The 72,089-nt window shown below is 44.1% G+C and overlaps 2 protein-coding genes across 2 annotated transcripts; both read left to right on the forward strand.

Moving 5' to 3' along the window:
• The first annotated feature begins 504 nt into the window (after window positions 1–504).
• LOC106574409 (FERM and PDZ domain-containing protein 4) lies at window positions 505–39,031 on the forward strand. The gene is made up of 16 exons (XM_014150279.2): window positions 505–1,155; window positions 21,556–21,673; window positions 23,958–24,121; window positions 25,754–25,856; window positions 26,779–26,824; window positions 26,941–27,045; window positions 29,317–29,424; window positions 29,667–29,798; window positions 31,328–31,447; window positions 31,827–31,963; window positions 32,131–32,257; window positions 32,507–32,596; window positions 32,893–33,075; window positions 33,546–33,681; window positions 33,912–34,934; window positions 35,198–39,031. Exons 2-16 carry the CDS (start codon window positions 21,636–21,638, stop codon window positions 38,659–38,661), a joined length of 5,976 nt encoding a protein of 1,991 aa, XP_014005754.2. The 5' UTR covers window positions 505–1,155; window positions 21,556–21,635; the 3' UTR covers window positions 38,662–39,031.
• Window positions 39,032–40,724: 1,693 nt separating this feature from the next.
• LOC106574406 (ribose-phosphate pyrophosphokinase 2) lies at window positions 40,725–58,503 on the forward strand. The gene is made up of 9 exons (XM_014150277.2): window positions 40,725–41,050; window positions 46,589–46,772; window positions 51,211–51,309; window positions 51,563–51,687; window positions 51,963–52,136; window positions 52,764–52,923; window positions 53,188–56,152; window positions 57,113–57,223; window positions 57,607–58,503. Exons 1-7 carry the CDS (start codon window positions 40,929–40,931, stop codon window positions 53,278–53,280), a joined length of 957 nt encoding a protein of 318 aa, XP_014005752.1. The 5' UTR covers window positions 40,725–40,928; the 3' UTR covers window positions 53,281–56,152; window positions 57,113–57,223; window positions 57,607–58,503.
• The last annotated feature ends 13,586 nt before the right edge of the window (window positions 58,504–72,089 follow it).

Genomic DNA, 72,089 nt, shown 5'->3' on the forward strand with positions numbered 1-72,089 from the left:
TCTGCAGGACCACCGTCACAGCTTCAGGGTGAATGAGGATGGGTCCTAATGGACTGTTTTGATGGTGTGTGTGTGAGAGAGAGAGCTAGTGAGAGAGAGAGAGAGAGAAAGAGAGAGCGGTGTGCAATCGACGTACATAAAATGCATACAAAGCATGTCAAGGAGTAATTACACAAAACGCAAATAGTCCTAACAGCTGTATCTCAGCTCATATGTAACTACATATATTTCTGAGACTCATCAGAGTCGTCAGGCATAGCTCTGTTTCAGGTTTGTAATTATATGAAAGTTAGCAGCGTGCTGGTGTTCTTTCGATATGGCATTGTGGTATAGTGTGGTTGCTGTGGCTCACTTAGCAGCACAGATATAACCAGAGACAGGGTCCTGCTCCCGCCAGCCTCCCTCCCTCTCTCGTTCTGCAGAGTCAGCGCTCCTCTCCTCGCACCAACGCTCGTCACGTCTCTCTCTCTCTCTCTTTCCATTCCTCTGCTGCACTCCCTCCTCCCCAGGCAATTCTGAGCATCCCTCCCTATCTCTCCCCACCCCTCTCACTTTTGTAAAGGGGTGAAGACCAGGGGGACGGATGGCTCCTCTCTTCTCCCCGGAGGACGTGTGAGTGCTGGGATTTGTGATTTGAGTCCCTCCTCCTTTCCTTCCCCTCCCTCCCTCCCTCTCTCATTCCTCCATTCCCCCCTCCTTCTCTTCATCACCTCCCTCTCCTTCTTCGCTTTTATTCTCAATATAGCTCTGGACCGGCACAATCTTCCAGCTCAGCTGAGATGGAGACCACCCAGAGAGGGCTCAGCGTTGCCCACCACGGCCAGGAGGAGAGTGGGGTAGAGCGGACTGGCTAGTCAGAGGGGGGTCCTTCACTGGCCCACCCTATACCCTCTCAAGGGCTTTACTCTGGATAGGCAGGACAGGTCTTAAGGCTTAGCGCTTTCAGCAAGGAATGACACTTCTGCTTGTTGGACTTCTCCAATGTTTTAGCAATGTTACTTACTGAATCCTGATTATGGAGATTGTGAAAATGTGGTTTTCCCTACTCTGGATTTGAATCTGGATCTAATCGCCATCTGGAGTGCCTGAGTTTTTACAGCCGTAACTCAAACGCATGGACGTCTTTGGTTTCGCGAAGATGGCAAAGCTGTCAGGGTGAGTGTGTGTACTGTACCGGGACAACGGAAACTAAGCGGCCACGCGGGGAGGGGTTGAGGGTGGCGGAGGTTGTCTCTGCATAGGAACAAGGAGTGGGTGACCAATGAGCGAGCAGTCTGTTGTGCCTGGGAGCCGAGTGTGGATTGCAACACGAGCAGTGAGTCAGGACTCAGGCCATGGCTTTGTGGCTGATCCAAAAAGTTCTGAGAGAGAGAGCTGAGCGACTGTGTTTGGCCGGATAGTTAGATAAGTTGCAAGAGAGAGTTTGACATAGAGAGTGGGAGAGAGTAAGATAAAGACTAAGGGGAAGGGAAGGTGTGTGAACTAGAGAAGAGTCATAATTTATGTGAGTGAGAAAGGACAGAAAGCAGACATGGAGATGATGTACCAGAGAGCTACAGAGGGAGGAGGGAAGGAAGAACAGAGTAACAACAAGATAAAGCAAGGTAAGTAAAGTGACCAGAAGTAGAAAGAGGAGAAGGCCCAACAGGGAATGTGAAAATGATAGCGAGAGAGAGGGGGAGGGGTGGTGAGAGACGGAGGAGGGAGGGAGAGAGCGAGAGAGAGAGAAGAAACTTGAATTGGAGCAGAGGAGGTTCCATAAGTAGAATGTTGTAATGATGAATAGCTCAGAACACAATTCTTCCTGATCTCTGTGACTTTACACTCCAGTCACCCTGCTTCTAGTCCACACACACACACACTCACACAGTGCCTGTAGCACAATCACACACGCACACACATGCAAACAGAGCCTGTAGCACACACAAACGCTGTAACACAATCACACACACAGATGTTGGGATGATCCCTCACTTGAGTGGGGTCGCAACACTAAACCCACTAAACATGGCTCAAAACAAATCTTTTAAACCTCAGCATACAGAGAGAGGTCTACAGCTGGAATGAATCATTCTCTCACTTGTGAAGTAGTGGGAGTGTGCGGCGTAGCTCGGCACCTCAGGTTTGTAGAGGCCCGGGATCTTCTGGGTTCCTTCGAGGGATTACTTTAAGAGAGATTAGGCAGCTCGTTGGAACTGGTTGGGGCTGTTATTGGCTGGAAAAGTTTCAAACGGGGGTCATCGATGCTTATTAATGTCTCTGTATTGTTTCCAGGGACGCAACTTTCACTAGGGATTGGGGGCACATTCTAAAATTGCATTTTTGTTCCCCCCCAGTTTTATAATTGGAATGTGATTTAAAAAAAAGCGATGCTTGAGGATGGCTCTGAGCGGTCGGGTAGACTGTTTGGAGTGTTTATCCAACTGGGGAAAATATATATATATATATTCAAGGGTTTTTCTTTATTTGTACTATTTTCTACATTGTAGAATAATAGTGAAGACATCAAAACTATGAAATAACACATGGAATCATGTAATAACCCAAAAAGTGTTAAACAAATCAAAATATATTTTATATTTGAGATTCTTCAATGTAGCCACCCTTTGCCTTGATGACAGCTTTGCACACTCTTGGCATTCTCTCAACCAGCTTCAACTGGAATGCTTTTCCAACAGTCTTGAAGGAGTTCCCACAAATGCTGAGCACTTGTTGGCTGCTTTTCCTTCACTCTGTGGTCCAACTCATCCCAATACATATCAATTGGGTTGAGGTCGGGTGATTGTGGAGGCCAGGTAATCTGATGCAGCACTCCATCACTCTCCTTCTTGGTCAAATATCCCTTACACAGCCTGGAGGTGTGTTGGGTCATTGTCCTGTTGAAAAACAAATGATAGTCCCACTAAGCGCAAACCAGATGGGATGGCGTATCGCTGCAGAATGCTGTGGTAGCCATGCTGGTTAAGTGTACCTTGAATTCTAAGGTCAGGTTTGGCTGGTTTCATCGATAAAATATCACAACGATAATGTCTAGTTTTACCGCCACAGTCGACCGTTGAATTATTCGATGAATCTGCTGTTTCTCAGAGCAAGGTGCAAGCAGCGTCACACATATGTTTGAATATAGAAATCAGAGAGGCAGCCAGCCGGGAGAAACCAATCGGTCAGCACAGGCAGACCAGCCTGAACGGGCTCTCCATGCAACCCTTAAAGTTGCACGTTTTTCTTGATTTGAGTCGCACTAATCCTCTCAAGGGATTTTCATGGGTGATCACCACGGCACACATGACCCCCGCTTCATTCAACTGGATGAAATCACTGCAGCATGTCTCCCTCTTTCCGTGTGTCTTTCATTCAGTCAGCCAGAGGAAAGCGAGAGAGAGAGAAAGGAAGGACAAACAAGAATAGAGGAACAAATAAATACACAACAGGGATCCACAATGCAGCCTTGTATTATGAAAGAAAAGATTGAGGGATATTAAGAGGAGGTTGTTGCTCGTGAAGCTCTGAGTAGGGACACTGTAAAGACACCCACATGTTGTGTGGGTAGTTAGTGTTGATTATGTAGAGTCTACGTAAGGGATAATCAACGAGGGGCTATGTGTTCTATGGAAAATAATGAACGACGTCAAAGATTTTTTGTAACTAAACCAAGATAGACCACAGCTTGTCGTTTCCAATGTGAACAAATTAACCATAGTGGGCAGAGCCTAGCACGCGCTAGCGATATGCTAATGACACGTTCTAGTATACATCTGCATATTTCCGTTAGGGAACGCCTACTCTGTGAAGTGTGTGCAATAACTCAATTTGCCTTTGCACTCCTTCTAAACAGTGCTATTTTTTTTTCACTTTTGCAAAGGGTAAAGTCCTCTCTGTTCATAACAAATTCTAGTTTTGGGAACAGAAAAATGTACTTAGATCAAATGTTTAATCGATGAGAACATTTACAGAATGCCGGCCAATATCCATCTCATTCCATCTTCTCCCACTGCCCACCAGTGGGCTTCCTCTCACTACCATACTTGGTAGTGGGTGGAAACGCCAACCGGATGCTTCCCATTTATACATCCATGGAAATATCTGTCTCATTGTTCTATCTGTGACAACATGCAAGGTGTGTCCTTCCATGGAGTTGCATTATTCTATTATTCTTCCAGAGAACACAGAGCTCTGAGTTGATTATACCTTTTATACCATTGCTATAATTGAACACAATTGTCACTAGAAACGTGTTCATTTTTAGGTAGAAATGTGTTCAACATCCACTGAAGTAGCTAGCAAGTTAACTTGATAGCTATAGTTGTTGCCGTGGTTTAGCTAACCAAACCATCAGTTCTAGCTTGCTATTATAACAGTACCAATAAAGTTTTGAATTCGACTTTTGCTTTAAAAAGCAGCTCAAACCCAATATGTGAGAAAAGCCACTGAATTCTACCTTGTGTTACAGGTAATTATAAAATGTTTGGGTCTAAATCTGAATGATGATTGGTTAAAACCGCATTCAAGCCGGCGTCTATTCTACAAGTTACCACTGGCTAAATCTATGACATTAAAATGCCTATTTACTCTGTTCCCTCTGACTGCGCAATCCACTGTTTCATCAGCCCAGCCAAGCAATTTATATACTTAATTTCCACTATAAAAAGCATCTACACATTATCTCACATTTCTTTTAGACTAATATTTACTTTTAAACAGCGGAGATTTGTATAAACCTTGCTGTCTTTCTCTCCGACATTTGCAACATTGTTTCAATATTCAAATTTGATCTCCAGCTGTCCCATAGTAATGAACGTGTTGGGAGTCAGGACAAGACAGACAGGCATGCAACGTTTCTCAGCCAGTCGACATCATGAATCAGCTGGCATCGTTTTTATAGATATATACAAAGAAATGTTAATTGAAAAAAGGTCAAACGAAACAAAGTGCAGCTAGTTTGCAGTCTTTCCAGTGTCAGTTTGAAGTGATTGTGTTAGCTGCTGGGGGGGGCGAGTTGGGAAACCCTGGTGTAAGTTATATGTTTGTAAGAAGATACTTGCAATAGAAAATGGCTACTGGGCTTTTGGGGGTTTTCGCAATTTGTTGAAATTAAGGTATTGTAATTATCTGTTCAATTGTTGTTGTTTTTTCCTTTGTCAAGCAACAAGAAGGAAACTCATGTTTGAATCTCCCACCCACCTTCCGGTGATGTAGAGCAACAAATAGTTAGCAGCCTTCTCTGACAAATCATGATCTCGTGGAGTTGGAGATCCAAAGCACTGATTGAAGCTAGAAAGTCATCTTCAGCCAAGGAAATTAAGTCCACTGTATGGAACCAATCAGTTTGCTTGTTTTGTTTTTAACGGAAGCAACATTAGTCACGGCAGAAGCCACCAAGTCTTAAACCTTTTGTCAGATGTGGTGTCGAAGAGACAAATATGGCAGAGAAAGAGACTACTTTTTGAAAATAATAGCCTGTATAGACAGAGGATTAATCATACAGTAGCATTTCTAACTTCTGGTTACACTGAAGAGACCAAGCACATCCTTTCCTCTCATCTCCCCTCCTCTCCTCCATTTATCACAAGCGTCCCCCAGATCAATTATGGAAATAAAGCAAGCAAACAACCTTTTTTTGCTTTCAATTTCATTTCTAGCTTACGCTCCTCTGGCAGGAAAATAAATTAGCTTTCAGGGAGAGTGCGCTGGCTAACCACTTACATGGTGATTTGCACCAAGCGAATGAACGGAACGAAACTGAACTTTGGGTCCCAAGTCCTCTGGTTAGTTTTAGATGTTTGGCCATTTTGGATTTTTTTAGGCTTGTTTTGACAGCAGTTTGTGTCAAAGTAATTGTCCGATTTCTGGCTAATCCTAACATGCTGTTCGGTAGTGCCTTTTAGCAGATGTTATTTCCAGCTGCTCTCTGTTTTACTTTCCATGCATTTGTGCAGTGGAGAGTGGAGGGGAGAGTGCAGTGTTTATGCTCCTGAGCACTGATCAACTTAGAGTTATCCTGTTTGGAAAATGTAGAGTGTTTTTAATGTTGACCTTCACATTTCAATTGGGTGTTTTCCAGTTAAGTGGGTGCTATCATTTTCTATGTTAGATTACAACCACAGCCTTCAGTTCTGAGGATATTCAGGTAGTGGTTTTAAAAATATATAACTTCTTGTTTTAGAGTACATAGAAAGTGCCTCTCTGAGTGGTGGGCTAAAGTAGGATTTATAAATAAGCCTCTATGTTTGAAGAGAGACCGAATCCTCTTTAAGGGATATATTGGCACTCTGTGCTCAACCAACCTGGCCTCAGGGCAATTTGTAAGGTTTAGTACATACATTGCTTTCCATCCATTTAGAATGATATATTACATTAAGTTACACTACGAATGAAATAGTGGTCGTACAATATGATACGAATTAGAGGAATTAGTATCATACGTCTTACCCGGTCGTATAATATCATAGGAATTGGATGATGTAACGTATTATACATTTAGGGACATATGGTATTATACCTCTTTCTCTGAGACCAGGCTGCTTGTTGTGCTGTAACTACAAAGGAAAATTCAGAGGAGAATTTACATTGCTGGTAAGGAGAACTAACAACAAAAGTTAGGAGAATGTACGTAGCAGGTTAGGTGAATTAGGTTAAGGTTAGGGGAAGGGTTAGCGAAAAATGTACAGTTCCCCTCGAACAAGCAACCTTTGGTTTGCTAGACGGTCCCTGTAATCCTCCCCAACCCATGGCCGGCATTATGGGTGGGCCTTAGAGGACTGGCCCGAACTGCCGTATCTCCTTGCCCGTCCAAATAAAATAGTGATATATTGATCATTTATTTGACCGAGACGGGCGACGACAGAAAGACTCATCAATCTCAGTTAAAGCATCCGAGCGAGTGAAACAGCGCCGCTCTGTCTCAGTATGTGTAGACATGAATCCGATGCTGTCTGGACCAAAAGAGTATGACATGTCATACTATTTCTGTCCAGACAGCATCAGATACATGGGCTACATATATAGAGGTGCTGTTTCGCTTGCTCGGATACTTTCTCTGGTGATATAGTTTCAGCAGAGAGGAAGAAGCGAAGCGAGAGGGTTCACTCACAATCAGGCCAGTGTAAGCCCAATGCGTTTCTATGGGAATAATATGCAGATCTAACCTTGTCGCCTGCCTTGCCGCCTTTGGGACAAAGACTCCCATTGTTAGGGCGGAGACATGAGCATCTCATCATTATATACAGATCTCTGGTTTCAGCCTCCTGCGAATTGGAAAGGAAAGTTGGCGCTTGCTCAGTGCACTGTTAGGATGCTGGATTGCCCAAAAGTAAATTGATGTTTTGCCAAAATTATATTTATTTATTTTATTTAACTAGGCAAGTCAGTTAAGAACATATTCATATTTACAATGACGGCCTACCCCGGCCAAACCCTAACCCGGACGACGCTGAGCCAATTGTGCGCCGCCCTATGGGACTCCCAATCACGGCCGGTTGTGATACAGCCTGGAATCGAACCAGGGTCTGTAGTGACGCCTCTAGCACTGAGATGCAGTGCCTTAGACTCGGGAGCCCCATATTGTGACGACCCTCCACTCTGTCTGCCGAATTATCTCTTTGCTCTTGTTTTCCTTAGGATGTCGGTGGTCGTCAGCAAAATGGGACACACCAGGGTGCCGGTGTGTCCCGGGATAAATAGACATTTTCCCCATTCATTGAGGAGGCTCTCCATGCAGACACACTGTTTGTTTGTTTTGGCATCTTTCAACACTCCTCATTATCACATCTATACACGCAACCACTCACTTACACTACTGATTACACACACACCATTGTTTATTGTATATAAGTTACTTCGGTTAATAAATCTATTTTTGTTATTCCTTATCTCCACGTTGTCTCCTTTTTTTGTCACGGGCTTTGAGCCGGTTCGTGACAATATATAATTCCGCCTGTCTAAATAAAATCATTCAAAATACTTCACCAGGGAGCATTAGCAACAGAGGATCAATTAGCTTCTTCTTCTTTTTAAAAAAAATAGCTGTTGATTGTTTCAAGTCACAAGTGTTTGGGAAGCCCGTAATTTGGGTAGTGCTTGTGACAATAGGTCTAGCTGATGGAGTCGCGGCTGTCAGTGAAAAGCGTCTAAAATATGTGTGAAGATCATTTAAAATGTTTATATGAAAATGTTGCATCAAGAAGAAGTGTGGGGGTGGCAAAGATGTTGTGCGTCTCTCTCCAGAACGCATGCATATTTGAGTGCCCATTTGGCAATGTCTTATTTCTGATTGTCTTAACTCACCACATACGCCACACATTTTTTCTTCGCCTCACACAAGTCAGTGACGTTTCTGTCCCGAGGTCACTGGCCCAGGAAACTGAGGGGCCGGAGTAGTCTATTTGATTCAATATTGCAAATTCGCCCAGTGACAGCTTCACAGAGTCATGTGCTCTCATTTCTTTAGCCGCCAATTGACCACAGTGTATCAATGTGTCCGTATGGCAGACGCTAGTGTTCTCATAGTTTAATTTTAACTTTTAGATTTGTATCATTTTACTTCAGATTTTTATGATTTTATGCGATTCATTCAAATTGGTCATTTGCATCTCATTCAAATTGGTAATTTGCATCTCATTATCTTAGAGTTATTGTCTCATGCTCTAGTCTAGTGTGTCTGGGACTGGTTAGGTTTAGGACTGTCCAGTCTAGCTTTTATCAGCTAATGTTGTTAACTCACTCAGCGATTTGTTCTGCTCTAGATAGTATCACCCACTCACCACATGGATTCACAGTCAACGACAAGCTGAGCGAAAGAGACCAAGACATTAGTGGATGACAACATGCAGGCAGGCACAAGCAAACACAGACAGACACACACACACACACACACACACACACACATATATCCCCTGTCTCTTTGCTGAATAACAGTAGTGGAAAAAGTACTCAATTGTCATACTTAATAGGAAATGACTCAAGTAAAAGTGAAAGTCACGCAGTAAAAAACTACTTTAGTCAAGTCTAAAAGTGTCTGGTTTTAAATGTGCTTAAGTACAGTGACGGGAAAACTCACTTGTCATGTTTATAAACTCAGCAAAAAAAGAAACGGCCCAATATCAGGACCCTGTCTTTCAAAGATAATTCGTAAAAATCCCAAAACTTCACAGATCTTCATTGTAAAGGGTTTAAACACTGTTTCCCATACTTTTTTCAATGAACCATTAACAAATAGTGAACATGCACCTGTGGAACGGTCGTTAAGACACTAACAGCTTACAGACGGTAGGCAATTAAGGTCACAGTTATGAAAACTTGGGACACTAAAGAGGCCTTTCTACTGACTCTGAAAAACACAGAAAGAAAGATGCCCAGGGTCCCTGCTCATCTGCGTGAACGTGCCTTAGGCATGCTGCAAGGAGGGATGAGGACTGCAGATGTGGCCAGGGCAATAAATTGCAATGTCCATACTGTGAGACGCCTAAGACAGCGCTACGGGGAGACAGGACGGACAGCTGATTGTCCTCGCAGTGGCAGACCACGTGTAACAACACCTGCACAGGGTCGGTACATCCGAACATCACACCTGCGGGACAGGTACAGGATGGCAACAACAACTGCCCGAGTTACACCAGGAACGCACAATCCCTCCATCAGTGCTCAGACTGTCTGCAATAGGCTGAGAGAGGCTGGACTGAGGGCTTGTAGGCCTGTTGTAAGGCAGGTCCTCACCAGACATCACCAGCAACAACGTTGCCTATGGGCACAAACCCACCGTCGCTAGAGCAGACAGGACTGGCAAAAAGTGCTCTTCACTGACGAGTCTTGGTTTTGTCTCACCAGGGGTGATGGTAGGATTCGCATTTATCGTCGAAGGAATGAGCGTTACACCAAGGCCTGTACTCTGGAGCGGGATCGGTTTGGAGGTGGAGGGTCCGTCATGATCTGGGGTGGTGAGCCACAGCATCATCGGACTGAGCTTGTTGTCATTGCAGACAATCTCAATGCTGTGCGTTTCAGGGAAGACATCCTCCTCCCTCATGTGGTACCCTTCCTGCTGGCTCATCCTGACATGACCCTCCAGCATGACAATGCCACCAGCTATCCTGCTCGTTCTGTGCGTGATTTTCTGCAAGACAGGAATGTCAGTGTTCTGCCATGGCCAGCGAAGAGCCTGGATCTCAATCCCATTGAGCACGTCTGGGACCTGTTGGATCGGAGGGTGAGGGCTCTGGCCATTCCCCCCAGAAATGTCCGGGAACTTACAGGTGCCTTGGTGGAAGAGTGGGGTAACATCTCACAGCAAGAACTGTCAAATCTGGTGCAGTCCATGAGGAGGAGATGCACTGCAGTACTTAATGCAGCTGGTGGCAACACCAGATACTGACTGTTACTTTTGATTTTGACCCCCCTTTGTTCATTCCATTTCTGTTAGTCACGTCTATGGAACTTATTCAGTTTATGTCTCAGTTGTTGAGTCTTATTTTCATACAAATATTTGCACATGTTAAGTTTGCTGAAAATAAATGCAGTTGACAGTGAGAGGACGTTTCTTTTTTTGTTGAGTTTATGAAGCAAACCAGAAGGCACAATTTTCTTGTTGTTTTAAATTACCGACAGCAAGGGGCACACAAACACAGTATTTGTGCTTAGTGAGTACGCAAGTTCAGATGCAGTAGGTAAGATAATGTGTTAAATTGATAGGTATTTGAATTCAAATAAAAAAAATTGTCAAATGCGCAAATACAACAGGTTAGACCTTACCGTGAAATGCTTACTTACAAGCCCTTAACTAACAATGCAGTTCAAGAAATAGAGTTAAGAAAATATTTACTCAATAAACTAAAGTGAAAAAAATATAATAATCAAAAAGTAACACAAGAAAATTACATAACAATAACGAGGCTATACACAGGGGGTACCGGTACCAAGTCAATGTGCAGGGGTACAGGTTAGTCGAGGTAATTTGTAAAGTGATTATGCATAGAATTTGATCATATTGCTGTCCTGTCTGAGCATTCGAAATGTAACAGTACATTTGGTTGTCAGGGAAAATGTAAAGGAGTACAAACTACAGATTTTCTGTACGAATGTAGTAGAGTAAAAGTAAAAGTTGTTAAAAATATAAATACAGATACAAAAGTACATTGAGTATTTTTACTTAATTACTTTACACCACTTAAATGCAATAAATTACATTACTACAGCACTGAAACAGCCACTGAAACTCTTCAGTACTAATGATAATGTTTTGAGGTCTTGTTTGGGAAATACAGTTGAAGTCTGAAGTTTACATACACCTTAGCCAAATACATTTAAACTCAGTTTTTCACAATTCCTGACATTTAATCCTAGTAAAAAGTCCCTGTCTTAGGTCAGTTAGGATCACCACTTTATTTTAAGAATGTGAAATGTCAGAATAATAGTAGAGAATGATTTATTTCAGCTTTTGTTTCTTTCATCACCATTCCCATTAGGCCAGAAGTTTACATGCACTCAATTAGTATTTGGTAGCATTGCCTTTAAATTATTTAACTTGGGTCAAACATTTCAGGTAGCCTTCCACAAGCTTCACACAATAAGTTGGGTGAATTTCGGCCCTTCCTCCTGACAGAGCTGGTGTAACTGAGTCTGGTTTGTAGGCCTCCTTGCTCGCACACGCTTTTTCAGTTCTGCCCACAACTTTTCTATACGATTGAGGTCAGGGCTTTGTGATGGCCACTCCAATACCTTGACTTTGTTGTCCTTAAGCCATTTTGTCATAACTTTGGAAGTATGCTTGGGGTCATTGTCCATTTGGAAGACCCATTTGCGACCAAGCTTTAACTTCCTGACTGATGTCTTGAGATGTTGCTTCAATATATCCACATAATTTTCCTGCACCATGATGCCATCTATTTTGTAAAGTGCTCCAGTCCCTCCTGCATCAAAGCACCCCCACAACATGATGCTGCCACCCCCCGTGCTTCACGGTTGGGATGGTGTTCTTCAGATTGCAAGCCTCCCCCTTTCTCCTCCAAACATAATGATGGCCATTATGGTCAAACAGTTCTATTTTTGTTTCATCAGACCAGAGGACATTTCTCCAAAAAGTACGATCTTTGTCCGCATGTGCAGTTGCAAACCGTAGTCTGGCTTTTTTATGGCGGTTTTGGAGCAGTGGCTTCTTCCTTGCTGAGCGGCCTTTCAGGTTATGTCGATATAGGACTCGTTTTACTGTGGATATAGATGCTTTTGTACCTGTTTCCTCCAGCATCTTCACAGGGTCCTTTGCTGTTGTTCTGGTATTGATTTGCACTTTTCATACCAAAGTACGTTCATCTCTAGGAGACAGAACGCGTCTCATTCCTGAGCGGTATGGCGACTGCGTGGTCCCATGGTGTTTATACTTGCGTACTATTGTTTGTACAGATGAATGTGGTACCTTCAGGCATTTGGAAATTGCTCCCAAGGATTAACCAGACTTGTGGAGGTCTACAATTTCTTTTTCTGAGGTATTGGCTGATTTCTTTTGATTTTCCCATTATGTCAAGCAAAGAGGCACTGAGTTTGAAGGTAGGCCTTGAAATATATCCACAGGTACACCTCCAATTGACTCAAATGATGTCAATTAGCCTATCAGAAGCTTCTAAAACCATTACCTAATTTTCTGGTATTTTCCAAGCTGTTTGAAGGCACAGTCAACTTCTGACCCACTGGAATTGAGATACAGTGAATTATAAGTGAAATAATCTGTCTGTAAACAATTGTTGGAAAGATGTCCTAACCAACTTGCCAAAACTATAGTTTGTTAACAAGACATTTGTGGAGTGGTTGAAAAACAAGTTTTTTAATGACTCCAACCTAAGTGTATGTAAACTTCCGACTTCAACTGTATTTGTCATGTATTTAGTGATGCTTGTTCTGTGGGGTTTGTGCTCCAGTGTTTTGCTAATGCAGGTGTTGCATTCATCTGTGTTTAACACTGGCGAACGTGATGCACCCCAACCCCACCACAAAATCTGTATGTATGTTCTCAAGCTGCTACCATCAGCTGGGGCTTTGTCAACCAGAATCTTCACAGATCTCTTAATGATCGCTTAATGAGACTTGTGCTTCCTAATTGTTTAAGAAAGTCTAAGAACTCAATCTGGCTTCCCGGAGAATTTATAAAAATGACTGAACCCAATCTGGCAACCCGGTGCATTTATTAAAATGGGTAAATCTCAAAACAAGCTTTTATGAGCCATTTAGCAGATCTAGGTCTACAGCATATGACTACAATATAAGCGCTCCTATTTCCGTATGTGTGTGATATGTTTAGTCAGTTTTCATACTGAAATGAATCATAATATCCTAAGTAACAGCCTGGCTATCACGCCCAACTCCCTGTCACTCATTGGCATGCCAAACATGTTTGCACAAACAGGTCTGGGACCAAGGCTAGGCTAGAATCATACTGTCTGGAATGTGTTCTATTTAATCCCAACATCAGTTTGGGCAGAAAAGAGAACATTTACAAATACATCTTGTTCTGCAACTTATAATATATCAATAAAGTAAACAATGTAATCTATACAGATCATGTCCACATTGTACTACTAACATTGTACAACACTTCCTTCGGCTGCATTTCCTTCCAATTCTCTGCTGCCAATGACTTGAACGAATTGCAAAAATCACTGAAGCTGGAGTCTTATATCTCCCTCTCTAACTTTAAGCATCAGCAGTCAGAGTAGCTTACCGATCACTGTACCTGTACACAGCCCAGGGGCGGAAATCACGGAGGGGACGGGGGGGACACGACCCCCCCATCCTGGGAAAAATATGATTTGTCCCCCCCAATATATCACTGAAACATAACTATGTAATTTAAATAATATTAATAATACGCAATGAAAGCAATTGTGCTGATTATAGACACTTAATAGCGCGTTTTAAGTTTCAAAAGATTGCGACCCCCCCACCCTTTGCCTCACAATGGTTTGATCCACTGCCAGTTCCGTAGCTTACTAGGGAACGTAGAGGTCGTATCTACTGTCTGAAAGGCACTCAATGCACGTAACTGACGTGAGGTTAATCCAGTCAATCGCGCACACACACTAGCTGAATATGCAGAGCTAGCGCGCAAATATTAACTATTAAGCTAGCTAGTACCTATTCCATTTATGTGGCGTCGTCAAAGATGGAATCTTTGCTATCGTCAATTTATTCCAAGATCAGCATGCATGTAAGTTAGTGCTTCAAAGTCCCTGTGATAAGGTTAGTGATAAACTGAACAGAACTACACTCTCTTCTACCATTGTTTTAAATATATTTAATGGTCTCGTTGCAAAAGCTAAATTGTCGCAAGGGAACTTTTATTTATATATTTTATTTCACCTTTATTTAACCCGGGTAGCAAAGATTATAGCAAACACCACTGAATTGGTGCTTGCTAGCTTTGCAAATTCAGCTATTGTTAGAAGCCAGCCAATATGAAACAAACGATTAAAATTACAAAAGGTTGCAGCATATGTTGTGTAAATGGTGAACTCATACAGCTGTCAACTCTTGTCACTGCAATCCGTTTCACATTTGCTAGCTACCTTTTAGATCGAAGCCCATATAGAATGATAGAAGATAAGATGATAGAAGCCCATCTCCTACTGTAAATAACCTACATACTGTGTGTGTGTAGCCAACCAGGTAGAAAAATGGCAGAAAAAAGACGGACATCAGAGTATTTTTCAGTACACCAAAACGCAAAGTAAGAACCCTAGTAGCCTAATATCTCAAAGACTAGTTGATAAAATGATCATAAGAAAGAAATGAAATTCTAATGGAAATGTTTCACAATGATGTCATTAGGCAGAGCAGGCAACAGATGGCACACAGACAGCAGAGTTGGGGACAGATATGCAGGGACAGACTGGCAGAGACAGGGAGTCTCAGGTAAGTTTGTTGAGTCTTTGTTTGGCAACATTATGAAAGGTTCTCAATGTTTTTTACTTGTAAAATATGAACATAATTGGAAAATGCCACTCTCAACTTAAACTGGTGACTGAACTAAGATTTGTTAAAGGCAATGGTATTGCTGTTGTGATTAGTTGTGTAGTTTTGGGTACCGGTAGTTAGGAGTACGGCAAACACCTTATTTCTTTGGTTCCTCAATATACATTTACCATATTAAACGTAGGCTATGTGTTACAGCACTACTTTTGGTGTCCCCCTCAGGAATTGCTCTTGAGAAAATGTAATGTAATTGTCCCCTCCAAAGTTGATATCAGATTTTCGCCCCTGACACAGCCCATCTGTAAATAGCACACCCAGCTACCTCATCCCAATATTGTTATTTATCTTCTTGCTCTTTTGCACCCCAGTATCTCTACGTGCACATCATCATCTGCATATCTATCACTCCAGTGTTAATGCTAAATTGTAATTATTTCACCTCCATGGCCTATTTATTACCTCCCTACTCTTCTGCATTTGCACACACTGTACATAGATTTTTCTATTGTGTTATTGACTGTACGTTTGTTTATGTGTAACTCTGTGTTGTTGTTTTTGTCGCACTGCTTGGCTTTATCTTGGTCAGGTCGCAGTTGTAAATGAGAACTTCTTCTCAACTGGCCTACCTGGTTAAATAAAGGTGAAATAAATCAAATTAAAATAAAATCATAGAAATTATCAGGTTATCTCAGGGTTACCAGTACATTGAAGTGGGAGGGTAACATGAATGTGAGAAATAGCTGGATTAAATTATTTTCCAACAACAACAAAAATGACAGCGATTATCTCTAATCTGTGGATTTGAAATATCCCTCTTGAATGACCTTTGTGTTGTTCAGAATTGGCATGGCCATTGCAAACTATCACAGATGCATGTGACCTCACTCTTTGAATCACTTTGTTAATGAGTGAGGTGTGTGTCAGCCGGCCAAATAAGGGGCCAAGTAATGGGCTATAATTCAATGTCATAACTTTATGTTAATGCATTCTTTAAATGAAGGACGATACAGGTTGAAATATTCAATGGACAGGTGCCTCTAGATTATAGGAAGTCAAGCCAAATATATTGAGTGCCCTAGTAGAATATTTCCTTTCCACATCATTCAGTACTCAAGGACACCCCTTGAAGAGGGCATTTGGCCCATTTGATCATTGTTTGAAGGACTAGGACAAACAATATAGAGAGAGCACTACTAAACACACACACTTGCCATAAGACTAAGGGCAAAGGATCAGCTCCCCAGGGAACCACACTTCAGGACAGAATCTCAAAGGGTTCAGAGCCAGCCTTTGAGTCTTGAACTGAATACTGATAGACTCCCTCCCTCTGTGTGTGAGTGAGTCTTACTGGCTGGCTGGTGGAGCCAACTGAGGATGTGCTGTTCTTACTGTTCTACTGCAGAGGGTCATGCCGTGCTGTGCTGTGCTGTGGGCTGCCTGCCAGACCATGTGCCAGAGTTAAAACATCAACCCCCACTACTACCACCATTACCACCAGCAGCCTCTATGGCAGCCTCCTACCGCGTGCACACCCCCAGGACTCTCTCTCTCTCTCTTTGTGTTTCCTGCTACTGTCACTCGGGGACAGGAAGGAGGGGCATGGCTTTGTTTTGTTCTGCCTTTCATGTTCTTCTCATTCTGATCTGTGCTCCCTTGAAGCACAGTGTGATAGGTGTGGGGATGTCAAAGCAGGTTATGTCATTTATTGTAAGATCAGAGCAATCAGCAGCAATGGAGGTGTGTGTGCGTGCACGTGTGCGGTATACACACACTTGACTTGATGTGACTGTAAACGACACGGAAACGAAGGAGTATCGTGGCGTCACCCAGAGAATGTAGCTGATAGCTGTAACTGTATTATCGCCTTCGTTACTGAGTATCAAGACTGTTCATTTACCCAATTAACGTACATCATTATATATAGCAGAGCCATGAATGAATAGCAATCAGATTAAGAGCATGGGGAAGCCTGTGGGAACCGTAGCCTAACATGGTCTGTGTGTGCCGGCAAGGAGGCCAAAAGGCTCAGGGGTTATGTGTGTGTGTGTGTGTGAGTGAGAGAGAGAGAGAGAGAGAGAGAGAGTCACTAAGTGACAGTGAAGAAAGAGATTTTGCAGGCTTTGTCATTCCAGCAACGTGTTTCTTGACCTTCCATTTGAGTAAATTGCTGCATCAAGGCGATTGCATTGAGTGCGGTTTCAGTATGGTGGATGGGTTGAGCGCTAGTGCTGTCCATGGTGCTGAACAATTCAGGGCTACTGGTGGTGCTGAATGGAAACCTAAACCCTTTGTTTTACATAGTGGAACATCATGCTTTTCCCATACTCTAAAGCAATGAACTATAAATGAATACCAATTAACTCTGAGGAACAAAATCCCAATAAAACTGCAAGGTTATCCACTTAAAATGTACATTTTTGACAACTCAAAAGCTTCCATACATTGCATTTTAACGACAGCTGCCTCTGCGAAACGCATGCAGTTTTTATGTGGTCCTCACAACCCTCGTCTAGGTCTATAGTGTATCCTCCCTGGACAAAATGTTCAGAGCAGAGCACTGGGTTGTGCTATGGCCAGGTTACATGAAAAGTCGCTGTGAGAGCTGAAGCATGTTGTCTTCTTCAGAAAGCCATGCTGTATTAATAGGGAGCACTTTGAGGGCATCCTTTAAAGACATGGAGGGATGTTTCATTTATGACACTCTGAAGGACCACAGACCGACATGGGAGGGGAGAGGAATCTCTAGTCGGCTGCTGGTGGTGGAAAAAAAGTGAATGGTATGCCTTGAGTCACAGCACTTGGATGGAGATGAAGTCAAGATCATAGATTTACAATGTGTAGAATTTGCATTATACGTGGCCGCCGGCGTCCATATTGGTGGGGCTATTTGTATCTCTAGCCTGACTGATTTTATACCACATTCTCACCACATGACCTGTGAAGATGTATGCCGTCTAGGTAGGTCTAGGTAGAATTTAAAACCCTCTCCATTCTGCCATGTCTATTTATATGGTTTGGTGCAGAGTGCAGAAGTGATAAAATGGCTCCTGGCAGAGTGTTTTAGTCATCCACAGGGAACATTGTAGAACCACATAGGGACACACTGATGCTCTCTAGCCACTGCCTTTGTGTCTGTTTCTATAATTCATGGCAGGGAACCAGACCTCTACACACTTTAGATGGAAGATCCCCAGATGGAGGGAGAGTAACTTGGGTTGATGGGGGAAAATAGCCTTCAATACACTCAGGATCACTTTAGCCTTTGCTCTCTGCAACTGTAGAACTCCCACCGAACAAGGGAGGCCTTTTAGCCAATAAATAATGAAAAACAGCTATATTGTGAAAATATGCTGTAAAGAAATGAAAAAATGGAGGCAGATTTCTCTCAAATGTTAATGTTTCCTGTCCCCAAACGTGCTCATTTTGGTTCCTGAAGAGACCGAGGTCGAGACTCATCTCGATTGTATGACTGAAGTGCTCTCTTGTCGTTGAATATTTCTATGCCCTCCATCCAGTCCTGGGGCGAAGGGGGTATTAGCCTAGTTATTCCTTAGAGAGTTAAAAGAGAGGCAGGGCCCGGGGAGGGAGATTGAAGCATCTCTTTTTGGCATTGTGCTAATGGAGACTAACGCATCATGGAAAAGCTATTAACTTGTATGTGGCTGGCTGAATGTCTGGGTAGAGGTCTAGGTGGTTGGGGGAGAAAGAGAAAGGGGTTTTAGCCAGGGCTCCCTCCCTCCTTTCTCTCTCTCTCTCTCTCTCTCTCTCTCTCTCTCTCTCTCTCTCTCTCTCTCTCTCTCTCTCTCTGTCTAGCCTCTTTACCCCTGCTTGCTGGAGCATGGTGAGTGAGTAGCCGTCCAAGCTGAACATACTGCTGTGTGGATTGTGACGAAAGCCCGCTAGCACTAACGGCACGAGGTCTCCTCAGCCATCAGAGCTTGACAAGAATGCGATTCTCTGAACCAAGCGTTAATTGTTCTGACGATCATAGCTGGCGGTGGTGCCACAGAATAGTCCACAACTAGATGGGTATTTGAGGATGGGAGCACTCAGGAAAAGGAAAATGGCTTTTTGACACACTTCTTGCTTGAAGAATAGGACAATGCTAGACTCCATCCTCGCGAAAACCTTTCTGCTCCAACATTGATGGTTTTAGAAATGTTTTTGGGAAAGCTGGAGAGTGTGCGTGACACATATGATCTGAAAGATCCTTTTCAAAGCATGTAGGTTAGACATAGCGAAGATATTTCGCTGAGCAATGCTTGCACAATGAGTAAACTGTCCAGAGACCAGAATACTTGTTACCTCCCAGTGCTCACACACGCAAACACACACACCCACGCACGCACACACATGCACACACACACAAACACACACACACACACACACACACACACACACACACACACACACACACACACACACACACACACACACACACACACACACACACACACACACACACACACACACACACACACACACACACACATCCAGTGCAGGGAGATTGCTGATTGTGTAATTTGCCACTGTAGGCCATTGTTTGTTTCAAGCGTTTTACGGACCTGATCAAAAGAAGGGACAATCAATGGATGTAAGGAGTAACCAAGCAATACGATGTAAGACTTCATTCAGGAGGCTATGGCCAACAGACTGTGTGTCATCATGAGACTGGCTGTCATTCACAGCTAGGCATTAGGCTATAAGCCCAGATCTTAAAACAACTTCAGGAAATGACTCGATTCATTCTGTTCAGAATGGCCAAGAGATAATCGTTCTGTTTTTGAATTTGTTGCTCAGTTTTAGTTCTTTGGGACCTTTTGCAGTTGAATCCAAATGATTGATTCTAGGCCTTGAGTGGTTCTGCTACCTTTGGGGGTTTTTTTGCAGCAAAAGCTTTTCAGAAAAGACCAATTCTTCTGCTGAAAGGGAAAGTGCTTTTCGATTTCCTTGAAAAGTGTTGCTACATGCCCACGTTTTTATATTGATTACAGGCTTCATGGTTGAATGGTTGCTTTATTTATTCATGCAAAGTAGAGCCGCTCTGTTTTATGATGATGATGATGTTGATGATGATGGTGATGATCATTGAACTGACCATTTGAATCTTTTATTATCATAGTCTTCTCCTCTTTTTAAATCCCTCCCACAACTTTTCCTTCCTGCAAAAACAATGAGCATATTTGCACTGAGACAACAGGGTTCCCACATCAATACCCGAATCCCTTTCCCTTCCATACATGACCTGTTTTTGAGGAACAGTCTCCCCCCTTCTGCTCCCTGCTAGTCTGTGACATCAGATCTCTAGTGGAGGGGCATTTTTCATACACTGCCTCTCCTCCTCCTCTTCCTTTAAATCCTCTTACTACACACACACACACACACACACACACACACACACACACACACACACACACACACACACACACACACACACACACACACACACACACACATATATATATACACACACACATATACACACACATATACACACACACACACAGACAGTGGTGGATTTGTTTTGGCTCTGATGAGTAGGATTAGGAGATGAAGGCCTCAGCTCTGAATCCGCCACAGCAGTTTGATTTAGAGTTTAGACCAAAAGCCTCTTCAACACAATGAGACACACGCTGAGACACAAGCATGCCGACCGACTGCATGGCTGGCTCTCTGAAACCCACCCCCATGATGGGATAATGGGGGTGATATTGTCCAACTGATGGCTTAAAGATGATATTTTTGAGGGATATTTAAGTATCTGCTGATTAAAATCCATGCTAAATTGTTTTCACTGGGGTTTTGTGTCCGTAAAGAAAGGCTACTGACAAAAACATGTTTTCTGATCTTGTCTTTATTGTTATGTGGCCTTACCACGTTGTACCGCAGACGACAATGCAGCGTAGCGTGCCGGTGCGAGGCTGGAGGCTAAAGTGTTCGTCACATACTGTGCGTTTCTGACACGATGTCCTCCATGTTCCATTGTGCCCTGGCTTGGTGTGGTCATTGCACTGTCACAACAATGTTATTTCTACCTCAAGGTTTCAAAGTCAACTGGAGAGTGTTAGTCTCGAGGCCAATCTTTTGTATGTGAAACAAAATCAACCGATGGTGTCTATTGTGTGTTCTGTATGATTTGGCCCTGTGAAGGGTTGAGAGTGGCAAGGATACATTTTGACTCTAGGCACAGTCTATGCAAAGCTTGTCCAAGCGAGGACGCCAATTTTAGTGCCGCTGATACAAAACCAATTTCACGGATCTCTAGCATTAGTTTGAAGCCTGTTGTGCTTTGACGTCTCGATTGCGTCATTAATTTCATTTACTGAGCCGTCCGACAGGTCGTCTCGGGGTTCTCTGACTGTCTCATGCCTTCACGCTCTTAACGCAATTTCATGGCAGGACTTGGCTACAGCGGCTATGTAATGACCGTAGTAGCCAATTATGTTAAGCTATGTAGATATCCAACTCGAAGGACCATGAAAAAAAGAATGTCCCATAGTCCGGTAGTGGGTAGGCTCTGAGAAAGGTGCTGCTCATAGCAACATCACAAATGAATAAGACGTCCATACGATCATCCTTATACCTCATTTTGCTCTGCTTCAGCCACAAGACCAAATCATCGGGCTGGCCTCCCCCCCTCTGGATCCTGGGGCACCCTGCCGGGAACCCCCTATGGCTGGGACATGGGCTCTTCCAGGGACGGCCGAGACTACTTCAGCAAGTAAGTACCATCCTTCCCCAGGGGGGTGTACAACAACAGTATCTAGGCCAAAACCACACCCCCCCCCCCCCCCAACAGTTACAAATCATTCTGCTTCTAGGCCTAATTCAAGTCCACCTCACTCAGCTATTAACATTCTCATCACTTGTTTTAGCATTATAACACGTGACACACTGTTGCTCAGTGAGTGCGCCTTACAATATAATTAGTGAGTGTGATCACATACATTGTTTGATTAATAGCCCTGACATAAACTTGAAATGATCCTCTGATCAAATTTCCCCCACATGCTTCATAGGGCGTGACAAAGTGTGATTACTCAAAACGTCAGTTATGACAGGTGCTAGTGAACGCGTGCGCTGTAATGGAGATTCCTAAGGATTATGAGGACTAGTGTTGTGTTTTTAAAGGTCAGTCGTTCCAATTTTGTCTGGAAATTTCAGACACGTCAAGTTCTCCCATGTCCTGTATCAACAGCATGCCAATGGAATACTGATTTCCCCACCTCCATCCCTTTATCCCTGTCTGACGTAGACTGCCTCAGTGTCTTGAATTCGTTCGGAATACTGATTTCCTTTACTACTTCTGTGGATGCATACAACACACCTTTTCTCCCCTGAGTGACGCAGGAGTTCTGAACAAGGAAAGGGTGCTGTCTCCTATCTCTAGATGTGTCACTAGCACGGAGGCTTCTTTGATCCCAGTGAGAATGGGGTGACGTTTCCAGAGATGACACCGTAGTGCAGATAAGGGAGCGTGACAATTGGATTTCTAGGCGTGAGAAATAAATGGATGAGGACAGGTAAACAGAAGAGATTGTTCTCCTAACCTAACCTAACCTAACGTACTGTTACAGGTTTAGTGAATGCTGCTGTTCTCCTTCATGGCAAAGGGGAATGTACGTGCTTGCCTGCCTACGTGTATGCGCGAGCCGCACCATCTGAGGTGTGAGACAGGTATTAGGAGGATAATATATGGCTGGTCTCAGAGCAATATATCTGGCTTTGTGGCGATATATTTCTCTGATTGGCCTGAGTATAATAGATGGGTCTCCCTATTGGGCGTAAAGGACTGAGTGGATTTCAAATACATCACCCTCTCTGTGCACTTGGGATAATGATAATACACTGAACCCTCTGAATCCTGAATCCCAGACAGTCCACACTATTGATATTATCCTTCGATATCCAGCGAGTATTAGACATTCCGGTGTTTACTGTGCCCTTGGTATACCCATGTATGGATTACCTGGTCCCGGTCTGTGTGGATCCGCTGCAACATCACGGGACTGAACACGATTCATCAGAATACAGATTTAGGAGAGGGAGAGCTACAGTAAAGTAGTGAAGCTGTATTGAAACTAGTCCTGAGAAAATGGACCTGAACAGAGAGAGAATGGAGACGCCGAAAGAGTGAATGGATTATATAAACCAGAGATACTTCATATTATCACAGAACCAATAGACATTAGTTGAGAAGGGGAATGGACAGAACCAATCGGAATAGGTAAAGAGAGGGCAAAAAACTATGAACATGGAGGATGTAGACTGTGGATGTGGTGCAGTGGGTACCTCAGAAGCACAAATGTAGGATGCCACACCCAAACACATCACTAATGCCAGACAGTGAACTTTAACCTTTGACCCATTGGAGATAATGATGGTCGTGTGTGTGTGTGTGTGTGTGTGTGTGTGTGTGTGTGTGTGTGTGTGTGTGTGTGTGTGTGTGTGTGTGTGTGTGTGTGTGTGTGTGTGTGTGTGTGTGTGTGTGTGTGTGTGTGTGTGTGTGTGTGTGTGTGTGTGTCAGATGGTTTAGGAGTGTTATTTAGCACAGTGTAAATTAGATGTGCGAGTTATCTAAGTGGGAAGTGTCTATTTGTAGAATGTTGACCCCACCCAGATACAGGGTGCCAGACTGCTGATTGTTTTTATGAATCAGGTCCTAATTGTAAATAAGAATGTGTTCTTAATTGACTTACCTGTGTAAATAAAGGTCAAACAAAAAAGAATAATTACTGGAGATAATAACAGAATCATTCTGGGGCCCAATTCCAAATTGATCCCACTGCTCTCTTGCCGGTTTCTGTCAATTGTGGGACTGAAGCCAATTGTTTTAGGCAGGGAATAAAAGACTTTGGCGTGAGGCCTACCCAATAGTAGGGAAAACACTGTTCTAGTCAAGAGAGTCCTATGTCCTTAGTCTCCTGTTGGATCAGTTTGGACTGAGAGGCTGCTCTACTGAGTCTGTCTCTGATGATGCGTTGCCTGTTCCTGTTTCCTCTCAGCCACGTGTCCCAGAGCAGCTCCCTGGAGGAGGTGCACCGTCTGGATGGGGTGCAGCAGGTACCCCCTGCCCCCCGGCTGGTGGAGATGAGACGGGACCCCGTCCTGGGGTTCGGCTTCGTGGCCGGGAGCGAGAAACCGGTGGTGGTCCGCTCCGTCACGCCTGGTATGCATCAATGTCCCACCAACTGCCTACGTCTCCCATGACCCCTCCTGGTATATCCCTCCGCCTACATCTCCCATGATAATCACTGACCGAACTCGCCTGAAGATCACTAATTTAAAGCCATATCAATATACATGACACTCTCATGTCAGAACAGGGCCGTAGCTGTTTCATGGGATCATGTCCAGATATGTTCCTACATGAAGTTTAGAAATCTACTGAACATGATATTGGTGCAAAGTGTTCAAAGACATTTTAGTCAAGGCAAATAACATTGTGGTGTATGTGTCATGGACACCTTTACATCCTTGGGTTAATTCTGGCTTTCCCGTCGACCTTTCAAGTGTCATTAACACTTTGTTGTCTGTATTTTGGTTAATAAGAGCAGTTCATTCGTTGTCACACGTTTGTGGTATGACATCGATGCCATGGGGCTTTTCACGCTCAGCACTTTGTTAGCAGTGGTCCTCGGCACCAAGCACGTCACATCTCTATCAGCCTAGGGGGTATATCAATAATCACTGTTTGATCAACAATACAATTCAATAACCACTAGTGTCATGATTGAGTATTATTAAGGAATATGGTTTGTGTTCATTTTAATGAGACTTTCGGCCCTGGTGTGATTTCGCCTATCTGCCTGACGAAATAAATGCATGAGGCAGCCACTGCCATGGATTGTATCTTGCCTATAGCAGCCTCTAAGCAATTATGAATTCTTGACATAACAATTACCTCTTGAACTGAATCTCCACTCTGCTGAATATGAGCTCACTGATACACAGTGCTGTAGTTGTGGCTTTTCACTGCTAATTAGTGTGATAATTACTATGGCACAATGCAATTGGACATGCAGTGACAGCAATCAAATAATTGTTTTGTTCTCATATGACAATTTTAGTGAAATATAGTGATTATTAGTCGGTGAGTAACACCAATCACTGATGGGTTACATGAAGGACGTTGGACAATCGATCATTTAGGGATTCCATGCTTTCAGTTTATCCCAATAATCTACTGAAAGAATATGACACATTAAACATTATCAGTCGACGTTATGTGTTGCTCTCTCTCTCAGCTTCTCTCTATTCTATTCAGATGTTTGGAGAGTTTCTGAAGCCCCCTACGCTCTCTCTCCCCACGTCTCCTCTCCTCAGCCAGTGTCATCTGTCAATCCGTTTATTCAGAGCTCCACTATCAGGGGAAACAGGCTTTCCTGTTGGGAAATAATTAACGCTTTCAGAATCGGTGCAGGCAATCGGGAACAAAGGCCCCATCTTCATCTGTCTTGTGCCTCTACAACACAAGGAGAGAGATTGAATTGCCAGCGCCGGCTGAGAAGCTCATAATCTCCACAGGAGAGATTGGGACGCAGAAGAGTGTGTGTCACACCTGGGAATTGATGGAACGGGAGCTTTTGAGAAAAATGTCACGAGTTTTCTTTGGTGTTAGCGGGCAGTGTTGATGTTTGAAACCAGATTTGAACCCGAGATAACGTGAACATGGAGCCCAAACGTCTCAGCGCGTCGGCATTGTTTACGGCAAATGTATGTACAAATCCCTGACAATCTGTGTGTGATTGTGTGCCTGTGCATTCATGTGCGTTTTGTGCGCGCGTGTGCATGTTTGCAGGAGGTCCATCGGAGGGAAAGCTGATCCCAGGAGATGAGATCATTATGATCAACGACGAGGCAGTCAGCTCAGCGCCCAGGGAACGAGTCATCGACCTCGTCAGGTAGCCCTGTCTGACTGACTGTCTGTCTGTCTGACTTATTGTCTCTGTTTATCTAGGGTATTCAGCATGGGTAACTATGTCCAGTTGTGCCAACAGCTGTTATCTCCTATGGCCCTTCAGGCGCCAGACTTTTCAGGCACTTTTTGCTTTGAGAAAAGAATTTCATGAGCAATTATTTCTGTCACCTTAACAAAGTCAAGACGTTACAAAATATTTGGTGAGTTGATGGCTGTAATTTCCACGACACATCCAGACCATGCCCTTAGGGGGAACATCTTGTGTCCTGTCCAGTTTTATTTTGTGATTATGCTCTCAGAAATGTGTCTTGTTTAGAGCGTAAACACGGATGACAGTTGTTGTATTACTGAGGGATGACCAGACTTTCTCAAAGGGACAGAATGTTGTAGAGCTAGCGTCTGCCTTCGGTTGTTTATGTATTCAACTTTGAAAAGTGAACATTGCATTTTAGTGACTGCATCTCTCACATATTCCTATCCAATTATTACTGAACAAAACTGCCAAAAGCTTGGGTAATTATATTTACATTATATAATTATATTTACAATTATGTAGCAGACATATGACATTTCTTATGAAATGGATAAATGTCAGAGTCTGAAGTGAGGCTGTGTTCTTGCCTGTTTGTTTGTGGAGACGTGAATATTTTTTATAATATCTCACCCCCCCAGATACCAGAATGTGTGTGTGTGTGTGTGTGTGTGTGTGTGTGCGTGTGTGTGTGTGTGTGTGTGTGTGTGTGTGTGTGTCAGCTCGTGTGCGTATGTCCATGCTTGTGTGCGCCCGTGTGTCCCTTAGTTCATTACATTGGATTGGAAATCATTGATTTCCTGTTTACTTTGCCATTAAATTGAAGTCATTCACTGTCGCTATCAGTCAATTAAATGTGCTTTTCTCCCTCCAGAAACTGTAAGGAGTCCATTATGTTGACTGTTGTCCAGCCATACCCTGTGAGTATCTTTATTTTTAGAACTGTTGGTTATAATAACAGGTTGTAACATTGCTGCACACCCGACACAGGGATTGGTTTCATCCTGACCTCCATGCTAAATCTCTCTGTTCTCAGTCGCCCAAATCTGCGTTCATCAGTGCAGCCAAAAAAGCCAAGCTCAAGTCCAATCCGGTCAAAGTGCGCTTCGCAGAAGAGGTCATCATTAACGGTCAGGTTCCGGTAAGTTCTCCTCCTGTCACATGGTTGACCGTTGAATTTATCCATTTGACCTTTGACCACCAATTGAACTGTCAAAAGTGATTTGTGTAAATTTGGTTCACATTAATTATATCTACTTTGGGTTTTTTGTATAAGTAATACTCTGTTCTAATATCCACACCAGCATATCACTTCAAATGAAACAATGTATTGGGGATGCATTCCAAATGGTGTGCTAGTATGGATATTGGTATTCAGACCTCTTGACTTTTTCCACATTTTGTTACGTTACAGCCTAATTGTAAAATGGAAAGAAAACATTTTCCTCATCAATCTAAACCCAATACTCCATAGAAAGTGAAAGTATGTTTTTAGAATTTTTTGCACATTTATTAAACATAAAAAACAGAAATACCTTATTTACATAAGTATTCAGACCCTTTGCTATGAGACTCGAAATTGAGCCCAGGTGCATCCTGTTTCCATTGATCATCCTTGAGATGGTTCTGCAACTTGATTGAAGTCCACCTGTGGTAAATTCAATTGACTGGACATGATTTGGAAAGGCACACACCTATATAAGGTCTCATAGTTGACAGTGCATGTCTGAGCAAAACCCAAGCCATGAGGTCGAAGGAATTGTCCGTAGAGCCCCGAGACAGGATTGTGTCGAGGCACAGACCTGGGGGAGGGTACCAAAACATTTCTGCAGCATTGAAGGTCCCCAAGAACACAGTGGCCTCCATCATTCATAAATGGAAGAAGTTTGGAACTACCAGCGCTCTTCCTAGAGCTAGCTGCCCGGCCAAACTGAGTAATCGGGGGAGAAGGCCCTTGGTCAGGAAGGTGACCAAAAACCCGATGGTCACACTGACAGAGCTGCAGATTTCCTCTGTGGAGATGGGTGAACCTTCCAGAAGGACAACTATGTCTGCAGCACTCCACCAATCAGGCCTTTATGGTAAAGTGGCCAGACGGAAGCCACTCCTCAGTAAAAGGCACATGACAGCCTAGTTGGAGTTTGCCAAAAGGCACCTAAAGAGTCTCAGACCATGAGAAACAAGATTCTCTGGTCTGATGAAACCAAGATTGAATTATTTGGCCTGAATGCCAAGCGTCACGTCTAGAGGAAACCTGGCACCATCCCTGCAGTGAAGTATTGTAACGAGTGCGCTGAGAGTCGGGATGCAAGTTCAGGGAGTGAGTGTTTTAATAAATAAAAGAATAAATGAACACGAAACGCAAACAACGCACCAACATGAAAACAGAGTCAATAACACCTGAGGAAAGAACCAAGGGGAGTGACAGATATAGGGAAGATAATCAAGGAGGGGATGGAGTCCAGGTGAGTGTCATGAGGCGCAGGTGCACGAGACGATGGTGACAGGTGTGCGGGATAATCAGCAGCCTGATGACCTAGAGGCCGGAGAGGGAGTATACGTGACAAGTATGCTGGTGTTAGCATCATGCTGTGGGGATTTATTTCAGCTGCAGGGACTAGTAGACTAGTCAGGATCAAGGGAAAGATGAACGGAGCAAAGTACAGAGAGATCCTTGATGAAAACAAGCTCCAGAGCGCTCAGGACCTCAGACTGGGGCGAAGGTTCACCTTCCAACAGAACAACAACTCTAAGCACACAGCCAAGACAACGCAGGAGTGACTTCGGGACAAGTCTCTGAATGTCCTTGTGTGGCCCGGCAGAGCCCGGACTTGAACCCGATCTAACTTCTCTGGAGAGACCTGAAAATAGCTGTCCAGCGACGCTCCCCATCCAACCTGACAGAGCTTGAGAGGATCTGCAGAGAAGAATGGGAGAAACTCCCTAAATACAGGTGTGCCAAGATTGTAGCATCATACCCAAGAAGACTTGAGGCTGTAATCGCTGCCAAAGGTGCTTCAACAAAGTAAAGGGTCTGAATACTTATGTAAATGTGATATTTCCGTTTTAAATTTTAATACATATGCTAACATTTTAAAAAGAAAACAGTTTTTGCTTTGTAATTATGGGGTATTGTGTGTAGCTGGATGAGGGCGAAAAAACTATTTAATCAATTTTAGAATAAGTCTGTAACAAAATGTGGATGAAGTCAAGGGGTCTGAATACTTTCTGTGTTGGTGAGTACATCCAGACAGGTCAACAATGCTAGCAAGAAATATAAGGTAATTCCTTTGTACTGGAGGTCTTTTATGTCCTGCTTCCACCTAGAACACAGTGAAGGACAACTCTGTCCTCTTCATGTAGGCTACTTTATGCCTTGTGTGTCATTCTTCTGTGTCTCCTTTCCACCCAGAACACAGTCAAGGACAACTCTCTCCTCTTCATGCAGAACGTTCTGAAGGTGTACCTGGAGAACGGGCAGACCAAGTCGTTTCGGTTCGACTGCAGCACATCCATCAAGGTGTGCGTGACACTTTTGGGGGGGGGTTAGAGTGCCTCTGTTTCCATAATTACTGTGGCGAAATGGGAGGAAATTAATGGAATATGGCGTGGGGACTCAACCTTGACTTGAAATGCAAATTGCATTCTATCCATCATAGCTACACGGGGGCAGAAAACGAGAATACAAATAAAAGATAGTCTTGTTTTTTTTATCATTTGCTATTAAGACATTGAAATTGACCTTTGGTTATGGTGTGATAGGATGTTATCATGACCCTACAAGAGAAGCTGTCCATCAAGTGCATTGAGCACTTCTCCCTGATGTTGGAGCAGCGGACGGAGGGATCGGGCAGCAAGCTGCTACTCTTGCATGAGCAGGAGATGCTAACTCAGGTAGGAATTACTGTAGGCATGCTAACGCGAAGTCATTGGTTTGACCTTTACTGATCCAGAAAGTCCCATTGAGGTCAAGCGACCTCTTTATGTAAGGTATACCTGGCCCAGAGGGCAATTCATGACAGAGATCAATCAAGGAATCAATCAATTTATAAAGTCCTTTAATAATTTGAAAAAGAGTGGAAGAAAGAGAATCATAAATGTAACTGAACTAGACACCCATAGCCCATATCAGTAGGATAGGTCTCAGTATGGAGCTCTCTAGCTACAGGTCCAGGTTATCAATATCCCAGAGAGAATGAAAGTCATCCATATGTTGCTAGCCCAGAGTCACCCTTGTGATCCCATTCTGCTTCCTAAAAGCACTCCCACCTTGGCCTCTTCACTTAGTATCCTATAGATAAGAGGCAATTCTATTCCACTACACCACAATCACACTCCAAGCTTCTAGCTGAAACAGACAAAGTACACATCCCAAATGGCACCCTATTCCCTTTATAGATCACTACTTTTGACCAGGGCCCATAGAGCATCCCATAGAGCGCTGGTCAAAAGTAGTGACCTAGGGAATTAGGGTGCCATTTGGGACGTACACAAACACTTCCTGCTCAGTATTCATAGAGCGACTCAAGAACACAGCATGATTTATCAAGTCCGGCACAGCAGGGCGCTTCTGCTTTCAATGTTTTAATGAAAGTGTACTGCGATCATAGTGAGGATATTATAATATGCATCACCCTCATCCTGCAAAGACAGCCCTGTGATGATAATCAATAATGGAAATAACCGATGAATAATAAATTATTATAATTTCAAGGATGAAAAGAGTTATGTAATAGGTTTTGTCATGATTTTTGTAAGGGTCTGAAATCTGTAAACTCAATGCTCAAGACGGTACACTCTTAGGAAAAAAAGGTGCTATCTAGAACCTAAAAGGGTCCTTCAGCTGTCCCCATAGGAGAACCCTTTGAAGAACCCTTTTTGGTTTCAGGTAGAACCCTTTTGGGTTCCATGTAGTACCCTTTGGCTCCTACATGGACCCCAAAAAGGTTCTACCTGGAACCAAAAAGGGTTTTCCTATGGGGCCAGACGAAGCACCCTTTTGGAACCCATTTTTCTGAGAGTGTACCTGTGAAGGAAATAGGGAACGAGGGCAAACTACTGACCAGTGTAGCACTTACAGTATATCTCCCTCTGCGTGTCTTAATGAATTCCTGTCCCTTGACAGAGGCCAAGAACCTGTCCAATGGATGTAAATTTGCCTGACTTGTATTTGCAACAATGACTCACCCTGTCCTTAGCACAGACCTTACCATCCCATTATGTCCTTAGGAATGAAGTTACCTGACCATTTTATGAAGTTTGACATCATACCTAGCACCGTGAGGGACCTTGCATTTGATGTTTTCCGTTTTGATGTGTCACATCAGTATACATTTACAGCGTAGTTAAACATTTAAATATTTTCTCTTTCACACTTTCCCCCCTCCTTTTCTCACATTCTCTCGTCCTCTTTTTCGTTTCAGGTGACACAGAGGCCGGGGTCTGATAAGATGAAATGTTTCTTCAGAATCAGCTTCGTCCCCAAGGACCCGGTGGATCTGCTCAGACGGGATGCTGTGGCGTTTGAATACCTCTACGTTCAGGTGAGAGCACCACAGGAGACCTGGCCCAATCATAGTGGAGCATAACACAAGACCGCATTCCTGTATTCTCAGGTGAACTTGTCTAACAAGCATTGAGACCAAAGCATGTCAATAATTGCCTTTTGATCAATGCATATCAAGTTCAAGTTTCCCATCCAAAATTGGTTGGTGGTCCAAGGTTTTAGGCTCATTCAGAACTTCATAATATTTGCTGTCCTCTTGGGATTTACTATTCAAAGCAATATTGATTCTATGTTAATGGCAACAATGTCGATTTCTAGCTTGGCCTTCCTCTACTTGTAAAGAGAACAAAATGTATCTATTTTGAATGGCTTTGAGTCGTCCACTGGTTCTAACTGTCCCTCCTGGTGTTCCGTAGAGCTGTAACGATGTGGTTCTGGAGCGCTTTGGCTCAGAGATGAAGTACGACGCCGCGCTACGATTGGCCGCTCTGCAGATGTACGTCCTCACTATGACGTCCAGGCAGATGCAGAAGGTCTCGCTCAAATACATCCAGTAAGTCCAGCTCCTTACTGTTGTAGTTGTTTTACACTGACACATGGTCGACGGAGATGCTCAAAAGGAGTCTTTGTACAGGTGCATAATAAGCATTGATAAAAAGGTGAACACTAATTTGCATTATTTCCACGCCCTTGAATATCAAATGCCTTCTTAATTTCCAGAAAGGAGTGGGGTCTGGCCCTTTTCATCCCACCAGCAGTGATGACCAGCATGAAGGAGAAGAACATCAAGAAAGCACTGACGCACATCCTCAAAACCAATCAGAACCTAGTGCCTCCAGGAAAAAAGGTACAGTACGGATTCCATCGTCGCAGCTCGCTCTCTCTCTCTCTCTCTCTCTCTCTCTCTCTCTCTCTTGTGCTTAGCAGAGCTGCCCTCTAGAGGAGTGTAGCTGTCTCTGTTTGCTGTCTTTGTTTTGCTTCATCATCAATTATGATGTCATTTGTGTATTTGAGACTGAGATACAGTCAAAGCCATAAACCGTTAGTATATTTTTGTTAACCTCGAGATGTTTTCCTCTGTCTTTTTTTCCTGCAGTTGACTGCATTGCAGGCTAAAGTGCACTACTTGAAGTATCTCAGTGAGCTGAGGTTGTATGGAGGGAGAGTGTTCAAATCCATACTTTTGGTAAGGCCAATAGCTGTAGCTTTCCCTATTTCAGCCATTGGTCAAATAGAAAACCAATCTGTATCCATATAGATATTGTTCCAAATCCATATCCTGCCTTCTCTCTTTTATACACTCTCTCTCTCACACACACACACACACACACACACACACACACACACACACACACACACACACACACACACACACACACACACACACACACACACACACACACACACACACACACACACACACACACACACACACCCCTCTTCAACCTCAACACACACACACACACCCACACACCCTCACAGCAAGGGGAGAAGCAGACAGAGGTGACCTTGCTAGTGGGGCCCAGGTACGGCATCAGTCACGTGATCAACGCCAAGACCAACCTGATGGCCCTGCTGGCAGACTTCAGCCACGTGAACCGCATCGAGATCCTCACAGAGGATGATATCAACGTCCGCGTGGAGTTACACGTCATGGATGTCAGGGTAAGGAGTGGGGCCTGAGGTGTCGAGTTGGCACTGTTAAGTGAGTGGCTTGAGGCTTGGGCGGCAGGTAGACTAGCACTTAATAGCATTGGACCAGTAACTGAAAGGTCGCTCGTTCGAATCCTGAGCCGGCAAGGTGGAAAAATCTGCCATTCTGCCCTTGAGCAAGGCAGTTAACCCCCAACAACAACTGGGCGCCGATGACGTCGATTAAGGCAGCCCCCGAACCTCTCTGATTCAGAGGAGTTGGTTTAAATGCGGAAGAAACATTTCGGTTGAATACATTCAGTTGCACAACTGACTAGGTATCCCCTTTCCCTAAAAATCTACAGATACCCATAAGGCATCATGCCCTGGTCAATATTAGCAGGCTAATAAGTAGAAAAACCAGTTTGTACATAAATACTATTCTTGCAAGAACACATCCTTGTGTTCTGTAATGTTTTTATTTCTTTATGTTTGATCTGAAGCCCATCACGTTGATAATGGAGTCTAGTGATGCCATGAACCTGGCGTGTCTGACAGCAGGGTACTATCGACTCCTAGTGGACTCTAGGAGATCTATCTTCAACATGGCCCACTGCAACAGCATCGCTGAAGAAATGGGTTGGTCAACCTAGTACTATGCGGTGTGTGTGTGTGTGTGTGTGTGTGTGTGTGTGTGTGTGTGTGTGTGTGTGTGTGTGTGTGTGTGTGTGTGTGTGTGTGTGTGTGTGTGTGTGTGTGTGTGTGTGTGTGTGTGTGTGTGTGTGTGTGTGTGCATGCTTCTGTATACATGTCTATTATATCCAGTATTTTGTCAAATTGTTGAAGTGAGTTCTTCTACTAAACAACAGATCAGGACAATCTTCTGGAGTGGCCGTACAGCACTTCGTTAGGCAACTGTGCTGCCAGCCAGGACGAGCGTTACAGCAGTGACATGGACTTCTCTAACAATGGAGGGAGAGAGAACAACATCTCTCCCTACATCCCCGAGCCCCAACACCATACCCTAACCCTGCAGCAGAACGAGAGGCCGTCGGAGGGGCGGAGGAGTCCCCAGGCCCCACCTCTCCCCCCCGCCAGAAACAAACCCCAAAACTCCCCCCGGAGCGCCAAGGTCTCCTTCATCTTCGGAGACCCCCCTTTGAACACTGTGAATCCCCAGAACTTTGGCTACGAGCGCCTGATGGATGAGAGTCCCGAGGTGCCTGAGCACAGGCCCATAGCCTACTTGCACAACAATGTCAACAACACGGGGGACTTTAGGACCCAGGTGCCCGTACCCTTCCAATTCGCCGACGGCAGGCCGCATGTGGTCTACAGCAACATCGGCGAGGAGCTGGTGGAGGAACCGCTGCTAAGGGACCTTTGCTATGCAGACACCACGGACGACGCCGAGGATGAGGACGATGCCAGCTGTGAGGAAGACTCTACCGGGACGGGGGGGGGGGAGGGTGGAGGGGGCGGCACGACGGCGGCGAGCAAAGCCACGATCCTCACCCTCTCGGGCTCCAGCGATGACATCATCGACCTGACCTCACTTCCTCCCCCCGAGGGGGGCGATGATGACGATGATGATACTGACGGTGTCCTCCATTCGCTAAATCTCGCCATTGCCGCCCCACCCCCGGGGTTCAGAGACAGTTCTGATGAGGAGAGTCCCGAGGGTCGCCCTTTGGCCACTGCCGACAACAATGACATGCCTGTGTCGCTGATCGACGCTGTCCCCACGGGGTCGCATGGCGAGGGGAGTGGCAGGGAAAGGAGTCTGGAGGATGCCATGGTAACAACCCTGCAGGCACTGGAAGCCCTGACCGTGTCCGAGGAGAGGCCACACCCACCACGCCCACAGCGACCACAGCCCAACAGTAACCCAGGTCTTTACTACAACCATCATTATGCCAACATCACTTAGGCCTATAGTTTACAGCTGTTGTGCACACAGTGTAAAGGCCTCGCTCTAGTTTTGGTTTTTCAGTGTTCACTGTTGTGCTTTGTGATCAGACCTGGCCCAAATTAGAATTTCTTCAAACTGTATGTTGAACTTTGTTAAAAGTGATATAATAGAATTGTATTACTTTTATGTAGACAAGGTTGAAAGAAGCTCAAATTATATATTTTTTCTCCCTGGCTCACATAGGTGTGAAAATGTCTCGAGCTTTCAGTCCTGAGTCTTCCTCTGACTCAGGCAATGAGACCAACTCCTCAGAGATGACCGAGGCCACGGAGCAGGCCGCCGCCCACAAACTCATCCACGAGAACCACAGGCGCCTCCTTATCGCCACCTCCGAGGGCTACCAGCCTTTGACGGAGGAAAAGACAGACTTCCCCGTCTCGCCCAGAGTGGCCACCCAAAAGAAAGCCCACAGCCCCTCCCACCATCGAGACGGCGGGCCTCCGTCGTCCACCATGCTCCTTAAACAGACCCTCCATCCAGATGGCATAGAGCTGGATCCAGAAACCACTGATTTTCTGACTAACCTTTCCTCCGGCTTCAGCAAGCGACCCAACTCCGTGGTTGTTGGAGGGAAACGGCTAAAAAAGTTGGCCGACACCAATGGGAAGTTCAACACGTTCAGTACCAGAGACGGCCACAGGGGAAGCCAGCTGGATGTGGAGCGTACCTCGTTCTGCGAGAGGCTGCAGAGAAGGCCGCCTCTTCCTCTACCAGAGAATTCCATCTCCATCATGGCGGAGAACCTGGCGGTGAACAGCCTGCCAAGGAGTCACCGCAGGCTGCCGCGCCCCCCTCCCCCACACCCTGAACGGACAGAGCCTGAGGAGGAACCGGGGGAGGCTGCAGTGGGGGACACTGGGGCGATGGGCGGCCAGGAGGAAGAGTACCTGGGGGGAGCGGCAGGTCCCTTCCCCTCCTCCCCTACCAAGAAGCCCCGGGACTCCCCCGGTGGACAGGGAGATGCCCCAGGGGAGCAGCTGCAGCAAGTGAGGCAAGGGGTTGCCCGGCTTTGTGAGTACCACCTAGCCAAACGGATCTCGTCCCTCCAGAGCGAGGCTCACAACTCCCTGCAGGGCTCCCAGTGCTCATCGCTGGACGCGGGCTGCAGCACAGGGAGCAGCGCCTGTGGCACCCCAACGGATTCGCCCCTCTGTGCCCCCGACGGCAACCACCACCCGCTCTGCGAATCTTCCACGTCCCTCAGGGTTTTCACCTACGAGGACAAGGCTCCCCATGGCACCCCGGGCCAGATCCCTGGGGGCAGGGACCTCCACCCCCAAGCAGACCCCACACTCCTGCGGAAGATGCTGCCCAACATACACCCTCCTGGGTCAGACACCAGCAGAGAAGGTTCCCTCCGGTCGGCCAAGATGAAAGAAACCACAGGTAGTACAGCTAGAAGGAGTAACCTTCAAAATGATCTGCATGCCAAGACAGCCTGTGTAAGGGGTGCTAACCCCAAGGAGGGGAACGAGTCCTATAGGCAGCTCATTAACTACCTGACAGTGAGCCAGATGCACCAGGGAGGCAGGTTGCACAGTGCAGGCCTGGGAGGGGGAGTCAGAAAGGACACTAGGAGATATATTACCAGTAATCCCCAACTGATAGAGATGGTTAGGAGTAAAGGGAACACCATTCACCGCTATCCCTGCATGCCCCCCTTGTCCTCCTCACCCTTCCTCAGCCCGAGTCTTGTGAACCCCAATGCAGCCACCTCACGGGGTGACAAAGGCCCCCGGCCGTATCACTCCGCCACCCTGCCCGCTAAGTTGAAGAGCAATCCTGACTTGCATGCTCAGAGACCCGCTGACAGTCTTGAAGTAAGGCCCAGTGGCACAGAGAGGAGGAGCTCCTTTTCGGGCCTCGAGAGTGAGTTAGAGAGGGGCGCCATCGACCTTGAGGTCGAGCGGTTCCTGTCCCTGAGGGACAGCATCCATGGAGGGAGCGGGGGTGGGGGCATGGTCCACAGGCCCCCCTCCAGGGCGCGGAGTGTGATGTTCCACAGCGGTGCCAGCATCTGTGGCCCAGAGGACTGGCTCAGATCTGACTGCAGGACAAAGCATGCCATCCGACAGGCTCCTAACGATTATCTCTGTTTTTCTACTGCCCCTAGTGTAGCTCGCACAGAGCAGCTGGGGACGTCACTGGGAGCGGAAGCAGGAGATCACCCATCAGCTTTCACTAAGCAGGCCAGAGCCTGTGCCACGGCTCCACCCCCTCCTCCTCCGCCACCTCCTCCACCTCCCCTACCAGCCAACATGAGCACCCACAACTCCACTGTGCCAAAGCAGGAGTCCACCATCACATACAGACAAAACCACATCCAGTCAGTCACAGCCAGCCTCCACCACCAGTGCGAGCCCAATATGAACAGCCTCCAGAGGGGCAGGGACTCCAGTATGAACAGCCTCCACTTGGGCAGGGAACCCAGTACCAACAGCTTGCAGCGGGACAGGGAGCCCAGCATCAACAGCCTCCACCTGGGCAGGGAGCCCAGCATAAACAGCCTCCACCTGGGCAGGGAGCTCAGCACCAACAGCCTGCAGCGGGACAGGGAGCACAGCACCAACAGCCTCCACCTGGGCAAGGATCCCAGCATCAACAGCCTGCAGCGGGGCAGGGAGCTCAGACGGAGCACCAGTAATGTAACTGTGGGCTCCGGGAGTGTGGAGGTGCTCTTCGACAAAGGCAGAACCAAGTGCCAGCAAGGACCAGTTGACCCCAAACTACAGAGGAGACCCACGAGGAAGAGGCTGTCGAAGAGCTACTCGCAGGGCTCGGTAGCGTCCACGTGCTGGTCGGCTGGGGGTAGAGACAGCCGGAGGGCCTCAGTGATGTTCCCCCTGCAGAAGGACACCAAGCACATGAAGGGCTCGCAGAAGCTGGACTCGGGCAGCCCCTGGAGGTGCCACGGTCCCTTCAGCTACTGCTTCTTCAAGAGGAAGAGCCAGGCAGAGGAGGATGAGGTAGAGGGGGGTGAGATGGGCGAGAGGTCCAGGCGCTGCCGTGGCAGGGAAATGGAGGAAGCAGCGTCTATCTACAGCCCGGCCACGGACGCAGCAGGCGACCAGCTCTACAGCGAGGTCCTGACCAACATGAGCTTCAGCGACCGGCTGTCGCGCATTAACACGCTCAAAGACCGCATGTACGTCTTCCCCGTTGGCTTCTCGGACGTACGCCGCGACGCCAGCGAGCTCATTGCCCTAGTGCGCTCAAGCGTAGGCAGGGGGGACCGCAGCGGCCAGGTGCCACAGATCACAGCCGACCTGTCCCAATACAAGCAGCTGCTGTCAATCGAGTCTAAAGAGCTGGGGCGGGCATGTCGCAGGATGGCCCAGGCCCACGGCAGCCCAGAGGAGATGCTGCTAGCCATCACCTGCAGTTTCCAGGTGCTGTGCTGCCTGTCTGAGGCCTGCATGTGCCTGGTGAGGGGCCTGAGGGCATCAGCCGCCCAACAGCAGAGGGAAGTGGTGGCCAAGGTGGACGAGCTGGTCATGAACTACATCTGCCTGCTGCGTGCAGCTGAGGCGGCGTCCATCGGAGCGCCCAGCGACCACAGCGTCAATGCCCTGGTCCGCCACTCCAGCACCATGTCAGCCATCGCCAACGCACTCACCCGCTCCCTCAAAACGCTGCTTAGCAAGTAGTAGGACGTCCAGCTGACGGCAACGTCTTTTAGTGTTATGTACATTATACAAAGCCATACAAGACCAGGCCTTTGTAATAAGAACTGATGTTATTATAGACACCCTTCTTCTTGTGTACAATTTATTGTCTATGTATATAATGTACATACAGTACATATGATACACTATATGAATATATAAATTGCTATAGACATTTGAAAGGTCATTGGGAAGACATGTACTCTTTAATGTGATATTGATGATGCAGTTCTATGTTGCAGTGTGGAGAGGATTGACGTACCGGAGCACTGCATTTAACACTCCTTATTTCTAAATTATGTTGACATGTTTTAAAAAAAAAATAACAAATACAGAGGGCATAAAACAATAATGAAAAGACATAAACTATGTAGGCAAGTATCTTATTAAAGAGCTTTTAAGTCGATCAGGCAGTGTGTAATGTTTCATCATTTTTTATATTCTTTCATTGTGTTTTAATATGATCCTCTCTGGACTCAATGGTGTCCTTCAACATCTATGTATCAGATTGCATTTATATTCTCCGACCATAAACATAAAAATCCACTCAATATTTTTTTCAGCTTCTCTGACCCATTAAAATATTTTACATATCTGAGTGTCATGGTGTGTCTTCACTTGCTATCTAATTTGCTCCACTAACATCTTGTAGAAGAACTCCTTTCAGTAAAAAAAAAAGATGAACTTGTGCACTGCCTCATTTTTCTACACCATAGGCCTAGTAGCTTTCTCTATCTACAAAAAAAATGCTAATGCCATTTTGAACATGAAAATGTTTAATTCCAAATTACGTCTTATTCATTTGGACTTTAAACAATCTATTAATTTCAAGTGAACAGGAGGCCCTTCTTTCCTAGCGTGATGCTTCTCATGTGAGCATAGTAAGAGGGAGTGTATCCTCAAGGCGTTGACAAAGGTTTCTGTGTGTGGATAAAAGAGGCACTTGAGGTATCATCTGACTACAATCTCAGAGTTAAATCAAGTTAAAACACACAGATCCAAAGGCCTTAAAGGGTAAAGGGGGAGACTGTGAGGACATTTTGAAAGACCACAATCTGTAAGGGACCATTCCTTTCCGACTCTCTGGCCAATGTGCTTTTCAAACCAACAGTACGTGTAACTACTATGCCTTGATCACACCAATAGTGTCATTGCTCAAAATAGTACGCAGTATCATCGGGATATGTGTGCAACAAAAGTTCAACTCTCACCTTCTGCCACCATTTCTGTCAAGCCGTCTACGCATACAGTTTGACGCACACGTTTGATAAATCCAACATATGCTCCACACAGAACGCACTGCAAATGCCTCTGCAACGCAAAGCTGCGAGGCAAACGCAGCGTTACTTGGAATTGAATGTACTTCTGGTGTACCAAAATGCAATGACGCTGTCGGTGTGATTGAGGTGTTAGTCAGTCATAGTAGGCCTGATGTATGTGAGGCAGGACAAGCAAATACATTATCTTTTTTTTAAGGCCCAGTGCAGACAAAACACTTTTTTTCCGGTTTTATATATATTTCCACAGTATGAGGTTGGAATAATACTGTGAAATTGTGAAAATTATGATAATGTCATTTTAGTGTAAAAGCTGTTTGAAAAGACTGCCTGAAATGTCAGCCTGTTTTGGTGGGTTGGAGTTTTGGTCTTCCAAATAGCATGGACCATAATGTTGGATGCCAACCGCAGAAAAAACCCACCTAAGATGAAAGGTATCGATTTTGTCCAATGAGGAAGAGGATGGCAGCCACAGAGAAATACTTGGGTTTGCAAGGTTGCAGGGGGTGTTGAGTAAGAGTTGATAGGGTAAATAGTGGAATAGGGTGGTGTTTTTTTAATCATTTTATTGAGGGCTAATGGTTGGTAGGATAAATTTTCCTTTTCCCCAACAGTATAATAGTGTATCACAAATAATTTGATGTCGGTACGCCGTGAATAGCCTCATACTCCAGTACCGTAGGTGGCAGTGCATGCACCTGAAATCGGATGCGAGCCGCCAAAACAATCCCAAATAAGAAGAAGAAGAAGAAGAAAAAGAAGAAGAAGAATTAGGAAGCGGCATTTCCGCTCTACCATGCAAACACGATTCTCGTATCCTTTTCAGTTTTAGGTCTCCTCTCGTGCTGATCTGCTATGCGTGGGCTACAGCGATAATAAGTTAACTTGTTAGCTAACTTGCCCCTTGAGGGATAATTGTTGCATCAAAAATCTCCTACTCGCATAACCAAATTGCACAGAAATATTTAGGACATGCCGAACATCGTGCTTTTCAGCGGGAGCTCCCACCAAGACCTATCACAAAAAGTGGCTGATCGCCTCGGACTGGAATTGGGGAAAGTGATAACGAAGAAATTCTCCAACCAAGAAACATGGTAGGTTTATTTTTTACGCATTTCTCGTCTGTCTTTAGATACGTGCATGATTAGCTAACTTGCCAACTGCGTTAGCTGAGCTAGCCTAGCAAGCTCGCTGGTGCTGTATGTTAACTTACTGCAGCCTGGGTCATGCATGCACATGTGCGCAGGAGTAGTAAGTTTGCCAGCTATGCGAACGTCACTGAATAACGCTAGTTTGCTGACGTTATTACATCAACCCCTAAATTGGCTAGTTAGTTATATCTAGTTATGTAATCCCATGGTCGCGCATGCTGGTGTTCATTGTTCAGTCGTAACTTTGAAAGATACAACATGCTAACTAGTTTGCGAAAAGACTCACGTGACTTGATAATAGTCAACAGTTCGTGTAAACAGAACCAACGGAGAACAAGGCCACGTTCAGTATGCAAACGTTGTAGCTACAAAATGTAATGAAAAAAACTGAGTGATAACTGTGCAGGTAGCCTAGTGGGTAAGAGTGTTGGGCCAGCAACCAAAAAGCCGGCTGTTTGAATCCCCTAACCGACTAAGTGAAAAATGGGTCGATGTGCCCTAATTGTACTTTTAGTCGCTCTGGATAAGAGCCTCTGCTAAAACACATACGTTTTTTATCCGAATTGTTGCTATAATTGTTTGCCCTGCTGCCACCCCTGGTTCCATCTCCGCCGACATTATGTCATGCACTTAACCCTAATACAGAGCAATTTACAGGTGCAATATGAGCCTCTGCTAAAATGACTCAAATATAAAATGTTTTTCATTTATACATTTTCCTTATCTGAATTATTGCTATAATTGTTTGCCCTGCTGCCACCCTCAGTTCCATTTTAGCCTAAATGATGTCATGCACTTAATCTAGGTTCATTTCCAGCGAGTAAGCAAACTGACCTAATTGTTCAGTAGACATGGTAACTACATAAACCTGCGCTGGTGCATGTTGACGTTACATTACTTGCAATATGATGCAATGGGTGTGAGTTCACTGCACTGCCCCATGAACCAAGGTGAGCTAAGGTCTCCTATTGATTTAGCCTAGCTACATTACTTGTCCCCTATGTGCAATAATGGTTTTGTCAGCTATATTAATACAATAATCGGCATTAGAATTTGTGGATACTTTTGGAGAAAGATTGACCTGATAGTGGGACACTGATAAATATGATCTTATTGTGGGATGTCCTCCTTGCAAGGACAAAAAGTGGGAGCAAGGACATAGTATTAATAAGTGTTAAGATCATTGCAGAGCATAGATAGTCTTATACTCAGCTGGCCCCTCCCTGGATTTTGTGTTAAATACTCTACGCCAAAGCTTTCTCTGCCTCTAACCTCGTTCTGAACACCTCCAAAACAAAGGATTTGTGGTTTGGTAAGAAGAATGCCCCTCTCCACACCGGTGTGATTACTACCTCTGAGGGTTTAGAGCTTGAGGTAGTCACCTCATACAAGTACTTGGGAGTAAGTCTAGACGGTACACTGTCCTTCACTCAGCACATAGCAAAGCTAAGGTTAAATCTAGACATGGTTTCCTTTATCGTAAACGCCCCTCTTTCCCCCAGCTGCCAAACTAACCCTGATTCAGATGACCATCCTACCCATGCTAGATTACGGAGATGTGATTTTATAGATTGGCAGGTAAGGGTGCTCTCGTGCTGCTAGATGTTCTTTACCATTCAGCCATCAGATTTGCCACCAATGCTCCTTATAGGACACATCGCTGCACTCTATACTCTTCTGTAAACTGGTCATCACTGTATACTCGTCGCAAGACCCTCTGGTTGATGCTTATTTATAAAACCCTCTTAGGCCTCACTCCCCCCTATCTGAGATATCTACTGCAACCCTCATCCTCCACATTCAACACCCGTTCTGCAAGTCATATTCTGTTAAAGGTCCCCAAAGCGTACACATCCCTGGGTCGCTCGTCTTTTCAGTTCGCTGCAGCTATCGACTGGAACGAGCTGCAACAAACACTGAAACTGGACAGTTCTATCTCCATCTCTTCATTCAAAGACTCAATCATGGACACTCTTACTGACATTTGTGACTGCTTCGTGTGATGTATTGTCATCTCTACCTTCTTGCCCTTGGTGCTGTTGTCTGTGCCCAATGTTTGTACCATGTTTTGTGTTGCTACCATGTTGTGTTGCTGTTGTGTTGCTACCATGCTGTGGTGTTGTCTTAGGTCTCTCTTTATGTTGTGGTGTCACTTGTCGTGATATGTGTTGTCATATATATATATATATATATTTATTTATTTATTTATTCATCCCAACCCCAGTCCCCGCAGGATGCTGTCATTGTAAATAAGAATTTGTTCTTGACGGACTTGCCTAGTTAAATGAATAAAAATGATGAAACGCACCAAGAATCTCACTGCCGATAGGTATTTATCACAGTGGGAGGCCGTTCCTTCTCTTGCAAGAACAGAACCTGTAACGACGAACCTACTGATTCTACTTCTAGAATCGCAATGCTTGTCAGTGGCCCTCAATTTGACTTTGAGCCAATCAGAGAGCACAAACCCCTGCGTGGGGGAGCTAACAAAAAAGGGGAAAAAATGAGGGCATTTTCTCCGTACATCCATGGATGAGCCAGTCACACTTCATATTAGAGGTCGACCGATTATTGGAGGACCAAAAAAGCCGATACCGATTTTTAATCAACCAATTTTTATATACATATTTATTTATTTGTAATAATGACAATTACAACAACACTGAATGAACACTTTTATTTTAACTTAATATAATACATAAATAAAAATCAATTTAGTCTCAAATAAATAATGAAACATGTTCAATTTGGTTTAAATAAAGCAAAAACACAGTGATGGAGAAGAAAGTAAAAAAAAAAGCTAAAGTTTAAGTTCCTTGCTCAGAACATATGAAAGCTGGTGGTTCCTCTTAACATGACTTTTCAATAGTCCCAGTTAATAAGTTTTAGGTTGTAGTTATTATAGGACTATTTCTCTCTAAACCGTTTGTATTTGATATACCTTTGACTATTGGATGTTCTTATAGGCACTATACTATTGCCGGGCTAATCTCGGGAGTTGATAGGCATGAAGTCATAAACAGCGCTGTGCTTCAAGCATTGCGAAGAGCTGCTGGCAAATGCAGGAAAGTGCTGTTTGAATGTATGCTTACGAGCCTGCTGCTGCCTACCACTGCTCAGTCAGACTACTCTATCAAATCATAGACTTAATTATGATATAATAAACACACAGAAATGCGAGCCTTAGGTCATTAATATGGTCGAATCCGGAAACTATCATTTAGAAAACCAAACGTTTATTCTTTCAGTGAATTACGGAACCGTTCCATATTTTATTGAATGGGTGGCCACCCTAAGTCTAAATATTGCTGTTACATTGCACAACCTTCAATGTTATGTCATAATTATGTACAATTCTGGCAAATTAATTACGGTTTTTGTTAGGAAGAAATGGGTCTTCACACAGTTCGCAACGAGCCAGGCGGCCCAAACGGCTGCATATACCCTGACTCTGCTTACACTGAACGCAAGAGAAGTGACACAATTTCCCTAGTTAATATTGCCTGCTAACATTAATTTATTTTAACTAAATATGCAGGTTTAAAAAAAATATACTTGTATATTGATTTTAAGAAAGGCATTGATGTTTATGGTTAGGTACATTGGTACATTAACAGTGCTTTTTTCGTGAATGTGCTTGTTAAATCATCACCCGTTTGGCGAAGTAGGTTGTGATTCGATGATAAATTAACAGGCACCCCATTGATTATTTGCAACGCAGGACAAGCTAGTTAAACTAGTAATATGATCAACCATGTGTAGTTAACTAGTGATTATAAGAATTGTTTTTTCTAAGATAAGTTTAATGCTAGCTAGCACCTTACCTTGGCTCCTTGCTGCACTTGCGTAACAGGTGGTCAGCCTGCGACGCAGTCTACTCGTGGAGGTCAATGTAATCGGCGTCCAAAAATGCCAATTACCGATTGTTATGAAAACTTGAAAATGGCCCTAATTAATCGGCCATGCCGATTAATCGGTCGATCTCTACTTCATATGCAATGTAGGCTATGGGATGGTAGCTACCTAAGTGCACAGACGGAATGCACACAACAGTAAATACTTCTCTAAGCTAGCTAACCACTGTAGCTAATAACGTTAGACAATAGATTAGCTAGTTTCCATGAAACAGCTGCCTGTGTTAGCTGCTGAGTTAGTGCAGTGTCCCACAGCTAGATAACTATGTAGCAAGATGACAAATAAACAATTGAATGCACTCTCCATAATACTGCCAGTGCCAGCCTATTGCCAAATGTTTTGCTAGCTCGCTAACGTTACCATATTGTGCTAGCTAGCGACTAGGCCGCGGGGATGGCACATTCAGACTGTACAAGCAAAGGAGCGTAATTGTAGCTTAAGACTTATCTACCGGTACACACGGTAAATACTTGATACTCTTCTTAGGCCTACTTAAGACAAAATGTTGCAGGTTTAACAACATGATTCTTAATTTTTACTTCTCAAATATAGTTACAACCAGGCCTATTGTGTAGCCTATTACCAGCAACATAATCTGCGAAGGACAGCAGCGGGAGGAGGGGGGTCAGGAACAGTTTTTTTTTTTCCCAACTGGTTATCTTGTGTCTTAATTATTTCATCAAACAGTGCGCTTAAAGCATCAGACAAGTTCAGTGCATACTGATTTTATTAACTTGGGGTGTGCCTATATATGGAAAAATACATGTTTAAAACCAATTGATTGGTCGAAAGAACACTTTCACTTTTTTTTATACTCTGCGACAGTCCTAGTCTGTACAGTAGCGGTTGGTCTCGTGTCTCCTCACGTCTTGCTTACGCTCTCCCCTTAGAACACAGATTCCCTCGTGCCTCCTCTTCTGGGTGGTTCAGATAGGTAGACCGGCTGTTGCGTTAATTGCCTCTCTTGGTCAGATGTGAGCACATGACTCCAGCGGAGGCAGGGAAAGGGGGTTGTCCTGTCTGGAATGTTTGACGTTTCTTTTTTTTACTTGTTTTGATGCCTGCAACTTGTGGAGAGATGGTGTGTGTGTACACTGATTCCCGGAAGTCTGCTTTTCCACACACACTTTCAAATGAGTTCTCATGTGAGGCTAGTTAGTCAACGTTAAGCTCGCTCTGATCACTCCAATTTACTGCACCAGACCTCCATCAGTCCTCTGCTTTTGGCGTGCAGTTATGATACTGTGTTGTTGGAAAGTGATTCTTGGTGCAGTATCTTTCATGAGTGAGTAGCAGTTGCCCTTTTTTCTTCGCATACCTTGTAGGGGGAGGGGAGATGGCCTAGTTGATAAAGGTCCTTGGTGAGAAGATTATGATCAGCCTTCTCCGTCAGGGTATAGGAGCTATAGGTGTAGAGCGATAAGAGCAGGGTGATGAGGAGGAAGGGATGATCTTCTCTACCTCAGTGTGGAGGTGAGTGAGAGGTTCCATGGTGGTGGTAAGAATTATGATCCTCATACTTTCCTTAAGATGACACTAAATAATAATGCCGCTTCTCTTGGTCAGCGTGGAGATCGGGGAGAGCGTGCGCGGCGAGGACGTCTACATTGTGCAGAGCGGCTGCGGGGAGATCAACGACAACCTGATGGAGCTGCTGATCATGATCAACGCGTGCAAGATCGCCTCGTCGTCCCGCGTCACCGCCGTCATCCCCTGCTTCCCCTACGCCCGACAGGATAAAAAAGATAAGGTAAGCCTACCTGCCGGGCTGCTCCCAGGCACAAATAAGTCACTACTATGATTCACTGTGGTGTTCCGTATGTAGTGCGAAACGTAGCATATTTACAGTAGCATATTTACAGTACCAGTCAAAAGTTTGGACACACCTACTCGTTCAAGGGTTTTTCTTTATTTGTACTATTTTCTATATTGTAGAGTAATAGTGAAGACATCAAACTATGAAATAACATATGGAATCATGTAGTTACCAAAAAAGTGTTAAACAAATCAAAATATATTTGAGATTCTTCAAAGTAGCCACCCTTTGCCTTGATGACAGGTTTGCACACTCTTGGCATTCTCTTAACCAGCTTCATGAGGTAGTCACCTGGAATTAATTTCAATTAACCGGTGTGCCTTGATAAAAGTTAAATGGTGGAATTGATTTCCTTCATCCGTTGTTGTGACAAGGTAGGGGTGGTATACAGGCGATAGCCCTATTTGGTAAAAGACCAAGTCCATATTATGGCAAGAACAGCTCATAAGAAAAGAGAAACGACAGTCCAGCACTTTAACCTCTTACATCTAGACGTTCCGCTAGCGGAACACCTGCTCCAATATCCAATGATAGGCGTGGTGCGAATTACAAATTCCTCAAAAATACAAAAACTTCAATTTTTCAAACATATGACTATTTCACAGCATTTTAAAGACAAGACTCTCCTTTATCTAACCACACTGTCCGATTTCAAAAAGGCTTTACAGCGAAAGCAAAACATTAGATTATGTCAGCAGAGTACCAAGCCAGAAATAATCAGACACCCATTTTTCAAGCTAGCATATAATGTCACAAAAACCCAGAAGACAGCTAAATGCAGCACTAACCTTTGATGATCTTCATCAGATGACACACCTAGGACATTATGTTATACAATACATGTTTTGTTCAATCAAGTTCATATTTATATCAAAAAACAGCTTTTTACATTAGCATGTGACGTTCAGAACTAGCATACCCCCCGCAAACTTCCGGAGGAATTTGCTAATAATTTACTAAATTACTCACGATAAATGTTCACAAAAAGCATAACAATTATTTTACGAATTATAGATACAGAACTCCTCTATGCACTCGATATGTCTGATTTTAAAATAGCTTTTTGGTGAAAGCACATTTTGCAATATTGTAAGTACATAGCCCAGGCATCACGGGCTAGCTATTTAGACACCCGGCAGGTTTAGCCTTCACCAAAATCAGATTTACTATTATAAAAGTTTGATTACCTTTTGTTGTCTTCGTCAGAATGCACTCCCAGGACTGCTACTTCAATAACAAATGTTGGTTTGGTCCAAAATAATCCATCGTTATATCCAAATTGCGGCGTTTTGTTCGTGCGTTCCAGACACTATCTGAAAGGGTAAATAAGGGTCGCGCGCATGGCGCAATTCGTGACAAAAAAATCTAAATATTCCATTACCGTACTTCGAAGCATGTCAACCGCTGTTTAAAATCAATTTTTATGCCATTTTTCTCGTAAAAAAAGCGATAATATTCCGACCAGGAATGTCCATTTAGCTAAACAGAGGAAAGTAAACAAAGCTTTCGGTCGACGCGGGCACGAGCCTGAGTCTCACAGTACTGTAACCAGCCACTACCCAAACGCGCTACTTTTTTTTCAGCCAGAGCCTGCAAAGCCACGATTCAGCTTTTTACCGCCTTCTGAGACCCTATGGCAGCCGTAGGAAGTGTCACGGGACAGCTAAGATCCTCACTCTTCAATAAACATAGACAAGAAGAACGACACCTTGTCAGACAGGCCACTTCCTGCATGAAACCTTCTCAGTTTTTTGCCTGCCAAATGAGTTCTGTTATACTCACAGACACCATTCAAACAGTTTTAGAAACTTTAGGGTGTTTTCTATCCATATGTAATAAGTATATGCATATTCTAGTTACTGGGTAGGAGTGGTAACCAGATTAAATCGGGTACGTTTTTTATCCACCCGTGAAAATACTGCCCCCTAGCCATAACAGGTTAAGACATGAAGGTCAGTCAATCCGGAAAATGTCGAACTTCGAAAGTTTCTTCAAGTGCAGTTGCAAAAACCATCAAGCACTATGATGAAACTGGGTCTCATGAGGACTGAATAAATCTTCAGAGTTCAAGTAACGGACACATCTCAAAATCAACTGTTCAGAGGAGACTGCGTGAATCAGGCCTTCATGGTCGAATTGCTGCAAAGAAACCACTACTAAGAAGAGACTTGCTTGGGCCAAGAAACACAAGCAATGGACATTCGACCAGTGGAAATCTGCCCTAAATTTAGATTTTTGGTTCCAACCACTGTGTTTTTGTGAGACTCAGAGTAGGTGAACGGATGATCTCTGCATGTATTGTTCCCACCGTGAAGCATGGAGGTGGTGTGGGGGTGCTTTGCTGGTGACACTGATTTATTTAGAATTCAATGCACACTTAACCAGCATGGCTACCACAGCATTCTGCAGCAATATGCCATCCCATCTTGTTTACGCTTAGTGGGACAATAATTTGTTTTTTAACAGGACAGTGACCCACCACACCTCCAGGCTGTGTAAGGGATATTTGACCAAGGAGAGTAATGGAGTGCTGCATCAATGTCCTGGCCTCCACAATCACCCGACCTCAACCCAGTTGAGGTGGTTTAGGATGAGTTGGACCGCAGAGTGAAGGAAAAGCAGCCAACAAGTGCTCAGCATATGTGGGAACTCCAAGACTGTTGGAAAAGCATTCCAGGTGAAGCTGGTTGAGAGAATGCCAAGAGTGTACAAAGCTGTCATCAAGGCAAAGGGTAGCTACATTGAGATTCTTCAAATGTGAATGTCATCCAATAACTAATGTGTTACTACACAAAAACCATACGAAAAATACAGCGGCTCCCAAATATATAGCTGTAGGTTTGAATCGGAGCATGGTTCATCACCTGACAACAATTAGGCCCAATTCTCATTAACAGTTTGTGCTAATGTTACTTAACTGAAAGGTGACGGCAGGCATTCCAAGAGGGGAGAAAAGGTTCAGACTACTGCTTATCTGGTAAATGATTGTCACACCCTGTTTCAGTTAATAAAGTAACAACAGTTTCCTCATGTAGCAAGCCACACTTGTTCTGAGGCCTATCCTATATTCCACCGTTTCTCCCTCTTTCTCCCCAAAGACAGTGTATCAAGCACCAGTTACTATCATGAGACCCTAAGCACGAGATCTCTAACGTTTTGGTGCATATTTAACCTTTATTTAACTAGGCAAGTCAGTCGAACAAATTCTTATTTACAATGACGGCCTACTCCGGGCGACGCTGGGCCAATTGTGCGCCGCCCTATGGGACTCCCAATCACGGGCCGGATGTGATACAGCCTGGTTTTGAACCAGGCTGTGCCACTCGGGAGCCCTATGTTTTCTAACATGAAGGTGTAACATGCCAGAACTCAAAGGCCCCTCTAATGTAGTGGCATACTGTAGCCCTGCTCCAGTCCTCCCGTGTACCCCCAACAGCACACATTTTTGTTGTAGCCCCGGGCTGACTTAACTGGTTCAAGGTCATGTCTAGCAGGGATCCTGCTAATGTCAGTGACGTCATAACTTGTATATTTGAGGTCACGTTATCGAATTTTTGCAATTTAGCTAACCCTTTTCCTAACCTTCAGTGTTCCTAACCTGTTTTGAAAAGTCGCTTCTGACATTAGGGGCATCCCATCTAGTCGAAACCCTGATTCAACTCATTGAGGGCTTGATTAGTTGCATCAGGTGTGCTCGTCTGGGCCTACAACAAAAATGTGTGCCGTAGGGGTTACTGGAGGATGAGTTGCGAAATACATCTGTAGCCTATACAAACACTCGGAACTACAAGTTCTAGAACAGGACATAACAGATTTCAGAGGGTTTACTTATGTTTGTAAATCAAAGTTCAATACAAGAAGGATTTAGACGGGGTATGTTTGCTTCTACCAAATGATCGATGTTCAATTCCACATGTAGGCCTATCGCTGTTGTCTTTTCCCTGAGGCATGTTAAATCAATTCATGGCACTGTGGAATGTGACCTAGAACAAAATAGATGTTGAAACAAGCGTCTTGCCAGAGTTGAACTTGTGTGTTTGTAGATAAAGTAACCTGTGAGTTGTGATTTGTCCCCTGAAACCAGAGTCTCTACAGTCACCTTGTGCTGCCATTTGGCTACAGAGGGCTGTGTGTGCATTAACCGCAGAAGACCAAGGTGTCTGTGTTGAACACGCCACAACCTGTAGCCAACCATCGCCTGTTGTCCGTCACCTGGCCTGGATTGTGTTCCTTGTGGAGGAGCAGAGGATTTAGACTTGGACTAGTTATTTAAATCCAGGGCATTTTACTGTAGTACTACAATTGTTGCCACGCCGAATAATAACATTGTGTGCTTCATTTGAAAGAGCCTGTAACTCCCTCTGTGTCCCAGAGTCGTGCTCCTATCTCAGCCAAGCTGGTGGCCAACATGCTGTCTGTAGCCGGCGCCGACCACATCATCACAATGGACCTCCACGCCTCGCAGATCCAGGTAGGCAGCGTCTAACACATCACCGTCACAGCAGTGCAGTCGCAGGGTGCAGTTTCCCCTGTCGATTTTAAATGAAGTTATATTGAATTGAAACGACTAGTAGTAGTCGTTAGTTTCATTCCAAGTTATTGCAGTGAAGTCTGGGGTTGTCGCTATGTTTTTTTTTCTCAATATTAGGCTAATCGGAGAGGCTGTATATTATCATGTTAAAGGGGAAATGTTTTAAACTTTTTTTTCCCTGATCTCTCTGTAGGGATTCTTTGACATCGCCGTGGACAACCTGTATGCAGAGCCCGCGGTCCTCCAATGGATCCGGGAGAACATTCCAGAGTGGAAGAACAGCTGCATTGTGTCCCCTGACGCTGGAGGAGCCAAACGGTAATAAACAATTCAATGTGGCAGGGTCACATGAACCAGATACGGCTGGTCCTGAGGACTTCAATGTGGAAAAGCTATGGGGAAAGTCAAATGTTTGGACCTGTTCATCTCTCCCTTGTGTTTAACCTTTTCATTGGTGTTTCTTTGTACTGGTCCATCTTGGAGATGAGTTACACTAGACTTTCTGGAGGTCATGTGAATGAGATGCTATTTCAGCTGAGTGCTGACATGCACATCTCATTTCTCATCTCTTTGTTTTAAATTCCTGTGTCCAGAGTGACCTCCATCGCTGACCGTCTGAATGTGGAGTTTGCCCTCATCCACAAGGAGAGGAAGAAGGCCAACGAGGTGGACCGCATGGTCCTGGTCGGAGACGTGAAGGACCGCGTGGCCATCTTGGTCGACGACATGGCCGACACATGCGGTACCATCTGCAAAGCTGCTGAGAAGTGAGCAACCACACGTGTATATACACTCACACAGCTCCTAATATCCCCAAAGTTACTCTACCATGGCCTTGATCTAGTTTATTTGTGTTTGGCTTGTGGTGTCAATACAGGTCAGTATTTATAGATGGTTGCTGTGTAGGCTCATCTGTTGAGCATCCGTTGATCTCAAATCACCGTATTGGTTATTGACCTGAATGAACCATTGTATCAAACCTAATGAGAGATTGTGTAGAGGGTGAGAAGTGATATGGAGACTCAAAATCCACTCAGGGTTTTTTCTGCATCAAAATGGGGGGCTTGGCCAAATGTAGAAGCCCTCCTGTTTGCTGCAGTTACAAAACGTAGCTGTTTTTAAAGCAAGTTTTCTGCTATTTTTATTTTACTGTTTGGACATAGAGAAAAGGGGGAAAAAACCTGGAAGTCATTATCGTTTGTTCCGGTTTCAACCATGGCTCCCGTTTCACTGTCTCTCTGAAACGCTTCAACATTTCACTCTTCTATTTGATGCTTGTGCATATTTAATTTTTCTACTTTGCTCATATGCATTATTTTATGACTTTCAAACGCAGTTTCCATATTACCGTCACATTTTTTTTATTTTATATTACACCACTCATATCTCTCTAGATTGATTGATGCCGGTGCGATCAAGGTCTATGCTATCCTCACGCACGGCATATTTTCCGGTCCGGCCATCGCGCGTATCAACGATGCTCCCTTCGAGGCCGTGGTGGTCACCAACACCATCCCCCAGGAGGAGAAGATGAAGTCGTGCCCAAAGATCCAGGTACCCACTGTCCAAATGGGCACTTCCTGTTTACTTACACGTCCTGGTACCTTTTAGCCAATGAGGTTTGAGGAATCCCTTTGTTGATACATGCAGCATTTTGCCTCTCCCATGTCTCGAAACTGTAGCTAGCTGCTGTTAGAGCTAACCATTCCAACCAGGATTGATTGGCTGCCCTATAGGTTACCTGACCTGAGGCACTGGTTGATGGCGGTCTGCCATAGAGATGTATATATTATGTTGTATTTCAATGGTCTCCACCAGATCATAGATATAGCCATGATCCTGGCCGAGGCGATCAGGAGAACCCACAACGGCGAGTCGGTGTCCTACCTCTTCAGCCACGTGCCCTTGTAAAGGATGGCTACGAGCAGAGGGCACAGCGGCCGTTTCTCTCCTCATGCTCCAATCAGCTCGCACCTTCAATGACCACACCCTCCCGGAAGTCCTTAAACTCTGACGGTTTGGGCCAATTACACGTGACCGATTCCTAAAGGCCACGCCCACTTTCCCAGCTCCGTTGTTCCGTGTGGAGACCCAAGAAAGAGTATCACCTCCTCTTTGAGACCAGCAAGTTTCTATTTATGCGTATTACCATGTTAAGATTTCCTTACTGTGTTTGTTTCAATATCATGCTTTGCCAGCCATGCCACCCAAGGGATCTGGCTGTCATTTTAACCAAAGGTCCATTGCCTAACGATGTTCCTGTTTGTTGTACCTCCATTTTTCTTACATTTCACTATAAATGAAAGCATTCCATTGTCATGTCACTTGAGAATCTGCAATACTGTTGGTTTTAGATGCACCTTTGTTTCATCAATACACGCCGATTACGAAATACCAGGGTCCTATTCACTCGACTCAAAACGATAGCAAACAGGGAGGGACTATCTGTACAATAAATGCCTGTCTTCATTTTCTGTTGTGAAATGTTTTGCTGCAGTGTGTGCTAATCAATGCCACCCAGGGTTGTTTAGTCATCAACAGCTGATTTATTTCCTTTTTTTTTCTTTTACATTTCTTTAAACAGCAACATTTGGTTAGTGTGGAACTTTAAGTGAAGTTTTTTTTTTTTATCAAAAAGATCCAGAGTAGAGGCTGTATTTGTTCAGCCAGCAGATACCTACATAATGTTTAAGCATCTAGCATTGTCTCAAAGTCCCAATATTGTATCATAGAATTCAATTTGAGATATGAGGGAGACAGTTGTAAGCATTTCCACATTTTCTGGCATTCTAGTTAAAACATTATTTCGTTAGTGCCACGTAACAAGGCCAAATCTGATTTGCCATTTTAGTTTCCTTCATTTAGTATGCACCTGATGGCGCACTCCCTCTTGTGACGGACTGGTGTCATTGCAGGGCCTCATGCTCACCTTCGTATTTCTGATTTTATTACAATCTTGAAATTGCTCATTTACTAAAACTCCCAACACCACTACTAATCTCCTGCTGCCCAGTTTTTCAAAAGTTATTTTCAGATTTCGGTAATCGGATAGGATTAAATGAATAGAACGGGTATCCACATTCAAGTCAATGATACACCCGCTCCATTTATATGCATTTAATCCGATAACTTGGAAAAACTGGGGACAGTACCTCCGTATATCAAGTTTATCCATCTTGTCAAAGGGTGATTGGTCGAACAACCCACACCCAAAAGGTCATGAACTTCAAAGTTCTACTTTCCTCATGTCTTGAGTGTATTTTTTTTTTTTCTTCAAATGTTTAAGAAAGTTATAATGTACGAGTGTAACTCCTCTGCGTTCATTTTCTCCTGTTGTACGGTGAGTGTGCGCCAAAGGCAGTCTTCAGAATGAATTAGCGGATTGGTTGAAAACTGCTGGCGGATAGGCAGCCACACGTTTTTTACACCACCAGGGTTTTCATTAACAATAAACTGACAATGACATTACATAATGCTGACTTGTCTTCTTTTCTTTGACCTTTGGTTACTGAGGATCCTCAGATGAATTGTTATCGACAGTACACTGTTATTTTCCCTATGGGGGGGGGTGATCCCATTGGAAGATGTGAGTTACTCATAGCACCATAATCCGGTGGCAGTGTCATGTGAAAGTAAGGAAGGACCCTGGTTGAATGAATGTTTGTCAATCACAGGTCTTTAGAAAGGTGAGTTCACTAAACTGGCCATGCAACACCACCGCCCAACCACCATCTAGGATCAGGTGTTCCTTGACTATGTAATCTTATTCATTGTGATCTAAAAGGCTAAACTGGTCCTAGATCAGCACTCCTTGTCTGAGACGCTTTGCCCTGGACTCCCATCCAAGGACCAACCAGGACGAATATCGTTGTCTAGGCTCAGACTGAGACAACTGCCAACAAGGGGCCCCCTTGAAGGGGGATGCTGGATGGTGTGGCTGATGGCTACAGCCATATATAGTATATCATATATGTGTAGGCCTACTACCCTGACGGTGGGGGGGTGCCTTATTACTGCCTTGTCACGTTCTGTATGGGGAGTTGGCAACAGTTTCTCAGTAGACATGAGGACTGTCATTTTTGATTCCTTAGTGGTGGATAGTGGCTGAAAACATCCATAGTTGACATCCACGTGCTTATTAGGTATTTAATCTGAACCAGGCCAAACTGTCACGTAACCATAACATACTTCACAAAGGATCATCAAGAGAAAATAAGACATCACTATCTAATAGCACTTATAACAACTCAAACGTCTTAATAGTAACAAACAATAGATACAATTTGCCAGTGGGAATAATCCTATGCGTTTGTTCATAGAGACCATATGACTACTTGCCAAACCGAGTTAATAGAAGGGACATGTTTTTTGCTCTTTTAGAAATCAAAAGGGTGTAAGAAAAAGTCACATGATAATGGTGATAAATACAGTATGTGGTACATACCTCCATTTTCCGACAGGTGGCGTGTTGTGCATACTTCTCTCTGTGGTGCCTGAAACTCGGTGAATAAAGTGATTAAAAACACATTTGTGAAATTTTGGGCACGTATCACGTCTGCATAATTTGTTCAAATTCCCGCCGTTGAAAAATGAGGTTCAAATGTAATCTAATTTTAATATAGCATGTATTTCATTTCCAAATCGCTCCTGGATGGGAGCTGTATGATGACGTCAGGCTCATTTGCATATCGCTCAGTATATGTACAATGCCTGCGCAAAGGCGGGACACACTGCTGCGACGCAAAGCCTGGAGAAGTACCATTAGTCAATCAGTCCAACTTTGGTAAGCACTGATATTCATATTAACTTTATGGTATTGGTCATATAAAAATAAGATACATGATATTTTCTGAAATGCTGCCATAATAGTGTAACTAACATGAATGTATCATTGCGAGAACATTCTAACCTGTACCATGCCAAGGACAAAAGATGCGACTATAAAGATGATTGGATGGATGCAACTTTTTTTTTTTTTTTTTAAGAAACATCTAACTAGTAAATAGAAACGAGTGGATACGTGTTCTATTTGAGTTTCGCTGTGTAACACTAGCCATATCAATCCATATCCTTTGTTCAGATTCTTTGTGGTGGCGATAGGCTACAGTCAATTGTCTAAGTCATGCGTAATAACATTTGAAATGTTCCTTTAGATAGTATGTTATGACACGTATAGTCATGAATGGGCCTAATTGAGGGAGTCGCGGTACAATTTGGGAGCCTATCTTCGAAGGTAAAGCGGATCTGGGCGGTGGTTCTCCAGATTGCGCTGCCCAAGGGAGAGGCGAGTCTTAGACCATACACGTGGAATTAAAGTATGATCAGCATTGTAGACAAATATTTTAAAACTAAAAATACATATAATATACAGTATCTTTATACCTTTAGCCGTTGATTTGAACGCATAGTTGGTTATTTGTGGCCAACCGCTTTTTCTCTTTTCGGCGTTCTCAGCATGGGAACGCGTATTGTTATGTAAATGTTCATTTTGGGGAATATTAGGCGCCATTCATTGTGGGGTGCGGTTTTGTGCCCCTGTGTGTGACATGGTCCCTGAACTGGGTAACGGGATGTGAGGCAATTTGCACCAGGCTCTGCTTGAGGCGAACAAAAGAATGCAGGCGCGCTACTTACACGTTTTGGTCACGTCCCTAGTTGCGCACTTGAGGAAAAGCTATTGTGGCTGCAGTGTTGTGTTGTCTGCGCATATGTTTAATTAAAACAATGCTTCTCGTTTTGACAGACTTCGCAATCATGTCTGACAAGCCAAATCTCGAGGAGGTCGCCAGCTTCGACAAGACCAAGCTGAAAAAGACCGAGACGCAGGAGAAGAATCCGCTGCCGACTAAAGAAAGTAAGGATACAGACATTTATGCAATAGTCTGACATTATGATATGACACATGAATACTATATTAATTATTATTATTATTATTTAATAGACCTATCCCACTGGGCACACACTGGTTAAATCAACGTTAATTCCACGTTATTTCAATGAAATTCCTTTGAACCAATGTCTGCCCAGCGGGATGCATCATAAGAAGGCTACTGTACTGTAGGCCTACTGGTACTCCTGTAGAATATAGTCCTACCTTTTCAATATTAACATTGTGTGTCTAAGCTAAGCTACAGTAGACATGATAGGCCTAGGCTAAGTGAAAGCCCATTTATGCCTCAAGGGTGTTGCCAGTGAGATTCTCATCACTGTTCTTTTGTCTCTCTGTCTCTCTCCCAGCCATTGAACAGGAGAAGCAGGCGTCGTCGTGAAGACCATCCCTCTGTCATGCACTGTACACCCCCTCCTCCTGCATTGCCTTCTTTTCACTCACTTCTTTTTAGCTGTATAACTTGTCAAGAAAAACCCCCACCAACAACACAAAGCTGCACTGCGATGGATGACCATCCATGTCCAGGCGCTGACCCCGCCCCTCCTACCACCTCGACCAATAGAGGAGCAGGCCCTCGCCTAGCCAAGCCAGGAATGAGGAAGTACTACCAACCAACCAGGGGCGGAACGGTGGACGGTCCCAAAGTTGTCGGGTGTGGTGTCCAAACATCAACACGGGGTAGAGAGGGCTACAGGATGGAGGCGTGGCCTTGGATCTAGGAAGTTACATCCCTCGTTCGACATCCAATTTCCTGTGTGGCCTCTTGTCGACCTGGTAACTCACGCCCCAACCGTGTCCGGCTTTTTATATTTTAGTTTCGGAAAAATGCACAACCTTTTTTTGTTTTTACACTGGTAATATGATTAACATACCCATTGGTTAATACAAGTTTTCTGTCAGATATTTTTTTTATCCAACCAAGGATGAAAAAACAGAATCCATCTAGTCTTGGAAGATACTCGTGTGGACTTTATTTACGTTGATGTTTTTAGAACGTTTATTGTACGTTGACCTTTTTTATCGATGTGATTTGGGATAGCTTTTTGTGTTGCACCCTGTCTCTGATTTGTTTAATATTGTAAGGAAAAAAGATCATTACTGGAAATGAATTCCATGTGTTCTGCAGTCGATCAAATTATTTGGAGTTTTCTAAAGTCCCAACAGTCATGTTAATCTACCACATACCATTACCAATAATGGAAACAGTGAAATGTTGTAATAAAAAAAATATTTGTTTCTATGAAGTGAATTGCGACATGCTTTCTTTATCCATGCATTTTTTTTACTTAGTGGACCACCCACGTTCTGTATGTGTCAACTAAGGCCAATACTCTGGTCTACCGACTGTAACCCACATTTAGTGCTCTACCTGACCCATGGGCGATGACCCTTGAACCTGCAAGGCTATGAGGCTGTTTGCACTGGGAAAATCCACAATATTTTGATTAATGTATTTTTTTTAACAAATTTAACTAGGCAAGTCAGTTAAAAACAAATTGTTATTTACAATGACAGCCCACTAGGAAACAGGTTAACAACCTTGTTCAGGGAGCAGAACAACACATTTTTTACTTTGACAGCTCGGGGATTCGATCCAACAACCTTTCGGTTACTGGCCCAACGCTTTAACCACTAGGTTACCTGCGGCCCCAACATCTTTGGGTATTTTACTCATTAGTCCACTGTTGATACAGTCCCAACATTTTGATCATGTCAGCAGTCAAATTTCCAAAATGCATCATCATCATGATGATGTGGCAGGTGACACTTTGCTTCTTGAAAATCCTATATCTGGAAAACTTGACTGCTGACATGCAAAACATTTGGGACTGTATCAACAGTGGAATAAAACATAGATATATTTTTAAAGATAGTTTTTTAGTAAATTTTCCCTTTTTAAAGGCATATCCAGGACATTTCAATTAAGAATGCAGTATTCTATTTCCAGAAAGATCCATGGGCACGCTGATGATTAAGGCCTTTTATGCCGTGTTTATTGGGGAATAAGACGTTTCACACTCAGCATGGATTATCACACGCATTCAGTATCAGCTCAGGCATTGTAGACAGAGTTGAGTGAAAAAAAGAGTGGTTGCGTTCATATCTACTGTTATTCAGGAAAGACACATTCATAGAGTATTTATTTGTAAGCCATGTGAACAAGTGTGTGTGGATGTACACATTTCAGTGGCACAGTTTTCTTGACAGAAAACTATTTTTAAACGTTCAAAGAAATATAATAAGCTCATGATAAACATCAGTAAGATTCACCTCTCAATTAGATTTTGTATGAGTTAGCAGTTCTTTGTCCTCAGTGGGGTCAATAGGGTGTTGCCTCTCTCTAAGTTGGGGATTTATTCAGCCCAACTCCTTTCAGCTTGAATTAGTGTTCGCCTGCAAAGCCTAATAGTATTATCGTGACATCAGACACTCCACTTCCTGGAGATGGACAGACAGATGACAAACATACTCACCTCCATCCATACACAAGCCAGGCCTGTTCCACTTCACTTCCTTATCAGTATAAAAAAGACAAGTTGCGGATTGGGCCTTTAATGATGACACTGTTCGTATTGTATGTTGCGACTGCAATCAATTACGATGACTGAAACTAAAGGAAATCTTGAGATGAATACTGCAGTCTACTCTGTTGGCATTTCTGTCCATCGGCCATGTGCTGGTGAAAAGAGAAAGAACACCGAGTACTGTATAAGGATTTCAATCCAGTCCTCATTCCGGCCTGCAGTGTCCACAAAAGATGCACAAGACCGAACAGTAGGATAATCACATGTCAGTGTAAGTAGATTGATGTTAAATCAGTTACTCTTAATAAGGCATTAATCTGCTGCCCGCGCTGGACAAGGCTGAGGACTCCTGAGACAGTCCGAGAGAGAGAGTAGGCCAGGGCCATAGCCTCATTCTCACGCCTCACTCTGCTCACATGCATGGGCACCATGACCTCCCTGGATTAACCCCATAACTAACTAACTAACTCTCTTTCTCGCTCTCTCTCTCTTTCTCTCTGTCTCTCTCTCTCTGTCTCTCTCTCTCTCTCTCTCTCTGTCTCTGTCTCTCTCTCTGTCTCTGCCTCTCTTTCTCTCTGTCTCTCTCCCTGTCTCTGTCTCTCTTTCTCTCTCTCTCTCTCTCTCTCTCTCTCTCGTTCGTAGTCACCAACTGACCAACCGTATTGAAGGATGTTATTTACCAAGATGAATGTACTGTATAATAATCTCTAAATAATATTAGCAATCCAATAGTGTGGTGACTCATATCTTGCGTCTTAGTATGTGCATATGTGATATGCCTATGTGCATTTGGGCCGTGCATAATGAGGTGGGGGAGGAAAGGGGACAGGGCTGTACATCGGGTCAGATGTGTCACCGGGGTGACTGAGGACGGGGCAGGGATGACCTACCCCATAACCCATGGTAACAGCTGCATGGAACTGCTGCAGAGTCACTTCCTGGTTTATTACTCTGATGCTTGTTGTGGATGATCACAGTGTCCTACCATGAACTTTCCATGGGTTTGCAGTCTAAATAGAAAAACCTTTATTGTTCTTTCTACCCATTTTAAAGCCAAAATCTGGACTTTACGTTTCATTCCAATGGCAGTCAATGGGTAGGGTAGTCCTATATCTTTCATTGAAATTATCATTGAACAGCAGGAAATATCCCATATTGTTCATTTAAAGAGTTCTGCGAGAACGAAATACACAGACAAACATTTAGGGCACCCATCTAGAACGAGCTCATTCCATCTCTTATATTCATCCCTCTCTCCACTGTGGATTTTGAAATCTGTGACCGCCTCCATGGGTCCAGTTCCACAGAAGTCATCTATTGTTTGAAACTGGGCATAGATAGAGCGATGGCCATATTCATTGATGGATTGATAGATTGATTCATTAATGGTACCTGTAAAATCATTCCTTCCCTGGCTGCAGACACCCTGCAGAGGCCAATGGGAGGCCGGTTAGCTCTTCACATGCGGTTGCACAGGGTTAGTGCTCTTTAATGTCCGGGGCTCTGGGCGCTAAATAGATAAATGAAGATGGGTGTGAGAGTGGGTGTCGATGCTCGGCAGCACAAGCGAACAGCACCTGCTGCTCTCTCTCAAGAGTAGTGTTGTTGTGCCATAGGTAGGCATAGCTACTTATTGGGGACTGTAGATGGTATGTAGGCTACAGAAGATGATTGTAGATGGTCTGCAATAAAATGTGTTCAACTATGCCATATCATTGTGAAATATTTGGCTGATTTGTGTTTACCAGCATTGATATGCTCCAATGAGATAATGAAAAATAACAAACAATCTGTTTTCAACCTTACAATGATTATTCATGGATGCTTGATTTCTTTCTCCCCAAAGACAACACAAGACGTCTGTGACAGGGACTATAAAGGAAAAGCCAGCCACACCGATGCCTTGCTCCCGGACGAGTTAAACACCTGCTTCCACTTCGAAGAAAACAACGTCGAGCCGCCGAAGAGGGCCCTCGATGCTCACGAGGACTGTGTGCTCTTGTTCTCTGTGGCCGACGTGAGTCATTTATGCGTGTTAACCCTATGCAAGGCTGACGGCCGAGACGGCATCCCAAGCTACGTCCTCAGAGCATGTGCAGACCAGCTGGCTGGAGTGTTTATGGACATATTCAATCTCTCCATATCCCAGTCTGTTGTCCCCACTGTATTGTTCCTGTACCCAAGAAAGCAAAGGCAACTAAACTAAATTACTGTCGCACCGGAGCACTCACTTCTGTCATCAAGTGCTTTGAAAGGCTAGTTAATGATCATATCACCTCCACCTTACCCGACACCCTAGACCCACTACAATTTGCACATCGCCCCAACAGATCCACCGACGAACCAATCGCCATTGCACTGCAAACTGCCCTATCCCACCTGGACAAGAGAAATACCTATGTAAGAATGTGGTTTATTGACTACAGCTAAGCCTTCAACACCATAGTGCCCTCACAAATCATCACCTAGTTTAGGTCCCTGGGTCTGAACCCCTACCTGTGCAACTGGGTCCTGGACTTCCTGACAGGATGGTAGGCAGCACCACTCCCACAGGGGTGAGTGCTCAGCCCCATCCTGTACACCCTGTTCACCCATGACTGCGTGGCAAGGCACGTCTCCAACTCAGTCATCAAGTTTTCTCACGGCACAACAGTGGTAGGCCTGATTACCAAAAACAATCAGACAGCCTACAGGGAAAAGGTGAGATCCCAGTGGAGAGGGTCAAAAGCTTCAAGTTCCTCTGCGTGCACATCACTGACAACCACACAGACAAGAGGCAGAAGAAATTTGGCTTGGCCCCTAAGACCCTCACAAACTTCTACAGATGCACCATTGAGAGCATCCTGTCGGGCTGTATCACCGCCGGTACGGCAATTGCACAATCCGCAACAGTAGGGCTCTCCAGAGGGTGGTGCGGTCATCCCAGCGCATCACTGGGGGCACACTGCCTACCTTCTAGAACATCTACAGCACCATGTTCAAAGGGTTATTCAATATCTGCTTTCTTTTTTTTTACCCATCTACCAATATGTGCCCTTTTTTTCTAGGTTGAATCTGGTCTTTGTGGTTGAATTTGTGTTTGAAATTCACTGCTCAACTGAGGGACATTACAGATAATTGTATATGTGGGGTACAGAGATGAGGTAGTCATTTAAAAAATCTAGTTAAACACAATTTATTGCGAGTCCATGCAACTTATTATGTGACTTGGTAAGCACATTTTTAAACCTGAATGTATTTAGGCCATAACAAAAGTGGTGAATACTTATTGACTCAAGACATTTCATATTTGAATTTTTAAGGAATTTGTAAAAACTTTGAAATACATATTTCCACTTTGACATTATGGGGTATTGTGAGTAGGCCAGTGGCAAACAATCACAATGTTTGGGAAAAGTCAAGGGGTGTGAATACTTTCTGAAGGCACTGTATGTATATTCTGTATTCTAGTCATGGCTTGTCCTATATAACTTATATTTTTGTCTTTTTTGGGGTTATGTGTGTATCGTTTTTTTTTTAATGTATTGTTATTATTATTGTTGCTAAGTATTTACTGCACTGTTGGAGCTAGAAACACAAGCATTTCGCTGCACCTGCGCAAATCTGTGTACGCGACCAATTAACTTTGATTTGATTTGTCTGAGGCCTTTATCTTCTTATCGCCCCACCCAGACAGGATGTCTGAGCAAACAGTAGTATGCCCAGTAGTATGTATCAGTAATGACTCTGATGTGTAACTACACTGCATTCGTCCAAAGACCTGACAGTAGCTCATGTATCCATCTGCCAAGATACAGTGTGAACTGTTCTGCACTCTTCAAGACCTATGCCTACTTGTCTAGAGCGACTGTTACCTGTATTACAACATCACTGTTTCATGCTTAACATGTCTCTTTCATATAGGTTGTGATTGAGCTGTAAGGCCTTGATAAGAGCTACAGTATGTATGATGCCATCATGGGGTCGAAGGTCGTGTTTGTTTGCAATCACAGGAAGTGACTTCATACACCCTTTGAAGACATGTGGACTGCAGGGATCTGTCAGGAATCCTTGTCTTGCCAGGTGATAGGTATTTTCATCATGTGAATTAGCGCAAAAAAAAGGGATGCAAGGCTATACAACCCCTTACAATGCAGTTGGGAAATTGTAGCTTCACTGTTGTCAGCATGTATTACCCTTGTTGCTTTGCTACGTGATACAATCGCTTATCAATCTCGTATCCGTCACCGTGTCATTGGTTGTCTGTGTCTTCCTCATCGAATGTCATGTCATTTTTTAAAACCATGTCCTGGCCTTAAGCAGGAGCCATGACCGACATCTTCATCTCTGCAATCAGTTGTATCTTGACTTGGCTCTGGTCTCATAGATAAGAGATATGTTCTGTTTTCTCTGCACTGCCCCAAGAAACAAAGGTGTGTCAATGCTTGTCTCTGCAGAACAAGTCGGGGAGAAATGGGTCTGCCCTTGTCTCTACATGCTGGGTGTGGTACTATATTGTTGGCTATAGTAAAGAGATTGCTGCCAAACTATGTACCGCGCTCCTGTAGACTACACCCTACTCTATTAGACTAGCCCCAGTAGGCTGGAGATCAATGATGGCTAGTGGTGTTGACTGTTCTCCATTCCATGTCTGTACTGTAATGCGTTAGCCGAAGTAGAGGGGGAATCGATGGGCGCTGCTTGGACAGCACGGCTATGCACAGCATCAATCCACCCATGGCAGATCGACTCACGGTGATTTGATTTGAAGTGGCATGCTGGTGCTGCTGACAGTAGTTATCGACTCAAAGATGTTGATTCAAAGATGTTGACCCCCCCCCCCCTCGTGTCTGTCTGTCCTTCTGTACAGTATTTCTGTGCCTCTCCGTGTAAACGTGTGTATGTGATCAAGTCTCATGTTCCGCATTCAAGTGTAAAAGTCGCATTTAGCAACGTCTGCCTGCCTGCGTTGCCTGCCTGCCTGCGTTGTTCCTCCACTCTTCGTTAAGAGGTGGGAGGTGTAAACATTGACAATCTCTCTTTATAACTGCAGTGAGTGACAGTGATGACATTTCCACTGAGCAGGAAACTGTGCCCGACACGCTAAAAACAAGTGTGTGCCTGTGTGTGCCCCCATGCATGTGTGTGTGTGTTCATGCCTCAAACCATAGAGATATCTGGGCCATTTCTCCCTTCTTCTTCCTCTGAGACAATGCAGCTCTATTCACTTTCAGATTTGTCTCTGTCTCTGTGAGACTGTGACTGGTGTTGGGTTTGCAGTGCGACTGTGGAGTCACAGTATTAATTATATTGTCACAGTAGGGCCTGAGAAGGATAGAGAGAGAGAGCTCTGGTTAATTACCAGCCCTCGTCCCAACGATGTAAGACTCCTGTACCCCACACATACAATTATTTGTTAGGTCCCTCAGTCGAGCAGTGCATTTGAAACACAGATTCAAACACAAAGACCAGGGAGGTTTTCCAAATCCTCACAAAGAATTGCACCTATTGGTAGATGGGTAAAAAAAAAGCAGACATTGAATATTCCTTTGAACATGGTGAAGTTATTAATTGCACTTTGGATGGTGAATCAACACACCAAAGATATAGGCGTCCTTCCTAACTCAGTTGCCAGAAAGGAAGTAAACCACTCAGGGATTTCACCATGAGGCCAATGGTGACTTTAAAACAGTTACAGAGTTTAGTGGCTGTCATAGGAGAAAACTGAGGATGGATCAACAACATTGTAGTTACTCCACAATACTAACCTAAATGACAGAGTGAAAAGAAGTAAGCCTGTACAGAATAAAAATATTCCAAAACATGCATCTTGTATGAGGCACTAAAGTAAAACTGCAAAAAATGTGGCCAAGAATTGAACGTTATGTCCTGAATGCAAAGCATTATGTTTGGAGCAAATCCAACACAACACATCACTGAGTACCACTCTTCATATTTTCAAGCATGGTGGTGGCTGCATCATGTTATGGGTATGCTTGTCATCGGCAAGGACGAAGGAGTTTTTTGGGATAAAAAGAAAAGTAATAGAGCTAATCCTAGAGGAAAACCTGGTTCAGTCTGCTTTCCACCAGACACTGGGAGATGAATTCATCTTTCAGCAGGACAATAACCCAAAACACAAGGCCAAATATACACTGGAGTTGCTTACCAAGACGATATTGAATGTTCCTGTGGAATAGTTACGGTGTTGACGTAAATTGGCTTGAAAATCTATGGCAAGACTTGACAATGGCTGTCTAGCAATGATCAACAACCAACTTGACAGAGCTTGAAGATTCACAATCCAGGTGTGCAAAGCTCTTGGAGACGTACCCAGAAAAACTCACAGCTGTAATCACCGCCAAAGGTGTTTCTAACATGTATTGACTCGGGGGTGTAAATACTGATGTAAATAAGATATTTCTGTATTTCATTTTCACAAAATGTACAACATTTTCTAAAAACATGTTTTCACTTTGTCATTATGGGGTATTGTGTAAGAGAAGAAAATATATGTAATCTATTTTGAATGCAGGCTGTAACACAATGTGGAATAAGTCAAGGAGTATGAATGCTTTCTGAAGTGAAGTGATATCTACCTTAGTTAACATATAGCAGTGGACAAAGTCTCATGTGATTACTTAACACTCAGACTATTTCCAGAATAACTCTTGGCCGTTGGATCGACACAGTGTGGAGATCCTCAACAACTAACCGTTGGGATAATAAAATGAGCAGAATTATCATGCTGGTTTGGGAATATGTGAAGGAATAGCTGAGTGGAACTGGAATGTTCAATATGAACATTTCCGATGGATAAAACTGGGCCCTTTTTCCATTTATGAGTGCATGTGTGCCTGTTTGTGCACATGAATGTGTGGAGTGTGTTTTGTCTGTGACGGCAAATATTGTGTCAACTCACTGTAGCATTGCTCACCTCGAATGCTACTGTATCCTTGTGTAAGCATGCGCCCATAGCACTAACTAAATCAGTCGATCTTACAGGATACTCAGTCAACGTTTCTGTGATTTATAACACAAACTATGTGCCACAAAATGCTATTGTCTTCCCTTATAACACTCTTCCTGAATTAGGAATAAGCATTAGGCATCAATCCGCCTGAATCTGTTGTTTGGGCCCATGTGCTATTTCTTATCCCTTAATAAAGCTACAATCTGGGATTTGTTGTATAGCAGAATAGCGAACCAACCATTCACTTGGTTTGGTTGAACAGATTCCTAGATCCCAAACTGTAGCTTTAACTAAAGCAGTGGAACCCAGGAGTCTTACATGGTTGGCTCAAACATTGCTCAATGATATGTGTTCATGTTGATCTCTATCTAGGTTGAATATGTTTCAGCCTGGATCTGTCTGCTGCCTCTGGAGATGATTATTAGTGGAATGATGACGAATAGGGACATATAAAACTGTCTTATTTTTGGCTCCTTATCGATGAATCATCTCTTGCCAGAGCCCTTGAGCTAAAAGGTTGATAGCTTTCTCATTCGCATGTCAAGTCTGAAATCATAATGAATTCATTGACTAAGACATAAAAAATTGGACTTGTGTGGGCTGTGCGGATGGCACACGTGTTGAAAGACATGTATTGTACAGTATATTATTGGTCTCCTGAAATGTATACATACAACGGACTACAACACCAGAGGCCATCCATGAGTCATGTGTCTGGAATCCACAGTAGGGGGAAATAGCGCCACTGACCGCCCCACCACCGTTGTTATAGTTTTTGTTGCCGAGCTGAGGAGCGTCGCACATCATAGTACATTTTTTTTGCAGTACATACATATTTTGCTCTTCTATCAGGTGTGAAATGATGTCCGAGGGGAAAAAACTGTTTGTTGTTTGCAGTACAAGAACTAGGAGTACTTTGCTGCTGTAATATCGCAAACGGACGTGGCTGTTTCACCATTAAGGATTCCAGCTTTAAGTCACGCACACATGAGAAAGAAAACATTTGACTTCCTATATTTGAGATGGGAGTCCTTTGGCAAACTGTATGCAATGACATCAAAGTGTCCAAATGGATCCGGGGTATTCTGCCAGAAGGAGGGGTCAACCGCAGAATACTCCGGATGCAGTCTGATTAAAACACATGATTCCTCCCTAACACCTTATAGGGAATGTGTTTGTTCTGAGCTTCCATTTTGAGATTGAAGGCCGGTACGGCTGCAATATCGTCTTCTGGTATGTTGATTACTCAAAAAGGTCAAGGTCAGCACAAACGCAGAATCAACAACAGCAGACACACCCTTCTCCAGCGCAAGGGAACCAATCCAGGAAGTTGGTCCATAATCATGAGAGCGGGAACTAGCTGTAGTGGAGTGCATGTCAAGGTGAACAGCACGAACTAAACCAGGTAGAAACCACTTAGAAATGTGAGAAGGATTGTAGCATGCAGCAAGTACATAATGTCTCACATGCATACATACATACGTACACACACACACACGCGCACACGCACACAGACACGCACAGGCACAAGGCACAGGCACAAGGCACAGGCACAAGGCACAGGCACAAGGCACAGGCACAAGGCACAGGCACAAGGCACAGGCACAAGGCACAGGCACAGGCACAGGCACAGGCACAGGCACAGGCACAGGCACAGGCACAGGCTCAGGTTGTGTTGCATAAAAGATTTTAAAAGGGGACATTAGCAGATATTTTTCTCATTAGCAGTCAAGTTGTACACCACCCTAGTGGGGTTTATTGAAGTTTCACATAAATCTTGAAATAGGAGACAGGGGAGGCAGTGGAAGAAAAATAATGATGTCATTGATCTCCTATGTCCTGTTTCTCATCTCTAGCTACATAAAGGGGATGTTTTTGATTATATTCACACATTTATCGAGCCCTGGCCACTCTTCAAACACATGCACACACGCACTTAAGCACGGACACAAACACACCCACACACCATGGGTCCGCCATGGCAAGGGACCAAGAGGGCACATTGTCCTTATTACCTCAAATGAAGTCACCAACGGTAGGCTGTAGAAAGATGGGCCTCCAGAAACAGCACAAGGAAATCCCCTTGACCAAACGATATCTCTTGTCCAGTAGATAACTTGGACGATAAAAAAACTAAAATGAAGATGTTGGATTTGTCTTAGTTAATCTACAGTAGTGTCTTGCTAAGTAAATATTTATCCTGCTTTGTTAAGGATAAACAGAATTGATAATTGATCTATTTTCTCTGCAAGGACAGCCTTGGCGGTTCCTGAACCTCTTATCACACTCAAGGTCATGTACGTGCGAGTTTGCACACAGAACGTACCCACAACGTATACACAACGTTTTATTTACTAGTTTGCAGGCATCTTGGGAATTTCAGCCACATTTTGTTTTTTTCTGAGGTGAGTTTATTCTCTTATTGATCCACACAGATGTTGTGGGAATTGGCCATAGAGCTGGACCCGACTTAACCACAGAGGACATTCAAGGACATGTTCTTCTTAGAAATGTTTCTGTTGCTTAAATTGAGTTGGAGTTTGCAATTGTTTGAGACACGCAGTGTGTTATCTTTAATCCATAATGAATGGTGTTTGCTGACTTCATCATGCTTTTTATCAAGAGGACCGGGGAGAATTGCCTACTCCTGTCTGTCAGAAGACCGGACAGTTAATTGTGTACTTGAAAGTTTTCAAAAGAACCTAAGTATGTTTAGCAGTATTTGAAAGCTGCATATATACAAAAGTAAAAACCCATATGGCTGCTATATGGTGTGGCTGAAATAATCTCCTCTCTCTCTCTCTCTCTCTCTCTCTCTCTCTCTCTGTCTGTCTCTCTCTAATTCTCTTTCTCTCTCTCTCTCTCTCTCTCCAAACTCTCGGCAATCCTTCTGCTGCACGGGCCGAGCACCAATCACAGCCAAGTCTTGCTGAGCTTCCTCCGTTCACACCAGATGACTGAATGTCCCTGAATGTTCTCTCTTCCTCCATCACAGATGAACGGGGCCTTTAGTCAGCTCCGTCTAAACAGAAAGAAGTAGAGGATTTCACTTCCTGTCAGGGTGTATCAGTTGAACAGTTTAAAAGTAACAGGAGCTATTCGAATACAGTTTGGCAATTGCATTATATGTTATATGTCATGTGGTTCACTGAAAATGAACACGCTGCATGTTTTAATAATACCCGAGAAGCAAAAGACAGTTTGAAAATTCAATGTGGGGTCACATCAGGGTGAGGGGGTGGAGTGACTCTCAAAGACGCCAGTGTCATAGGAGGCAAAGCAGGAAGTTGCACAGCAGTGGCGCTCCAAAATTGACCTTTTTGTGTTTGGGGGCTTTTTTCTTCCCTTATCACTGCCCATCTCCTCTCAGATCCGTAGAGTGACTGCCTGGGCCTCAGCGCTGTCTCCATGGCAACCGACCAACTTGTCCCCTCAGGACGTGTTGATGATGTACATCTCAATCTGATAGCTGTGATAGGGCTGGGGGCAGTAATGTATTTCATCTGACCTATTGGAACAATCATTTCAGGTGTGAAACCGTCTGAATTCGCTTCAGTATGAAATGATTGTTAGACCAGTGTAATAGGGTTATTTGATAGGGCATTTCAAGAATTTGCCTTCTCTGATATACACTGAGTGTACAAAACATTAAGAAAACCTGTTATTTCCATGACATAGACTGACCAGGTGAATCCAGGTGAAAACTATGAGCTCTTATTGATGTCACTTGTTAAATCCACTTCAATCAGTGGAGATGAAGGGGAGGAGAGTTAAAGAAGGACTTTGAAGCCTTGAGACAATTTAGACATGGATTGTGTATGTGTGCAGTTCAAAGGTTGAATGGGCAAGACACAAAATATACGTGCCTTTGAACAGGGTGTAGGTGCCAGGCGCACCAGTTTGATGGTGTCAAGAACGGCAACGCTGCTGGGTTTTTCACGCTCAACAGTTTCCTGTGTGTGTCAAGAATGGTCCACCACCCAAAGGGCATCCAGCCAACTTGAAACAACTGTGGAAAGCATTGGAGTCAACATGGGCTTCAATCCCGAGTGGCGCAGCGGTCTAAGGCACTGCATCTCAGTGCTAGAGGCGTCACTAAACACCCTGGTTCGATTCCAGGCTGTATCATAACCGGTCGTGATTGGGTGTCCCATAGGGCGGCACACAATTGGCCCAGTGTCGTTTGGGTTTGCCCAGGGTAGGCCATCATTGTAAATAAGAATTTGTTCTTAACTGACTTTCCTAGTTATATCAAAATATTTAAATACAAATAATTCCCGTGGAATGCTTTGTAGAGTCCTTGCGCCAAAGAATTGAAGCTGTTCTGAGGGCAAAAGTGGGTGTACTCAGTGTATACACCGTGCACTATCGTGATACGTTAATTCACCTTGATGGCAACATTACCAGTAGGCCTATCTATGAGTCATTGACTATGAAATTTATATGGCAATCTGTTTTAGACTGGAACTCATTGTCCCACAATATAGTAGCCATGTAGGCCAATCTGATATCATTGTAGATAAGACTGGATGACTGTGCCTGACTCCGTGCACCAGAGGAGGCTGGTGGGAGCGGTATGGAATGGTATCAAACACATCAAACATATGGAAACGGCTTGTTTGACTCCATTCCATCTATTCCATTCCAGCCATTACAAGGAGCCCATCCTCCTATAGCTCACCCCACCAGCCTCCTCTGCCGTACACATATTCAGAACAGTTGTGAAACCAATGATACACTTTATGTCAGGGTGTGGCTGATATTGAAATCATTAGACTTGCAACTGTTCGTGCTGCACTGATAAGGCATTGCTTAGCATAATGAAGTTTGAACACAGGAGGTTGGTGGCACCTTAATTGGGGAGGGCGGGCTCTTGGTAATGACTGGGGTGGAATAGGTGGAATGGTATCCAATACATTAATCACATGATTTCCTTGTGGTTGATGCCACTCCATATACACCGTTCCAGCCATTACTATGTGCCGTCCTCACCTTAGCAGCCTCCACTGAGTTTGAATAATGCATAAGGTGAATCAGATAGTATCTTTTCCCATGTGAAAAACCTGCTAGCATGCAGGTGTTCACGCTACATTTTCTACAAAACAGGACATCATCTGAATCCTGCCTGCTCTTTAAGATTACATGGATACAAAACTAGTATTGTGATTGAGTACTTTGTTTCTCTGAGAGGTTTTGTTGATTTGAGGTAGGTCCTCCTCTAGACTTCCTGAGCTCAGGTCTGTGTGACTGTGAGCTTGAGAAGCCCTTGTGGTTCCTCTCTGTGTGAATTTAAAACAATACACACTGTGATGTGTCCGAAGTTCTGTCGTCTCTGCACAAGGAAGTCGGCTTC

The sequence above is a fragment of the Salmo salar genome, chromosome ssa16 (genome assembly GCF_905237065.1).
Source record: "Salmo salar chromosome ssa16, Ssal_v3.1, whole genome shotgun sequence".
NCBI classification, from domain to species: domain Eukaryota; kingdom Metazoa; phylum Chordata; class Actinopteri; order Salmoniformes; family Salmonidae; genus Salmo; species Salmo salar.

Excerpts from the sequence above, each read along its gene's own strand:
- LOC106574409 (XM_014150279.2), top strand. The coding sequence starts at position 21,636 with ATGGGCTCTTCCAGGGACGGCCGAGACTACTTCAGCAA. Across the intron at positions 26,825-26,940 it reads CTGTTGTCCAGCCATACCCT|TCGCCCAAATCTGCGTTCAT; the intron begins GTGAGTATCTTT and ends CTCTGTTCTCAG. Across the intron at positions 29,425-29,666 it reads ACTGCAGCACATCCATCAAG|GATGTTATCATGACCCTACA; the intron begins GTGTGCGTGACA and ends ATGGTGTGATAG.
- LOC106574406 (XM_014150277.2), top strand. The coding sequence starts at position 40,929 with ATGCCGAACATCGTGCTTTTCAGCGGGAGCTCCCACCAAGACCTATCA. Across the intron at positions 46,773-51,210 it reads GACAGGATAAAAAAGATAAG|AGTCGTGCTCCTATCTCAGC; the intron begins GTAAGCCTACCT and ends TCTGTGTCCCAG. Across the intron at positions 51,688-51,962 it reads GACGCTGGAGGAGCCAAACG|AGTGACCTCCATCGCTGACC; the intron begins GTAATAAACAAT and ends TCCTGTGTCCAG.